This window comes from Calidris pugnax, unplaced genomic scaffold (assembly GCF_001431845.1).
Source record: "Calidris pugnax isolate Ruff unplaced genomic scaffold, ASM143184v1 scaffold219, whole genome shotgun sequence".
Taxonomy (NCBI): Eukaryota; Metazoa; Chordata; class Aves; order Charadriiformes; family Scolopacidae; genus Calidris; species Calidris pugnax.
The window spans coordinates 7,345,942-7,417,385 of record NW_015094507.1 but is presented as its reverse complement, the minus strand read 5'-3'; the positions used below and the strand labels follow the sequence as shown (position 1 = coordinate 7,417,385).

The 71,444-nt window shown below is 43.4% G+C and overlaps 2 protein-coding genes and 1 long non-coding RNA gene across 8 annotated transcripts in view; 1 reads left to right on the top strand and 2 right to left on the bottom strand.

Moving 5' to 3' along the window:
• Window positions 1-21,270: 21,270 nt before the first annotated feature.
• LOC106901699 lies at window positions 21,271-30,337 on the top strand. Its single transcript, XR_001414368.1, has 3 exons — window positions 21,271-28,379; window positions 28,980-29,136; window positions 30,201-30,337. It is a non-coding gene; the product is annotated as an uncharacterized LOC106901699 (long non-coding RNA).
• On the bottom strand, window positions 29,675-58,857 carry TRAF3IP2 (TRAF3 interacting protein 2). Of its 2 annotated transcripts, XM_014964593.1 has the most exons (11): window positions 58,823-58,857; window positions 56,605-57,240; window positions 49,197-49,283; window positions 48,198-48,953; window positions 44,906-45,089; window positions 42,811-42,986; window positions 41,306-41,394; window positions 39,985-40,053; window positions 37,538-37,654; window positions 36,257-36,331; window positions 29,675-30,568 (listed from the first exon to the last, which is right to left on the bottom strand). In XM_014964593.1, the coding sequence occupies exons 3-11, from the start codon at window positions 49,210-49,212 to the stop codon at window positions 30,422-30,424; spliced, it is 1,629 nt and encodes a 542-aa protein (XP_014820079.1). In that variant the 5' UTR covers window positions 49,213-49,283; window positions 56,605-57,240; window positions 58,823-58,857; the 3' UTR covers window positions 29,675-30,421. The 2 variants fall into 2 exon arrangements, with proteins under 2 accessions (XP_014820079.1, XP_014820080.1); XM_014964594.1 differs by lacking the exons at window positions 41,306-41,394; window positions 42,811-42,986; window positions 44,906-45,089; ... (2 more) ...; window positions 56,605-57,240; window positions 58,823-58,857 and having other exon boundaries at window positions 29,676-30,568; window positions 37,538-37,651; window positions 39,990-40,009.
• Window positions 58,858-62,326: 3,469 nt separating this feature from the next.
• The window catches only part of FYN (FYN proto-oncogene, Src family tyrosine kinase), a 78,136-nt gene continuing 69,018 nt past the window's right edge, over window positions 62,327-71,444 (bottom strand). For all 5 annotated transcript variants that reach the window (XM_014964650.1, XM_014964653.1, XM_014964654.1 and 2 more), the window contains one exon: window positions 62,327-65,266. In XM_014964650.1, coding sequence (XP_014820136.1) covers window positions 65,058-65,266 — 209 coding nt within the window. In that variant the 3' untranslated portion in view covers window positions 62,327-65,057. The remainder of the gene's footprint in view (window positions 65,267-71,444) is intronic.

The following is a 71,444-nucleotide window of genomic DNA, read 5'->3' as shown; positions in this document are numbered from 1 at the left end:
TCTACTATATATAAATTTTCTTGTAGTTTATCCTTTATTACCAGAAAATGCTGACCTCCTAGGATGTCAGTAATTGCAAAAGGAGACAGCATGGTTAGAAAGCACTAGCACCATTTTCCCTGGTATCTCCAAACTCTGTATGTACTCTCTCTAAGGTTCCATACAGTTTTATGTTTAAAGCAAGTCACCCCCTTTCCCTGTTCCTCCAGTTGCTAAGCAGCAGCTGTTCTCCCCATTAGCCAGCCATGTATTTGCATGAAAATAATCAAGCTTGAATATATAACTGCTTCTAATCATGCACAGTTAAACAGCTGTACAATAAAAAAAAAATGAGTATTAATAGTATTAGTTATCATCATAACTGATGAGTGCCTTAAAAGTTGGAATTTCCCGGTAAAGTCAATATAGCTTTTTTCTTTTTTTTTTTACATTTTTTCTTTCTTTCAACCTGTACTATGTACCTACTTAAAAAAAAGATTGGTCACAAAATGGTATCTGCAGTTCACAAAAAGATCGTGAATGCAAATATGAGCAGACAGAATCATCTAGCAACTAAACATGGTGGGGGCCAGGGAAAAGCCACATTTTTTAAATATGTAATTATAGTAGCAGAATGCAACAGAATTTGATGATAAAAGTTTAGATAATAACACAAAAGGTAAAATTTTGAACGGTGCATCTTAGCTTCAAAACTGACTTATGTGTCTGTGTTTGAGTTCCTGTTGATTTCCAGGATGTTCAGTATTTCTGAGGTCTGTGGTCTGAAATCTCAGAGTGCTCTCTCAGTCTGGGTATGCCCTGGATTTATCCAAACTACATTTCAGAATGAGAGCTGGGTGTGGTCCACATATTCTCCAGTGCTGATTCTTCAGGTTACAGGAACATGTTTTTTGCAGGGAGAAAGCCTGGGCACATAGATCAGGAGTAATATGTGGTCTGCCCAGTTCATATCCTGACCTACACAGTCAGATTGTCTACGTTACACAGGAGGTTTATTTCCTTGTGTGAAACACAGACTAAGTGAATAAAAAAAGACTCAATCTCCAGGCTAAAATATTTGGTGCCATGTAATTTTGGACAGCCAAACCTGTACATCCTTTGCCACGTATAAGAATCCATAGCCTCATGTAGGCTCTAAGGCTCCCTAAACACTCAGTGCAAGAAGTAGTTCGCTTAGTCCACCAGAGTACACTGAATGAGAAGCTGCCTAGAAATGCTAAGGAAGTATAAACTGAATATTCGCCTGCCCAAGGAGTAAGGCCGAAGTCTTCTCTCAAGATTCTCAGTTTGGAGTCCTTTCCTAGAGTTAGGTACACAAGCAGGTACAACTGTTAACTTATTTGGGAGAGAAAGAAACAGGGAAAGATGTCTTGCTCGTCCAAGTTGAGCAGATCTGGGATTTAAAAACTGATCTGCATGTCACATGAGTGCCTTAACAGTAGGTTAATGGTGAACTAAGGTGCCTATGCAAAATATTAGGAAAGATTAATTTCTGGTGGTCTTTCATGTTTTAAGAATGCTTATGAGACCAGGCGTCATAGGCAAGGTACATAGGAGGGTTCATCATATGGGAGTCCTGACAAGCCTTGCTTATACTTCAGGTAGTTATGCCCACTTATGCCAGAATTTGAGGCAACATTGTGGGTTCATGCATGCGTGCATGCCCATCATACCAGTGGAAAGTCCAGTACTTCTGGATGTTATCAGATAAAAATCTAAGGACAGCATGTGAACAGCAAAAAATTGAGCAACTTGTGGATACCAAGTGCTTGAAGTGCCACTTAGGCTCCTGAATTCCTTTGTGGAGGTAACCATGCTTTGGAAATAATGTTTAAGATCCTAATTCCTGAGAATTTTTAATTTAAATTCCCAGTGAGTAAGTACAGGCTAGGCAATAGGCTCTGAAGTGTGATTCAGCCAGGTTCTGTCAGAACCAGCACAGTCACGTGTTTAATCAATGGCCTTACATCAACAATGTCTTGCCACTAGAAACCTGATGGGAAAACTAACCTAGGTCTCAATTATGAAAATATTAGAAGTATCAAACCTGTCTTTTTAGCAAAGACTCTTAATAAACCTGTGAGGGAAAGAATGACGCCATGTGATTGAAAGTAACAAATGTGTTTGAAGGAGAGCCCCAGGAGGTGCTGTGTGCAACAGTTGCAGTATGTGGGACCTAGGAAACAAATTATAACATAGTATAAGCAAACGCATAGCAATAAAAAAAATACCTTTGGTGTCCTAACGGTAGATTTTGCTGGGGTAACTGCATATTTTTTAATAAAATAATTTATTGACAAAAGAAATAAAGTAGATTTAATCTGTATTTCATAAAAAGATTCAGTATATAGTGCCATATGAGAAATTAAGTAGGATGCATAATGTAAAGAATTGCTAATGGGAAATGGCAGTGGATTGTTTTGAAAGGACTGTAAAACTGGAAGTTGCGTATAGGTAGAGTCTGCCCATTTAATGTCTTCAGCATAGTCCTATTTAGCATATGAATAAAAGTTGCTGGTGACCTTAAGTTTGGAGGAGAGCAGGCATATCATATAGCAAGAATTACGTGGTTTGGATTGGAATAATAGAAATGTCATAACATTTTGAATACAAAAGGCAAGATTTTGCACTTTAAAATTGCTCCAAATTTTCTGCCCTAAACTAGAATAGCAGAAATGACAGAAGAAAAAATCTGGAAGTCAGAGTAATATGAATCTACCCCCATGATGTGGTCTAAAAGATAATTACAATCATAAACTGCACAATGTGAGTTATTTCTATCAAAGCAAGTGATATACCAATGTGATATTTTTTAAGTAATCAGGAGGGATGAATTAAAACTAGAAGAGGTACAGACTGGTGTTCTGAAAATGATCATAGAACTGAAAATCCTGTTTTATCAATAAGATAAAAATCAGTTGGCTTCATCTAGACAAACAAAAGATGAGAGAATAGAAGTGAACTTTGTAAGTATATCTGTAACTTTGGACTAAGCAAGAAGAAAAAAATATCTAGGCCAAAAGACAGCGTTGATGTAGAATGGTTAGATATAAACTGGAAATTACTGGCTATGAAAGATTTCTAACCAATGGAAGAATGAATTCCTTCACTTAATGAAAGCAGCAGGACACAGCATTTTAGCAAGTTTTAACATGGAGGTTGATGATATTATTAAAAGGTTTATATGATTTTAGCTGCTCATCGCACCTGATGATCAAAATTCTAGAAGAATTGCATGTATTTCACTAAGCGTTTCAGTTGTGCTTCCTCTAATCAATGTGTACAATTTAGCCATTAGGATGAATGAGTTTTCATCATCATTGTACAAAATGCATTGTATACCACGGATACCATAGAGCTTTCTGTTTCAGAAAACCTTAACTGTAGCACAAATTGCAACCCTATTACAACACATATTGTGCCCTTAAATATATGTTCATGTCTGTAAATGAGTTGTGTGAATACAAATTCACATACCTAATGTTTATATGAAAATGCAAAGCCACCTTTGACCATTTTTTTTCCTAGGTTGTGTTTGCATTTAGCAATTTATATCTCAGATAGAAGTTTTGATTGGAAGTTACTCATTTGTTTGTTTGTTTGTTTTGAAAGTAAAAAATTTTTTTTCTGATATTTTCAGGTGCTGCTGTTGCTGTGTATCAGAAAAACCTACCAGTGAACGAGTGTACGGGAAAACACATAAGTATTCAAAAAAATGTTATAAACTGAAGTGTAAAAATGAATAAAGAATTACATGTGCATCAATGTAGAATTACACCACTTTTATTTTTTTAAACTGCGAAAGTATATTTAATTGAGAAGCAGCGTATGCAGAATGTAAGGCAATAGTCACTACACACTTAAATTCTAATGATGAGATTTCTGATCTGTTCTGTGCTGCCAGAATTCTACATGTGAAAAAGGGATTGAGGTTTCCTAAAATGTTTGGAGAATGAACAATTGTCAAGAGAAAAATATTTATATGACCGCATAAGGAATTCAGTTTAGTATAACAAGAACACACACATTGTTGAAGAACAGTTAACAGTGTAGTAATAAGTGAAGTTTAGCGATTGGATGTATGACAATGAGAATTTTATAGATGAAATTTGATTAAGATGAACCGATTAAGTCATAGATAATTGAGGAATAGTACTAGAGCTGTTTTTATCAGTTGCGTTTCTGAATCAGTGTGATTAAAAGACTTGCTGTCTAGGGCTTGGGTTCTAATGACTATAAAAGTTGGGTATGGACTTAAAAGGGAAAATTGTGTGTAATGACACATAACATTTGAGCATTAATACTTTTTGTGGGAATGGCATGTTCAACAATGAGAGTTACTGTCAAGCAGTAGAGTATAAAGGGAAAATGACTGAGCGTTTGAATAACTTTTGTTGTAAAAATAAAAGTATGTGGTTGATCCTTCCATCATCTTCCCCGGAGGAAGTGTATGTGACTGGGTGGGATTTGTTAACTTTAAAAGTGTATTTAATTTTTATGTACACGTGTACATATCCCTACCAAATTCTAAAATTTTGTTTTTCACATTCTAGTTCTGATAAATAGCTGAAGCATCTAGTTTAACCTCTCAATTTAGAAATACATCTGGTGTGAAGACAGTTAGCCCAAGTGGTTCAAATAGTAAGTAACTAAAAAGATTCCATAATGGAAAAATATTCAGGTACTATAACTGCTCCCTGTCAGTCTCTTGTAACTTACGTAGTCAAATATACATGAGCATGTGGCTATTATTTAATTTTTTTGTTGTTTTAAAGTATGAACTGTGTTTCTGTGAGTGAATCACAGAAATAGGGCTGGATGGTAAGTGGTGAAATCCATTAAATTTTAGATGCTATATTTTTTTCTGGTTTACGGGAGGCATTCCTCATTCATTCATCAGACAAAGTGAAAGAAGCCTCAGTCCAATATGTAGATCACAAACAGCTATCCATTGTCCAAAAAGAGAGGTGTCACCATAAAAGTAGACTTAAAATGTTTTAAGATTAGATTAGAGCTGGCAGAGCTCTATTAAATGCTTTTTCCATGTCTGTCAGTATTGGTCCCTATAATGTATGAATGTATACATTAGGCTGCAGTTTCAGATACCTACTAGTTTTTTTCTATTACATCAATTACCTAGTACGTAGTAAACATACTGAGTATGTTTGGAACATACTCAGTATGTTTCCTGTATTGTCTAAATCTTTCAGTTCCTATTTGTTGTGTCGTATATGTATGCCTTTTATTGCCTCAGATAATTATTTTTCCTTCTTGGGATTTGTTCCTTTGAAATAATTGTCCAGAACAAACTGAATGTTATGAAAAAAGCATTTTTAACTTCTTACTTGCTTACTTTGAGCAAGTAAGGTAACACTTGTTTAGGTTTGTAACATTTCCTTTCCTTTCCAGCTCCCAAAGAATTTCTATTATTTTTATGTGAATTCCATCCAATTTGCAGAGGTCTTTCTTGTAATATGCCTAGAATTCATTGGTGAATTACAGGCGTAGTTGTAAAGAGCGTGGATGAAGAATGTATGGTTTATGTTCAAATAGAGTTTTCTACTTTATTTCAGGCATCCATATGACCTCCATGTGTAGTAATAACTTGAGGGTATTAATGTCTGGTCCACCAAGAGGCTTGAAGGACTTGGTTGGTTGTCCACAAATGCAATGTTCTATAGTCTGCCCTACAGCTGCATATGGAGAAACTGTTACATTTCTGCTCCAGGATACAGTGTTTCCAAATACGCAAGTCAAATCTAAGTTAGTCTCTTTGTTGGTACTCTGTTACAAATCTATTTGTAGTTTCTGCTTGCTTGTTATCCTTAGATCCTTTAGAAATATGCCTGTGGGGTATTTCCATCCTATTGAATGTATTCCAGAATCTCTTCCAGAATATTTCTCTTGGTCTTTTCCATAGCAGTAGCTTGCTTTTTCTTGTACTCACATTCATTTTACTGTTCCTCTGGATCCATTTTAGTCACACTAACTTACTTCGAGGTATCTCAATGTCCTCAAAGTTGTCCACATTGTGGCCTTTCAGGGATTAATGAAGATATCAGAAAAAACAAGCCTCACAACAGTTCCTATGGCACCACACATATAGATAGGTTGCTACTTTTCCTTTATCCAGTGCTATCAGTTTTCAGTTTTATCTTGAGCCCTACACTAGTCACTGTTTTCCTTAAGCTTCATCATTTCTACACAGTCCTTGTGTCTGTGTACATCTTGTTCAGCACTGTCATCTATCCTATACATTTTGAGGGACTTTTGAGGTTTCACGAGACTGCCAAATACTTTCTAAAACTGAGTTACATAATATCTAAAGACTTCTTTTGGGCTGTATATTTTGTTCTGGCTTTTGGGGAAAGTGGTGTTGTCTGTTTTATTGTAAGCTAAATATTACTTAGTATTCTGTTGTCCTTTAAGGCTAACATTTTCAGTCTTGCTTTGCCTGAAATTAAGTTTAATGTAGTTTAGAATTTCAAAGGTAGTGCTCTTACCTAGATGTTTAAAAAACTAATTTTATGACTACTGAAACCTAGTTTCAAAAATGTTCACTTACTAAGCACTTTTTTCTAGTGTTCTTTTTTGCTCAGTACTCATATCAAAGAGATGATATTATAATAGATTGAGATATTATTGTTGTTGTTGTTATTATTAATCCACCAATTCTAGTAGCATCTACTAAAGGATACTGAAAGTGCAGGCTCCACCAGTGCACAGATCTGTCACAACAATTTTGGAGTTTTGCCAATAACATTAATTTTCTTAACAGTATATTTCAAAGCATGAGATAGATACAGGTGAGATAGGTACAAACTTGGGAAGAAAGCCAATTTATAGAGTAGGTCTGCTAATCTAATGTGATATGTTAAATGAAGTTAGGAAAGATCAAAAGGCAAGACACCGTGATTCTTGGGAGGAAAACTGAGTGTGTTGCTTATGGACCTAGTCAAATACAGAAATTGGATATGGTCTGTCTGGAAGCTGTGCAGAGTGCCTGAGACTGGATCCTGTTATAATATGGTGCATGTTTCCTGCTGTCTCTTGAGTAATCTTGCAGCTGCTTTAGTTGGAAAATCAGTGATACTTGTTTTGCTCCAAAAGCAGGAACTCGTCAACTTGGCTAATAAGATTAAACATCACTGCCCCCAAAATCTGTAAAGTATTAAGTACTGTGCCATATTCCAGTCTCCCCACCCACTGCACCTCCACCTTCCTTTTCCTGTGCTACTTTTTAAGCTATTTTGTGGAGACAGTATTTTGTGTAGCTGTTTTTCTGAGGACAGGACTTTAGGCTTTTGACCTGTTTCATATTTTTTTTCTAATAATTAAGTGATGTGTTCGCATTAGGGCTGTGCTTTTTTCAAAGGAAATGATTGTTGAGTGGAAGTACTAATATGCAGGGAAAAACAGGACATGATTTTGCTGTAAAAGTAACTTTGAAAAAATCTCAGATTGTTCAGAGAGGGAAGAGAGCTTTCCAAGAAGTGATCACATTCTCACACTCAGCTTTAAACACATTCTTTATCTTTAAAAGGAAACAGAAGAGAATCAGTCGGTAAATCAAGTGTAGTTGTGTGCTTGTCTGCAAAACCCTGTCATTCTGAAATAAAACTGGACATTCAAACAAGCGCTTCAAAGACATTAATTACTTTTCATAGGATCCAAATAAGAATCCTTAGCCTCTGCACTCAGTATTATGTATGCAAACTATATGATCACTGTTTAATGAAAAAACGTAAGTAAGCCGAGGAGAGTAAAGCTTCCTTATTCTTTTTGGCCTCTAAGCCTTCCATTTCTCTGATTGACTAAAACCCAAGCTAGAGGTAAGAGATGTTTCACATGCAACCACCTGCTGATAGGGGCACTCTTCTAGGAGACGGGAGACAGGTTTGGTGTTTTTCAAGCAGTGGAAGGCCTAGAATCCAATCTACTATTTCCTCTTCGGCTGCTGTTGAGTAATGCAGTGTCCTAACCCCTCTGCTGCTGCACAAGAGTATGTGACAAAGTTATGTGTCCCAAAGGAGGGGGAGACACCCTTAACCTGTGCCAAGACTTAGATCTAGAAAAGCTCTTAGGCAGCAGATGTACATTTGTGCCTGATCAATGACTTAAATTTCACCAAGGAGAGAGACAGACTGAACAGCAATAAATCACAGAATCACAGAATTATCTAGGCTGGAAGAGACCCTCGGGATCATCGAGTCCAGCCATCCACCCTACTCTAAAGTACTCCCCTACACCATATCCCCCAACACCACATCTAAACGGTTCTTAAACACAGCCAGGGATGGTGACTCAACCACCTCCCTGGGCAGCCTATTCCAATGCCCTACCACTCTCTCTGTGAAGAATTGTTTCCTAATGTCCTTCTGTAACCTGCTATCTGAGCTATCATAACTATGTCTGTGGTTAAAATTATTAAGAATTCAAGAGTCCTGGTGCATTTCTGTTGCTAGGTACTGCTGTTGGAGGACTGAACTTTCGAGCTCCGTACGTTCACCTATCTTTGTCAGTTGAGTGGTGGAGACAATAGCAGTGTTCTGTGGGCCTTTCACGTGGGTGTAAATGACTACACTAAGGACAAAGTTCTGAAGAATTAGGTCAGTAGGTTTTATATCTAATCAGGCCTCTAATCCTACAAACCACTTATAGTTTTGCATTATTATATGTTCATTGTGTCTTAAATGGAAGTACTCATTTGAGTGAAGCTATGGGTGTAATTGCATGCAGGATCAGATCTGAGCAATCACATTTTAGCTTATTATTCATACTGTAGCACTGTTACAAATCAGATATCTCTGATGTTACCCCTTGGCCAGTCAGGGTGAAGGGGTATCTGAAACTGAATATGTTTCTGTGTAATGGCTGTCCAAACGAAGCACTTAAACAAAGGCACGTTCTATAGAGTATTTTAACTGTTAAGAGGGTCATAAGGCATAGATTTTCAATGCAGAAGGTCATGAGACTGCAGTTTCACTGGGTTATGTGCTGTATTTGCATAGGCAGATATTCAGGCAGTTAATGGTAGTGCAGAATGCTTTAATGATTTTCATTTGCATCAAGCTGTTCTCACCTCTTAGGAACATAATGGATAAATAAAAGAGGCCTTTTGTTTGCTCTTCATGAAAGTTACCAGTGATTAAGTGGTACTGAGGGAACAGACTCATGCTTTCATTTAAAAAGCAAAAAACAAAACCAACAAAACTGTCCATCAAAGCTGACTTCAAAGTGACCTACTTCATTTTGATTTAAAAAGGCACTTGAATAATTTTATTTTAATGTTACAAACATTTCCTAACTCAAAACACAGAACTGGTCACTCCTAACTGAAAATACAGAAATAGTTATTACATCAGACACAAAATACTCATCATTTGTTAGGGGTCTCTTTATAGTGTTGAATTACAAACAAAACTATGTGCACTTAGATCAGTACTTCCTCCAAATGGATTCAGCAGTCGCTTTTATTATTAAAAATTATGTCCAGAATGTAGTTTTGAGCAAATTAATACTTTTTGCAGTATGCTATCATGTTTCATAAGAAAGTCCATGCTAGGGGCTTGCTAGAGAAGATCTTGTCATGATTCCTTAAGGCCTTTCCTCTAAGTTTTATTTTTAGTTATAGAGTCTCCCTGTGGAAGATTTCTCCACGCCTTCCTGGAACATAACATATTCTTGTAAAGGTATGGAGACTTCCACACTATGTCTTGGCCCCTTGCAACTCACCAGCAGCTTCCTGGGCTCCTCAGCCATGCATCAACTCAAAAGCCCCTCTTGAAAACAGCTCAAAGGCAGTTAATATAGTCTCTGGCTGCTATATTGTCAGGCATTTTCTAAAGAATTTAATGTGCAGTTCAGTCTCTTTCAGTGTAATCTTGAAAAAAATCTAAATGACCTTCATGGTTCTTTGAAAATCAAGCTCTTTTCTTAAATACCTTTGTGTTAGAATGGTCATGCTTAAACTTTTGTTCCTAATTTATAGGCACACACGTAATGATTCCATTGCCCTGATTTAAACATCGGCACCTTGGTGCCAGTATTTTTTGATTATATTTTTCTAAATGTGTTAGGGTTTCAACTTTATGTGTCACACTGAGAAGCACAGCCAAGACACTCCATATCCCAAATACCCAAATTTCAGTAGTCTCCACTTAGGATACAACGGTGCAATGTTCCTGATAGTAGCTAGGATGAACAGGCTTTCAAGTACTTGGGTCTTTTGTTTTCAGTTAATAACTTCCAGTCCTTTCAGTTTCTAACCTCCTGCCCTTGAGATAGTGATCTTGAGTAGTTCCTGTGGCATTCAACTTCTCCCTGTCAAGCCCTGTGTCATTTAAATCAAGATACAGAACTTGAATTCATGTATTTGGAATACCCTCCATTTTCACAGAGTTAATAGGATATTTGGGGAACACAGAATATGCAAATTCAGACCTGCTGAATACATAATTTTTATGGCCCTTCTGTTTTGTATTGGCTTTGTAATTTGTCCAGTGTTTGACTGAAGGCTAATTAAATTACTGAATTTACAATGAGAATATATTAGTCCATCCTTCCCTTCACTGATTTTAATTCTTTACTCCTCCAGTTAATTTTATTTTAATTCTGCCTTTTTATTCTCAGTGTGGCGTAAAAGGGCTAGTCAACAGCCTGAAAACGGGCAGTTGAGGGAAATTTCTGTCTGCAATCAATCTCCTCACTGCAGGAGGAGTCCTGGATATCCTTACATGTGCAATAAAGATGGCTGAATTCAGTGAGCACTGCCTGACCAGCATAACAATTCCTTAGTGATTTATGGCAGATTGAGAGAGCAAGGATTTAGGATTACATCTAGGAGATCTGCGCGGCCAAGGATATGACTGTCTTGCATTGAGAATAAAAGACCTACTTGAAGGTACGTGTAGTTTCAGTGTATAGTAACTTGCAAAGGGTCTTCACACATGGTAATAAGATACATTACTGATGATGTATTCTAACACATGTAGATAAAAATGTATTTTACGTATTTTATCAGTATAGGGTTTTTTACATTTTGTGTGTTTACAGACTCACAATGGCCTTGATCATCTTAATCTTGATTTTTAGTCACACACTTATGTGCAATACATGGAAATATATAACTTATTAAGTATATATGACTAAGGAGATATTCCAGAAACAAATCGTAGAAGTAAAGGTGAAGCATTGTAGCTGATTCTGACAGAATTACAGCAACTCTTTGCTGTAGTGGGAAAACTTTGTGCAAAACCAAAAATGTTCTTATGGTTTTAATTGAGTGGCAGAAAATTACTTCTGTGTGGTCATCCCCATTTAAAACCACCATTTTCCATTTTTCCTTGTTTATTTCTTTTTTGGCTACTAGCTGCCTCTATGGATTGGATTTATAAAATATGAATCTGTGGAGGATAAAATGTTTTCTGGAGAATTTGTTCCAGATGTATATTACTATGTCAATGAATATCTTTTAAGTATTTCAGGTGAATAAGGTTTTGGGGTTATTTCTTGGGGGTTTTTTTTGGTGTTGTTTCTGGGGGTTTTTTTGTGTTTTGTTTTGTTTTTAAATATCCTGGTTAACTTAGAAGCAGCCAAATTCTTGCTGTGTAAAACTCCAGGAAAGTCAATAGTATTTCATCAGGGATTCATGTGGCCCTTGGGTTTTGGACTGTGTCGTATTGCAAGCTCCTAAAATAAGACTGTTTGGAAAGCTACAGGCTTCCCATCTTTTTGTCTGGAAAAGTTATAAAATGGAACAGGCAGGCTTTTCACTGAGCTGCTGAGAATGCAGTTCTGGCTATGCAATCAGGACTAAATAAGGAGCAAGATCGGCACTAAAAATAGAAATGGAGGCTGATCCAACTGCAGCGTGAGTTATAATCCTCACACAGCAAAGGGCTGGTAAGTTCAACTGAGGACACTCACTTACAGAGAATCAAATAAACTTTATCCTGCTCCTAAAAAGCCATAATACCCTAGCTGCTCTAACCAGATTTTTACCAGTCAGCAGAACTATTAATCATTCCTGCAAATTACTTAACGCTATTTCAGATTCAGATTTTTTTTTTTTTAAGGGGAGAGGATTATATTTGCCACATAGTAAGAAGGAAGTGTGGGTTGGGTTTATGTAACCGTTTGAAGAACATGGGGGGAAATGACACAGATTTACTGCACTTTCCTCACGGCTGGATAAATACATTCTTGTCACCCCTTTGAGCGTTAAGCTGACGTGCCTGCTGACATTATGGGACTCTCAGTGGGCACTCTGAGCTGACTGGGGTATCTGGCCAGGCCTGGTACCTTGTCACCAGTGTGCAGTTCACAGTGTGTTCTTTGGGGGAAGTTACTCTGCTTGTTTTGAGAACAAAGTACAGAATGGTGTAGGTCATTCCTGCCCCCTCCCCTCCCCTTTGTTGATAAAATAATTCAGAAAATGTTTGTCTTTTGTTTGTGTATTTCCTTTCAACTACCACATGGCTCATAAACTTAAGCCAAAACTTGCCCAAGGAGTTCACATATATCCTTTGATACAGAATAGATTATTATTGCTTATTTTTTGTTAAGAACATTTGGTTATTAAATATTTGGATTACATGAGGACAGCCAGCTACAGCTATGTTCTGCTTGCTTTCTTTGCTGATTCCTTTATCTCTTCAGGCAGTGATGCAGCCAGCACGAACAAATTTTCTGTTACTCCTGTCGTAAAAATGAGAGGTTCTGTAACAGACCTTAGTAATTCATCATATAATTTCAATTTCTTTAAATATGATTACATATGAAAATTAACAAGATTAGTAGACACCAAAACAATCTCTTCTACTACCTAAATGTTAAAAATATTTTTATTAATTTTTAGTTTTCAATGAGCTGCAGAATCTGTTACTGAAAATGCACAGTGTTCATGTACCTCTCGCTGTTAATGACAGGAGTAGCGCAGTGACATTGGAAGACAGTCAGTGGACGAGAAATGTTTGGGCCGTTTGACACATGGGAGCACTTAGGCAGCAGTGGGAGTTTGTGGAAGGAGACCAAAAGACAGAGATCGTCAAACTTGCAGAGGCCAAGAACGAGGCAAAGAAAATACACAGTGTCAGTGAGTCACAAATCAACTGTTTGGATGCATTTTCCTTCCTTACCTGCCTCCCACCATAGTATGAACTACAGTATTCCCTGCTTCAGACTCCTGTCCCAGCACCCGTACCTCCTCTCTTCCACCTCCAATACTGAGCTTAGCAGAAGCTGTGAGCAGATGCCTCACAGAAAGGCAAGCTCATCAACACCAATTTATTGATGGGAAGGCAGCAGCCTCCATCTCCAGCTGAGACCAGAGGTCTTTTTTTTGTTTGTTTGTTTGTTTTGGTGTTGTGTTCTCACAAATACTTGTGCTTGTATTTGAAGTCCAGAAAGTGTAGAGAAGGGATGGTGATCGATAATTGCTGTGAGTCCTGAACAGTGAAATAAGTGTATCATTGTATTTTAGTTGCATTCAAAACTTATACTGATGAATTATTTCATTTACCAACTTAAGCTAAATCTTTATAGGACTATATAGGGCTTTGCTTTAGTTTAACAATGGGCGATGCACACCCAGTTTTTTTTCTACCTTTATCTATTACTCTTTGGAACAAATACTTTGGTGTAACAAAAGCAACAGAAGCCTGCATTGCAGATACAGTAATTTTAGTGAACTTGTTAAAATGAGCTAAATACATGTATCAGCTTAATGGTTACACTTAAAAAACCGCACACAATCCAACAAAGAGTTATTAAAATTATATCTAGAAAGAGAAAAATTATTTTAGTAGCATAGTTTTGGTAAACGAAGGTTGCACGAAGAGGAGATGGCATAACTTGAACTGACAGTTTCAGTCCAGGTAGAGGCTTACGTGAACATCATATCACTTTACAATGAGTCTGTTTCTAGATAAGGAAACAGTGGTGGTGAACTATGCAGTATAACTGAAATGTTAAGCAGTAACTCCAAAACTGAACACAAACAGGTGTGCAATTCTACCTTAGCTGCCTTTTCACTATTAATTTTGAATGTAATGAAAATGTGCACTAATTCTGTGGGTCCTTACACATGCAGAATGACTTCAAATTAAGAATTTTTTTTGTAAAGAGAATTTGTTTGGTTTTGTGTCAGAGCCCTGTCCAAGTACAAGGGAAGGTCACAGCTGTTCTTTTCATTCATAGGTAGTCTAATAAAACAAACAACATATGTATGGGGCATAAGAGTTTAGCACTCAGAACATGGGGATTTGTATATGACTTTTAAAACTGTAAATAACAAATTATACTTAAGCTTTATCCTACCACCCAACAACCTTGATTTGTTAGTAAAGGTCTGTTGGAATTGAGGTTTTCATGTGTTACATTGTTCAGAAAAATAAAACTTCTCTCACCAAATGCAAGATAGGAAGATCCACATTTACATTCTCAGCCTTAATTCCAATTGTCATAAGTCTCCTAGATTTACATAATTACTACATTTGCATAATCACTTAAGACCTTGATCTGTACTCTAATGAAAGTAGACCTGAAACCTTTGTGAAAATCACACTTACCTACATTTTATACTGCAAGCACACAGGACTGGCCTCAGATACGGGCACATTGCTTTTTATTTGGAGCATGTTGGCCTCTGGGTATGTGAGTGAGCTTGGTGGGTTGGTAGACTGTGTGCTGATGCTCACAAGGAGTTGCTGGTGGTCCTTGCTGCCGTAGTGTATCTGGACTGTGTAGCGTATGGGGAGAGGGGTTACAGGTTATATCATGCTTAGCTCTCACACAAAGGACTTTTTGTTCCGTTTCAGTGTAGACATAGCTGTGTTGGTCTCATTTTCCCTGGGAGATGGAGCTTCCAAATACTGAGGATTAAAAAAGCAAACCCAAAATGCATCAGTTAGAAACTGAGGTTTCTAACAAGTCAGGCAGGAAGGTTAGCTGAGTATTTCACAAATACAAATCAATTCATCCTTTTTTTTTTTTTTCTTGTTGGAGACAGCTATAGAAATCCATCAATTTGCACATTGTCACAGGGAAGATTGCTTTTGAACTTCCCTTTAACTTCCTCAAAACCACAGAACCCTTACCTCTCATTTTACTCTAAAAATACCGTTGATTCAGGGGAATTATGCTTGCTAGACTGAAACACTAGAATGCAGACAGATATTTCGGTGTAGAATAGTTGGTTGCTATTGTGTTATATGATAGTACAAAGATGAATTTCCTGTAGGAAATGGGTAACTCACAGGATATAGGGTAGATCTTGACAGTACACAAGTCATGACAGAGAGTCTGACTTTTTGTATGGCCTCTTTACAGTTGAGTCAGCCTCTTAAACCAGTTTCCAGTGGACAAATATCTTCAACAGAAAAGCCCTCATGATAGTGATCTTCTTATATGGCTTCATGCCAATAGTGTGGGAATGTGGCATTACTCTCTGTGCTAGGAAGAAATTAAATTATGGCACTTGCATAAAATCTTCTTTTTTTGTGTTGTGCTTAGTCTGCAGAATAGCTGGGTAAAAGATTTCAGCAGACCCTCCTCTTCAAAACATAGACAGGCAATCAAAAATGTTTGAAGGCATCCTTTCAAAATAGAGTTGTCCTGAATGGACATCTTCACAGGACAGGTCAACAAAACAATGATTTCCATGTTCTAGGGAACATGGAAATATACTTACCTGTCAGTCCTTCTAATGCCCAGACTACTTGGCAAAATCAAGTAAGACTCAGCAAAATGAACCTTTTTAATCTCCACTTGCTAAAAGAGTCCTGGTTTCCAGATATCCTGAATAGAATATCTGCAGAACTTACGGACTTCCTGCATTTGGAGCCACAGAACAAAGGAATGGTTTGATATCTGTACTTAAAGTTGTTCCCTCTCTTAGGCTACATCCTGGATGGCTGTTAAGAATAGGAAGCACTGCTTTTCAGTCAGTCTTGATCAATGGTAAGAAGACCTCTTTGAGGCAAATTTAATTGGCGAAGGAAATGAGATTTTCTTCATAGAGCTATGAAATATCTTGAGTACATTTGAGGAATTGCTATATAACATTTTGAACTGTCTTCTGGCTTTAGAGCAGTGGCCAAACCGGAAAGGCTGAAAGAAGTTGAACTTGTAGCAGTCTGTATTCAGTGGCTTCTCCCACCTCACTGAACTGTGGTTCTTGAACTAAGGTAAATGTGCCATTTCTCCCACCTCAGACTGGAACCTATGTCTGGACCCATCAGTTCCCAGGAGTCCCTATCCTGGACAAAAAAATTATGCCCTTGATGATTTTTGTCAGCTAGGGTGACCTCCTGGAGGCCATCACTTCAGTGACACAAGTGAGGGAGAATTACAGCTGATCCCTCTCCTCTAAATGGATACAGAGGACTTAATGGAAACAATGATGATTACAGAGCTCCATCTGAACTTGAAAATTCATCTTTCTGTATTCTTCCCTGAAATCACGTTTCTGGAGACAGAGTCATAGCTCCACACTTGGGATGTAACTGGTACCCTGTCAGCTACAAAAAGTGAAGTATTTTAAGATATTCACTTGATTTTTCCTACCCAGTTGCATTCCAGACAACAGGTCTGTTTTAAGATTGTTATGGCAGTTCCAGGTAAACCATTAGATCATAGGATGTGAGAGCAGCATCTGTGCTGGCAATTTCACCAAGAAAATTATTTATCTTAGACATCTATAGAGCATTAACCTGAAGCTCTGTCTTCCCAATACAACAGATGTTACGTAGAGTATATTAACAACTCTTGATGGGATACCACATCAAGCACTGTTCCCACCACAGCCTCCCAAGAACTTGTCTGCCATGGAAGAAACTAATGATTGCTATTGAGTACACTGGGGTGGAAATGTGAATACATGTTGCATATAGATAAATTCCAGGAGAAGAAGAGAAAATGAGTTCACTATCAGTAACTGATCAGTGCTAAATGTGTGCATGCCCCACACAGTCCCCATTCGCTTTTTGTTACGCTCCTGCACGCTTGGGATTCTCATAGACGTAAGGTGCACCGAGTGTGCTGTTGCCAAAATTAAAATCTGAAGGAGCCTCAAGGCGTCCATGTGCTCTATAGGTATATCAGGCCCCACAGTCCCGTAAGCAAATGTGCAACTCCAGCAGATATGCATAATTAGCTCTCATCAAGCTCCTGGTGGTATGTCATGAGTAACTTTTCATTCCGTCAAAGGCAGGAAAAGCTTTCATGCAGTTCTTTGTGCAGTGAAAGTGGTGATATCTGATGGCATAAGGGTGTTCAATCGTACAAAGGATAAAGCGATTTTAAAACCCAGGCACAAAGCAACAGTACGAGTACCTGAACAAAATACATTTGGAATAGTGTCAGTTGCTACTTCTAAGATGTTATTCTTAAACTCCAAATTTTATAACTTTCTAATGAAATGTGTCATCAATAAATAGCTTGATTTAAGGCTGTATCTGCCCAGAAAGTGTGCAATTCTACTGTCATGTACAATATCTAAGAACCCAAGCAAAATTACCAGTAAACATCACCAGGCAAACAGTTATAAGGCAACGGTAAGCATTCATCCCTAAAAGTGAAAATATGGAGCAATCCACAACAAAACAAAAATTGGCAGGAACACATGACATTCACTCTCGAAGAATTCTGTACATTTCCAAATTACAGCCAAGCAAAACACAGGTAGACATCTGTCTACAATCTGCATAGTTGCAGGATGTCTCTTCTGCCAATTCATCTCTTAAATAATGAGCATTTCTGTGCAATCATATTGTTGTCATACCTTATATACAGTGGCTTGAATTTTTCAGTGTCTCATAAATGAGAACAGTAAACAAAACTGGGGACTTGGTAGTTCAAAGCCTGATAGGAAAATGAGGATTCAGGAGACTACATAAAAAATTAGGAAAGACTGGGAAAATGAGAGCAGAGCAGAAGGGGAGCAAAAGAATAAGCTCTGAAGACAGTAAATGCCAGTAAATGTAATATCCTACTCAAGAGAGAAAAAAAAAAAGCACAGATGGAAACAGGAGGGTGTGTTCATCCAAACCCATTATAGGAAAGCAAGACAATTGTTCCTCTTTCGTTCTTCACCGTGTTTTAGTATTACTTCTGTATAGGGTCATGCAATGTGACTGTTGTGGGAAAGATACCTACAATTTAGACAGGCTCTTAAAAGCAAGCATATGCCATAGAAAGAGTCGTGAAATGCAGAGATAGGAAACAAGTTACGGTGGTCATTTCTGGAGAATTCTCGGGCCTTCTGAATGCCAGGGATCAAATTTTGACTTGATCCCCCAATTCATCTCAATAAGCTACAGCTGTTACGCGCAGGTTTATTTTCTTGCAAGTCAAACTTCAGTCTTACCTTTGCCCTTTTGTTTCAGTGGCCGACCAGCGTGTACGTATGAACACAGAATTATTTTCTTTTCTGTAATGATCAAACCCAAATGTTATTTTACCTTTGCCAGCTTTGTGTAGGGTGATGTGCCATCTTGCATATTTATTTTCCTGGAGTGATTCCCAGAAGTATGCTATGCTTTTTCTTGCTCATGTCTCACTAGCTTTATTTATGACTTGTGTATACCACGTTTTCAGTCCCTGGGGACAGGCCTACACAGGAAATCTGTGGATGATATTTAATACATACAACTATGAGAGTAGTAAAAAAGCAGCTACCGAATGGTACTCCAAATTAATCTAATTCAAAATTTCAGACTAGATTGTGGATAGATTAGTATCCATGGTTTAAACCACAAACACCTTTATCTGTTATATCATATAGAAGGGAGAGACACGATGGAGATTAGTAAGTTGGAAAGAAATGTTACTTAATGCTCACTGATGCTCTTTGGCTGCTAAATATTTAAAGTCTCACAATAGACCTTTGTAATAGGATTATGTGGTGCTAGATGAGTGAAAAATGAAGTACTGTAGCATCATTTTCTATTTGGAATATGTAGCCTCAGCACAGCTTATGTTTTCAAAAGTCTCCTTTAGTTCTTGGGAATTCAAGAGGTTCAGTTTCTTGGGACACACAGATTTAACATAGAAGTCATACTGGCTTTTTTTTTTACTTTTTAGTTACTTCTTAGAATTAAATTATTTTTACCTGACTTGTTTTAAGTGTGAAGTGGGAGAGAAAAATCCTTTCACTAATCTGATATATACCAAATTTGCAAGTAGAATTAATGGGACTGCTTTGGGGGAGTATGTTCAGTTCAAAATACCAAAATGTAATTAAGGACAATGAGCCAACATTTCCAGGAGTCTTCCTTGTCAAGTGGAAACAAAATAATTTAAAAAGCAAATTTTCACTTGGTTTGCAGAATTGAAATTCCATTGTTCTCTGATGACCGAGTCTAATAACAGTATTGTTGTTGTTATTGCTTCTTACTGATTGCATCGAAAATATGTTTTAAAGATACCTTTTTTCTCACTATTAGGTGCATGAATTCCATTTGGCTATAAAATAGTTCAAGATAAGCGCCTCTTTCCCACATGCCATCACAGCTGGTGAGAGGTGATTGGTATCATATTATCCCTTCAATTACACCTCTGCAATCCCATTAATTGAAAAATAACATGACTTGTTACTTAATGGCTAATAGTGGTGCATAGGAAAGCTGATAAACAAAGCCTGATGTACAGTTTAAACTGCAGTTGTATTTGCAGGTTGGCTGCTTGAAAAAAACACAGTTTTTACCATCCACTAGGACTTCTGTGAGATGCCATAACTGCTGGACCGTTCCTCAAAAGAGAGCTGATGGATAAATGTTCTGATGGGTCAAGCCAGGGAGCAAGGCACATGTCCCCCCCCCGCCCCAATGCTCTGGTTCGTTTGAGAAGTCAGTTTGATAGTCATATATGTGTTCTTCATCTGGCACGTGTTTCATCGCTAGGTCTGTCCGTACAGCTGCAGTGGGTGTGATGAGCCTCTCATCCCACATGGCATGTTAATTCATCAGTGTTGTACTTCAGGGATGCTCCTGGGCTTTCCTGTGGGCCAGCTCTAGTGTCAGTGTAAACTGCAAGCACAGGACCTCACTTGCCAAGGTTGTCTGTGTGTCTGTGTGTGTCTAGAGGTTTCATACACTGGTGGTCACTGAAGTGGTGTAACGCTGCACAGCACAACATCAGGCAATGTGGGATGTTTGTGGGTGTGAGGAGCAGTTGGAGTGGAGAGCACCGAGAGGTGCTAGCCCTCACCGAGATTGTTCTCCTAAGAGCTGTGCAAGAGCAGCCTGGTGGCCACACAGGCTTTCTAGTGATGATGCACAAGTGATGGCTGTGCCAAGCTGGGTGCTCTTGCCTCGTGCAGTACGGCTGCAGAGCAGGAGAGAAATGCAAGGGCTGTAAGCGTGGTAGAGGAATTAGCACTGCCAGCTGATTCCACTGCATGTCATTGACAGATGTCAGATCTATTGGTGATGCACAGGACAGAGCTGCTGAGGTGACGTACCATTTACCAGCCTTTATCCTCTTGTTTCTCCTGACATCTGAACTCCCAAAGCAATCCCCTTTAAGGTGATTCACACAGTGACCCTAAAGAACTGATTAATCAGTGGGATGATACGGAGTAAGGTAGCCTGAGGACAGGTGTTAATGGGGCCTGCCTTTGCAGCTTCTGCCAACTCGGAATCTGGACTGGGGAAAACCCCGTGTCAGTAAGTAGCTAAAAGGAAGGGCATTATCCATGTCCCCACCACCCCTTTATTGAATTAAGGGTCCCGAGTAAAACCAGTTACCTCACTTGGAGCCCAGCACTTGCATGTCTCTCCACATGCTCGCTGGCAGCAGTTCCATACCCTGCTGACATGGTTGCCCCCCTCCCCTGAAAGTGCCAGCAGAGCTCCTAGCCCTTTTCCGCATAGCCAGGTCTCCACAGATATTTTAATCGGGTATTGGACTGGCCCAACGTGTGTGTCCTGCTGCAAACAGCTGTTCCCATGGTAGCAGGAGCACATGGGTATTGCCACTCAGGGCTGTTGGGGTCTTTCCCTTATCTCAGTCTCAGGACCTGAAGAAGACTTCTGTAAAGCACCACATCCATCACACGTGCTACGGCTGACGCCGGAGTCAGGGATACAGCACCGGCCTTGGAGAAGCAGCACCATCATTTATGCCAACTGATGGAGTAGGAGCAAGTTCATCCCGTGCTTCGTCCCTGAGGCAGGATGCCTTTTGCAGAGGTACTGTAGCTCGTTACGTGGAGACAACTTGGGATGGTGGGGTGAAGATGAGAGGCTGTGCTGCTGAGAAGCAGAAACAGTGAGCTGCTAACTGGGGGTGAGGAGAGAGCAGAGCAGATGCTGGTATTTTGCTGATCATTGGTCATACAGGTATTGGCTGCAACTCCAAGAGATGCTCTTGAACATGGCCTGCTCTTTGACCTCTCTCACTATTAACAGTGAAATGAGGTTTACCCTGTGGTGATTCAGGTTGGCTTAGATTTTTGTTTTTTAAACAAATCAAACTATCATATGTTACTTGTGCGTTTGTGCTCACGTTTTGTTTGGTTGCAGTTTTCTTTGTTGGTTTTATTTTGTTTTCTTTAATAAGAAATTACTCAGAAGCATGACTAGACTTGCCTGCAAGTGGTTACATTTAGCTGTAATCTGCCTGGTGAGTTGTAGGAGGAATATTGCACTAGTTTGAACTGGATTTAGTAGCAAGGGTATTTTAATTTGGGGCAGCAGAGAGAAAATTGTATAACACTGTTGTGCTGTCCTGAGTAGGAGAAGCAGCCAGTGAATTGCATGATTTTTCCGTCTTTGTAATCAGTTTGTTATGCAGAGAGCAATGCCGTGGGATTCAGCATTTTATCTGCTGGGTTTCCCCTGGCAGCATCTGAAGAAGTTCATTATAAGTGTTTATCACATGATCCACTTAATCAAACCACTGAAACTCGGAGAATAAGTCATTCTAACAAGACCCTTCAGAGCTGCCTTATAAGCTACTTACTGATATGCTCTTCCTTGGTGAGGGTACAATGAGTTTCCTTGTGTCCTGGTCTATGATACAGGAAGTTCATTATCCCCAGTCCAAATTCAGACGTAAAGAAAAGGAAGCAGGGCTTACAAAGAAGCGACAGATAATTTGCAAAGGATTTTAGTTAGCCCCTCAAATCCCAGATAGAGTCAGACTGTAAGCTCTTCGTAAGAACAGCCTGCTGGTTTTCAGCATTAGGCACAGAGCAGCTATCTGCGTAGCTGCCTGTAGTGTTGTAAAATACAGACAACGCAGGAGAAATTATTTGCTTCTTTTGATTAGAGGTTAACTAATGGAAGCATGTGAGAAAAAAGAGAAATCAGAACTGAAAGTGTGCTTTTAGCTGGGCGGTAGCACATACACTGCATAATAGTAGCAGAGCTGGTATCTGGGCTAATGCAAAATGAAAAGCCTGCTAAATCCCGGCGTGTGCAAGGCTGTGAGATACTGAGGCTTGTCTGACACGCCAGGAGCTCTCAGACATGCTGTTTGCAACCTGTGTTTGTACACTGTATACCTCTGGTAGGATAAAATGTGTTTCTCTGTGATGTACCTAGGAACTGTTCTGGTCGTGGGGAGCAGGTAGGTCGAGGGCTGCTCTGCCTCCTTGAAGGCATTCATTTTACTGAGCTCTGTGACAAGCAGTGCGACACCAGATTTCCTGGCACTCACTGGGTTTTTTCACTGATGCTATTTCACAGACAGTATCTCCTAAAGGCTTGCCTTCTTGCTCTCTGTTTAAGACCAGTTTGGGTACCGCCCCAGATGTAGGCTTGGACCAGCCTTAACGTAGAAATGCCCTGGATAATTTCCCCAAGCATCACTCTGTCTCCGTACGATAGTGCTGCTTGGCTGCCCCTCTTCACTCACCTCCCAGGCTGCTGTGAATGCAGCACAGGGTCACACCAACCCAACGTTGGTTTGTGTAGGGACACACAGCCTGAGCCTCGTGCGGGTTTCCAGATGAACATTTTTTTTTACTGGAAACTGCCACTGGAACAAAGAGCATCAGGCAGTTCAGGACAAGCTACTCTGTGAGACATTAAAGACAGGGAAGTGTGCAGAACTGAGAAACACTGGCAACAGAAACAAAAAGCCCTCAAGCTGGTTTGATGGGGATGATGCTTTTTCCCCAGCGTAGCTCCAGTGAAGCGGGTCATAAAATTCATGCCGTTGTCTAGGCACTGCCTTCAGGAAACGGTGAAACCTGTCTCTCCAATGCCAAAGTCCAGCCAGCCCAGAGCTTTAAAATTCAACCTGTTAATTACTCCTGGGAGTAATTAGATCCAGCCTGGAGTGAGCAAGGAGTCTGGACTGCATCAATCACCAGATGTGAGGGCTTGAGTTATGCAGTTTTCATTCGTTGTGTTACAGGAAGAGTTACATGATGATGCTTTGTCTTTGTTTTCCATGTACTTTGTACCTGGCTGTCTTGTCTTGACGCAGCTGTCAGTCTCTTGACTGCTGATATACCAGTATGCCAAACTGGCACCAGTATGTCTGTGTCCCCAGGAGGGACTGTGCCGCTTCAGTAGGTTGGTTTCCAACTAATAAGTTAAAACAGGACACAATGTGAAGAGGATGCCTGGAGGAACATAGTGGTTTGCTGTCTTTATCCCCTCCATTTAAAAAATAGTAAATGCTACATTATTTTACCTCTTTTAAAATAAAGCATGTAGCCAAAAAAGACGAATCTATGCTAGCTGGTTAGTTTTACTACTTCCTTCAATTGGTTCCAGTATAGTTCCCTTCCTCTTTCTCCTTCTTTGTCATACTCCCTGTCTGTCTTCTTGGTTTCTATTGTGGCTATTTAAAGGCCCCCCTTTCATCTCTCTTTTGGGACAGTCTTACTGCTGGCTTTCTGCTGCCTCAGCTTCTACACAGCCAGTGCTTCAAGAAAAAAGTGTCTTTCTCATAAAGCTGGGAGGAGAGTAGACCCATAAAAATAAATATTGTTTGTACGTACGTAGTGCTTTAATCAGTCAGTTTCCAACAACTTCATCTAAGAGGCCAGTTTACTATTGTTTCAGCTTCTTAGGTAAGGAGACAGGAGCAGAGCCAGTTGATAACTTTCTGCTGTCTGTAAATTGGAGAATCAAACTTCTGTTTTCCAAATGATTTTTCAGTGCCTGACCCGCTGCCCTGTACACGGGGAAAGGCAGTACTGAGCATCTGGAGCACCGAAGCCATGCTGCCAGACACTAACCTGGCTGGGCTTAGTCAGTACCAAGCCGGGCTCAATTCTCTCTCCCACCCTAGGGATGAAAGACTCTTTAATGCACTCGCCGCTCCTGGGCTGTTCATCTCAATCCCCAGTTGTGTTATCTGTTTAGAAGTCTTTCTCACTAAATTGCTTCCTTTGAAGACTGCAGGCTTTTTAACTGCGGACTCCAGCACCTGCTGCTTGCTGGAAATCCCGAGCAAGGGAGCGTAGCGATGCCAAACTTGCCAGTCACAAAGCATCACATTTTGCAGGTTTTCGCTGGAGGTAGCTGATGAAAAACAGAAGGGACATGTTGTAAAGGACTGTCAGCCCAAGTAAAGGAAGGTGGCTTTGAAGAAAGCTTCCAAGATGGTATTTCCAGAATGCACTCCTTTAGGAAAAAAGTGGAAAATCCAAAGAATTAAATGAGCCAGAATGAGCTCACTGCAGGTGGTGCTGGGCGTGACTTTTTGAAATCAATTTTAATTATTAACTGGTTTAGTAATTGGTTTTTGTCCAGTGTCTGCCATTACAGTACCTTTTCCTGCAGCCCCAGAAAACCCACAGTTTTCTGGTTCTCTGAGGCTTTCCCACAGCATCCATTTCCCTTCCCTTAGAAGACTGGTATGACACGATGGAGAGGACTTCATCTGCCCAACCTGCAAACAAGCTGCTGGGACACCTGCTCCCTGGCAGGATTTGGGCTACCCCTTACCCTCTTCCACAACAGCCAGTCCTGCAGGGATTTACACCCACTGGGTGCATCCATGTTTTGCCTGAAATTCTCTGGATATTGTTAGCTTCATGGGCCTGGGGGCTGTAGAAGTTGCTGCAAAGCTCCCCTGATCCGAGGGTTAAGTGGGCAGGCAGGTGCTTGCCCTCTCCTCCTCTGGAAAATGGAGAGGTCCCTGATAGGTTTCAATGAAGAACAGGTGGTTAAAAAAAAAAACTTCTCTCTTTGCTCTCGTTGGCATTTCTTCCATTGTGAAAAGATCTGCACAAGGGCCTGCAGTGCCCAGAGCGATGAGGTAGGATACGTGTGTTTGTATTTGTCTGGTCCCATCTCCGCCAGCGAGCCCTTGAAATGTAGCCTTGCTGGCAGAGCTGGTCAGGCTGGGAAATTTAGTTTTAGATGGGTTTTTTTGCTTGTTTACAAGTGGTCTTGGCTACAGAGAGGGACACACAGCTGGTGGGCTGTGCACGGCTCCGTGACTGGGCTGAGGCAGGGCTCTGAGGCTGGAGTGGTGCTGAGGTTTTCCAGCTTTCTCCTGGCTTCACTTGGAGCCAGCGTTTGGAGAGGCTGTTCCTCTGCTGCCTCCTCCTGCGGGCTGGCGTCTCGGGGTCTGCTCTGGCTCACCCAGGGTCTGTGGCTCAGAGCAGACACGCGATGGACACCTCTGCTCGCTCCAGACGTGCTGCTTCTGCAGACCAGAGGACACCTCTCACTGGTCACAATAACTGATTGAATACAAATATCGCACAAATTTCTTCCTCTGCTAATTATAATAGCATTAGACAAGGTGGGAGAGGTGCATGTCTGAAGAAGGCCCAGCATCTCAGAGATGGCTTTGCAAGTGGCTTTTGTGAGACGTTCGTGTGCCAGTGGTGCCTGTGCTGGCTGCAGGAACCCAGGTGAGCAGCCATTGGCACAGCTCAGGCAGAAATGGAGACTTCTAACAGTACTGGTTAAGCATTGGAACATGATAAGGACTGGAACATAGTAACATTGATAAGCACTGGAATGGGCTGCCCAGGGAAGTGGTTGAGGCACTGTCCCTGGAGGTGTTCAAAGGACGGGTTGACATGGTGCTGGGGACATGGTTTAGTGATGGGTTTTTTTGTCAGAGTTGGGTTGATGGTTGGACTAGATGATCTTGAAGGTCCCTTCCACCCTAGATGATTCTATGATTCTGTGATGTGATGTGCTGTGTCAGCCTCAAACTTCAGAAGACCTGTGTCAGGGACCAGGGAGAAGAGGCAGCACCAGCCCATGGGTGCAGCAAACCTGGTATTATGGGAGTGCTTTCCTGCAGTGCCAAAGGGTGGCAGAGGGGGAGGCTGCTGAAGGCTGTGACCTTCCAGGCAGGATCTGTTTCCCAAACACGCGTTAAACAGTGGCAGACTCGCAGGTGTGGGCATGGGGGAACCTGTTAAATTAAAGCCCGAGGGTAACAGGAGAGCTGTTTGCTTTGGAAGATAAGGTGCACCTGTTCTGTGGGCTGAGGGTAAGGAGACTCTCTGAGAGCTGTTTTCCTTTGTTACCTGGGTAGGCAGACCTTTTGCACTGTGAGGCCATGTAGCTCCTCCATCTCCTCCTCCCTTCCCTTTAAGACCAGGTATCCCCTCAGCTTTACCAGCACCTCCAATCTGACAACCCAGAAGTGTGAGAAATGGTGGCAATTGCTCCTTTCCCTCCCTCATAGTGGAGCTCACAGTGGAGCTCCCCTGACCACACTGCCCAAGTTTGCTGCCTGGACTGATGCTGTTATTAAGAAGCCCTGGTGGCCGGTACCTGCAGCCTGGTTGTCGGCTGGAGACAAGGGAAGGGCATGCTCCCAGCAAGGCGCCCTTCGGTGGGGCTCCTCTAATGAGCCAGGGTCGTTATCTGACTTGCTGTTGGTCCCAGAGAAGCTGCAGGGATGTCTGCTGCTTTATTTTGTTAAATGGTACCAAATGATGGCAGTTAATAGCCTACCAGGAGAAAATGAGCTCTTAGGGCAGCATTTCATGTCTGGCATGCGAGGCTTTATTGAATTAACTTTGTACCAGACCCGCCGTGCACTTCCCTCGCTGGAGAGCCCGACCCACATTAACTGTGGGATAAAAACGTTACCACCCTATTTTTGTCACACAGGTGTCTTGCATTTAAAAAATCTTTACGTGCTTTGATGTCAGCTGAGTTTTGGCAAGCGGGCAGGGCGGGCTGTTTGTCAGTGCTCTCTGTCTTATCGCTGCACCCATCCCAGTGTTGAGCATGTAACTCTCTTGCTTTGCTGCTTATTTCCCAGGTTAGGGACAGTGTGTTTCCACTCTCTGCAGCCCCTGCAAACGCAGAGGTGCTGTGAGAGAAACCCCCGGTGCTACTGACGCCGTTCAGGTGATGCCTTTTGCCTCTGGGGTACCTGCAGCTTGGCAGCTCCCACTGGGCAGCCCTGCCAGGCTGTGGGAGGGAGACTTGCATACTTTCATTATGTACACCTAAAGTTAATAACTGACTCAAGAGTTCATCTACAAATATATTTTTAGGGCTGCTCTTGGCAAATTTTTCCCTTCTCGGCCACAAAGCTCTCGTTTTCTGTAATTTCCTCCCTATGTTTTCCTGTAACTCTAATCTATTTTAACATTAATGGGTTAGTTTTGAAACAGCCTGTGAGTTTCCAGCCTCTTCTCCCTTACCTGCTGATTATTTCTTTTCTCACCGTCCTCTCTCCCTACTTTTGTTGTTTGCAAAAAACGGCTTTTCTGCTCCCTCTCCCTCTTCCCAGCTCCCACCATCTGTCTCTCTACAAATACAAAGCTTTAGGGGAAATGATTCACTAGGCTGCGAGCTCATTACTCACCCTCTCCCCATCATGGTTTCTGTCCTTGTAGGATGCTCTAACTAATGTAAAGATCAATGAATCCTGGGAATTGTTATTCAATTAAAAAAAAAAAAAAATAATGCCCCAGCAGTTAAATAGCTTGGTCTCTTTGTACTTCCTACACACCAATGCTTAGTTTTTCTTCCTCACTCTGCCGGCATTATTTTTCAGAAAAGGATCACTGAAACAGAAGAATAGAAACGATCGCTGGACCATTTAATGCAACCTTGTGTAGCACATGATGCAGGAGTTACTTAATGAAATTCCCTGGCCCAAACCAAGCAAATCTGTGGTAAATCTAGAGCATATTTTAGGATGACAGCCAAAATGATGAAAGGAATTTACTACCCAGCCTTGCTAATCGTTTTGAATGCCTAACTGCGCTCCCTAATATGCTGCTTCGCAAGCAGCAAAACTGACACAGCCTCATTCCTTCCCGCTTCCTCTCCTCCAGCCTCACCCAGGCAGCCCTGGCCGGGGCAGGGTGACCAGCTGTGACCCCCGGGAGGGCTGGCTGACCCACCGCTGCCAAGAGACCTCCCCAGGCCTGAACCCGCTGCCTCTCCCTCCACAGCGTGCCGGTTTGGGGCCAGCTCTTTGCTCAGGTCATTATTTCCACGAAACTCATAGGCACTTAGTATCTTTGAGCTTCTACCTATTAAATGTGGTAGAAATTGGCTCAGAAGCCATTTGAGACAGACGAGTTCACGGTGTTAAAACACTTCAGATATCTTAAAGTGTCAGAGAGAGCAATAGTGAGGTGGCAGATGCACCGCAGCCTTTCGGGAGACTTGCTCAATCTGGAGGTTGAGCTCAGTAGCACAGGGTGCTCCAAACGACCCTAAATGTCCACGTTTAGGTATCTGACTCCTTTTGTCTTTGCTTTGTTGACCTTTTAAGAAGGATTTCTGTCATGACTTTAGGCTTGTCGCCATACACTAGGGAGTTATTTTCTTAATTGGGAGATTAGTTTTTCATTTTATCACGTGGAAAATGCCACCCCCTCCCCACACGCATGCAGGTAACAAGAAGTACCACTACCTAACACAGCTTTCTGGTGCCTTGTGAGGGAGCTGCCAGCATGCCAGGTATTAGCCTATTTCTGTTGTTGAGCTTCCCTTTAGAAATGGGAGTTGTAAGAAGTACAGCAAATACCACAATCAAAATTGTAAGAGTTGACAGCACTGCATGGGCCCTTCTCCCAGTTCTCTTACAGGGCTGCAATTCCTTATGCAGAAGCCTGCTAAAGGAAAAGCTGAGTGTAGCTGCAGTGTGGTTCTTCAGTCAGTTCTGATGAGCACCACAAAGTACGTCTTGTACCAACGCACCACACTGGCACCGCCTTCCTGGAAAGCTAATTAAGTAAGTTGGGTAATGTAACGGGAGTATCAGCTTCTGGGCTAATTTATTTTTTGGACTACAAAACACATGTGCAGCTTCACGTCTTTGTAAAGCTGCGTTTGGGTTGTTCCATAGCAAATAACAAAGCCGAGGAGGATTTTGGAAGGAGCCTGCACTGAGCAGGTGTGAAATGCTCCGTGTCAGAGCAGGGCGTTCTTGTACAACTACTCCAAAGACCAGGGGAGGCAGAATTGTAAGCCGACAGGGTCCCCTGGTACCTCAGTAAGGTTAAGGCACTTTTAAAAAAAGAACCCTCACCAAAGTCATATTTATGTGCTCCATAAAAAAAAAAAGCAAGCTCAAACTTTAGCAGATGTGATGTTTTTGAGCCTTCTTGGTTGCCAACACCCTGTGGCTCTCCAGCATCTTTGATTATTTTATTGTTCCACACTGCACACAAGTTGTAGGAGTCAATGTTATTTCTCTTACCAATTGCTGGCTCTCCCCACGGCAGCTGGCCTTTGACACGCTGTGTTTTCCATCAGGGCTGGGGAGCAGGCACGAGGCTGAAGGCTGGCTACAAAGGATCCTGCCGCGTTGCCCGGTACTGACAGTGCACGCGGAGCCGTGCCTTTAGCTCTCCTTTTGTGGAGCATTACGGCAGCACAGCCGAGGTGCTGGGTGTATGGAGAGCTGTATGGAAATGGAGCTCCAGAGAGTTCAGACCCGAGGCCTCTAATTGAAGCCAGCACCTTTGTGCAAGACGGGCTCTTGCGAGGAAAACTGGCGTTACCCAACAGTTACCGTCCCTCTGCTGTTCCCAGCAATAATACAAGCTGACGCAATATATAAGGTAGCCTTACAAAAGGCAGATAGATTTAATAGTGTATATACAAATTAAGTGTTGGGTAATGCTATACAAGGCAGGAATGTCTTTAAAGAAACCCTGAGCACAAAGGAGGATGTAATTTTTATTTTACCCTTATTGTGGCATTATTTCTGGGATTTGTTTGCTATATTGACTAATAAAGGAATATGTTAAAAACAGATGTTATAATAAAACCGGGCATTCTTTCCATTTGCAGCTTATTTAAAAATCTAGAGAAAAGAGTTCTGCCCCATCAGCTTCAGAAAGAGATGTTTAACATGGTAGAGAACAAGCCGAGCCTGAGTTACCCAAGACAACTAATTCCCTTAGCAGAAAGAGTGTCTTCTGTCATCAAAAAGAGCCATCTGGAAGAGCCTTGGCTCCCTGCCAAGAACAACCCCTGAACAACTGCTTGTCGTGCACTTTAAGTACTAACGTTCATAACGGCACAACCTGGAGTGTTGGTAAAGGCCCTATTGGAGGGGCCACGTATTCCTCCTCCCTCAGCAACCGCAACAGGATGTTCTTCTTATTCTTCGGCCAGTTGTAGATGTGAGTGTTCTGCAGCCAGGTAGGCACGTGTTCCTGAAAAACAAGGGAAAAAAAAACCAAAAAAGCAAAAATCCCATAAATCCTCCTGAATCTGTACCAGAACCATGCAGATTCCACCAGACCCTGCCAAGCAAGATTTCATTTTGTCTGTTCTAGGCACTTCCCATAACAACAAGAAATTTTCATTTGGCTTCAGAATGGTATTTGGGTTCCTAAATAAATGAACTTTGTGTGATCTCACAGCTTGCCTGTCTCTCTTTCTTTTCTGCCATCGTGTTGGCTAATTCCACCACGTTTCAAAGGGAGTCTGATCTCAACGACAGGCATCCAAAGCCTTGCGAAAATAAACACTGAGAAGAGAAGGGAGACATTTTGGTGCCCCTACCAGGGAAAGGCTGCCACCTTAGTAGCTGCTGAAGGATCCACACAACATGTTCAACCTTGAGATATAAGAATAAATAGGGAAAGAGCAGGACCCCAGGGGAACATTTCTCATCCTGGTAGCCTTCTCCCCCCGCCCCTCACACCTTCCTTGATCAAACGTGGTGTCCTCTGACCATCTCCTGAGTGGGAGGTTGAGGCCGATGCTGAATGCATCTTCAGCTTAGCAGAGTCAAACATCCACCACCCCCTGCATCCTGGGGAAGATGCAGCCTTTCAGAGGTGTTGGCTAATGCCCAGTAATGTAATGAAGCTGAGACCACCATGGCCATGGACAGTGACAGGGGGCTGATGGAGAGGAGCCTGCTCAGACCTCACGTTCCCATATCTCCACAGAATCACAGAATATTCACAGTTGGAAGGGACCTCTGAGATCATCGAGTCCAAACACAAAAAATAAAAAAAATAAAATAATAAAAAAAAACCAAAACAAAAAACCACAAACCAAAAAAACCCACCACACCTACCAACAGACACAAACCAACAATCCTGGGCACTAGAGCATGCCCTGAAGAGCCATGTCTACACGTTTCTTAAATACCTCCAGGGATGGTGACTCCACCACCTCCCTGGGCAGGCTGTTCCAGGGCCTGACCACCCTCTCAGTAAAGTCATTCTTCCTAATATCTAATCTAAACCTCCCCTGCCCCAACTTCGGACCATTTCCTCTGCTCCTGTCATTATTCCCTCGGGAGAAGAGGCCAACCCCCACCTCTCTACAACCTCCTTTCAGGTAGTTGTAGAGGGCAATGAGGTCCCCCTCAGCCTCCTCTTCTCCAAACTAAACATGCCCAGTTCCCTCAGCCTCTCCTCATACAACTTGTTCTCTAGACAGCCTTGGGAGGTTTCCATATGGAAAGCCTGGATGTATAGGCACCAAGGGCTACTATATACCACTAATTGCAAGAGGATCAAAGACTGATCCTTGGCTAAAGCCAACTCATGTCCACTGTGGAGACCAAGATTTCTCTTTGGAGAACTGTTGGAGAACCTGGAATACAGCCAAAGTGAGACAGCAGGTAAGCAACATGAGCAGTCAAGACATCCAGCACTTGCTCCATGCACCTCTTACATAGCAGGGCAGCGTTCTCCCCAGGTGGCCTCTGTTAGGAGCAGCACAGTCCCTGTCAACCCACTGGAGCTGGCTCCAAGAGGGCAGAGTGAAAAGCTGCTGGCGTGCACCACATCCCTGGTGCCCTGCCAGGGGATGCCCTGGCATGGGCAGCACATGCCCTGCCTGCCAACACACAACCTAGCTGCAGTCCAGAGACTTCATTCCCAAACCTCATGCTTCTCAAATTGGCTCTCTTCTCCTTGGCCTGTAGAGCCGTAGGAACGAGGCTGCATCATTTCCACTGCTCAGGAAGTGGTTTGTGTTAATTGATGCAACCACTTTGTTAGATCTATAGGATTTATGTATAAGAAGACAGAGGTAAGTCACGCAGGCACCTAGAGACCCATTGGTCTGACCTCACCTAGGCTTCAGAACAAGCAGCTTGCCGAGTGGCAGAAGTATCTATCCAGCCTGGCCCTCCTCCTTCTCCAGTGGCCAGGAAAGCACAGGCTTTGGTCAACGGTCTCCCCAAAGTGGAGGTTTTAAAATGTCGCTCTTCCAGGTGGAAGAGCAGTGCCCAACTATAGTAAGATCCTGCAGCATTCCCTTTGGTAGCAGCACAAAGGTTTCTTGCTTCCCCCTGCAAGGCCGCTTTCATGTAGGAATGTCTTTGTGAAATTTACTCCTTTGACAAAGCTGTTTGAAATCGGCCCAGGGATTCAAATGTTACTATGTTTGTATGCACATCCTTATTATGCAAAATTTGTTTCTTTACTAAATCTTGTTAAGAGCTATAGAAGGAAATGCGACGAAACACAGCAAGGGCTTACCAAATGAGCCCCCTTTCTGTCTTTGGTAAGAGACTACATTTTTTGGAGGAAGGAAATGCAGTAGACGAAGCTGGTCTGGACTTCAGTAAAGCATTTGATATAGGTCCACGTGGGAAATCATTAGTTAAGCTTGAAAAGATGGAAATTAGTGTCTGCAATGTATAGTAGGTAAGAAACCTGCAAGTGGGGATGTAATGAGAGGCACTATACATCCTCTGCGCCTCCTTCCACAACTGCTCCCGTGGCCAATTTCATTTAATATCCTCCATAATGAACTCGATGCAGAAAGCACCTGCACGCTAATCAACTCTGCCAATAATTTTAACTAGAGGGAGGGAGGGAGGGAGGGAGGTGTGCAGGGGTAAAGGGGTAACTGTAGCTACTATTTTGATCCAGAAGGAGAGCAGGGGAAGTGAGAAGAGGCCCTCTCCTTGCCACGCGACACTGGCTGTCATTGCGGGTGGGACTAATGGGAAAAAGGTTACTGCCCTTTTAATTTTTTTTTTTAATTCAGCTGGGTATCTGTAAACCGAGCGAAAATTCACTCTTTCTATGGCATAGAGAATCTGACAACTCTGAGGATCAAAGTGGTAGGGACAGGGTGGAGTGTATTGGTGCAGAGGGCAGGGCCGTGTGTTCAGGGCCGTGCTGGAGGAGCAGGGTTTGAGCTCTCCTGCCTTCCCCGGCACCGCTCTGCCAGAGGGAGCCTCCAGCGTGGGGCAATCACAGTTAATTAACACAATTAATGCCTTGGTCATTGTGTGACCAGGTCAGGAGGACACGTTTCTGTGGACTGACTCGGTGCAAGCCTTGAACCAGCAAGACCCTGGTTTCCTTTAGCAGTGTACGATGGGAAGCTGGAAATGCCAGTTCCACCTTAACTGTGTGTTGTGCTTTTTCCCCTCATTATTCAATTTTCTAATGAACACTCTTTGGATCACATAGATCCCTTCCTGTTGGAGGTCAACTAACTATCACATGCCAGCAGTGCTTTATGATGTGCTTTGTATGAGATTAACTCATCTAATAGTCACAACCCCAGATGAAACTTTCCAGACCTTGCTTTCCTGCTCTTTTCTGCTGCCAGCTACAGTAGTACTTGAGCATGTAAAGGACGGTATAAAAAACCCAAAATTAAAGTAACTTGCTCACCAGCATCATCCAATTGTACATATATGTGGCATTTTTCAGGTACCTCACTTTCCTCTGACTGCCCACAGACTTCATTACTGCAACTTGTTCAGGGTCTGGTGCTCTCCTTCCATCCATGATGTCCTCAGTTACATTACCATTAACTAGTTAGATGAAGGTAGATGATGTACCAAAGAATTGTGTGGAGAAAGAGAGCAAAGCTTAATGGGAATAGAAAATGCTGATCTGCATAATTTAGATGAGAAAGGCACCTCTGGAAAAACTGGAGAGTGATGTGGACTACAGAGGATGGGCAGGAAGGCTGCCTGGAGCCTGATGCTTTGATAGGAACAGCTGAATAAACCAGCCCTGGAAATGCCTTATAGATCACTGTCTGCGAGAACCACTGCTACATGCTAAATAGCCTTCTGATACATAAAGTTCAGCCAAAATTAATGGATGTTTATTGTTCTTGTGTCTGCCTCAAAGCCCAAGGGCAGCTACAGTGCCTGCTGGGGCACTCTCCCTGCGGCCCTTCAGGTGCCGAGTAGCTGCAGGCTGTGTGCTCTGTTCCTGTGGCAGGCACTCAAGGAGCCCCCGAGGTGAGGACAGTCCTGTCCTCCCCCCAGATCAAGCTGCAGAGACTGACTGAAAACCCCAACTGGTTCCCTGCCTTTGGTCTGCCCAATTCACAGAATCACAGAATCATCATGGTTGGAAGGGACCTCTGAGATTATCGAGTCTAACCACAAAAAAACCCACCAAAAAACCAAAAAAACCCAAACCAACAACACACACAACACCCCACCACATCACACCCACCCACAAACCAATAACCTTGGGCACTAGAGCATGCCCTGAAGAGCCATGTCTACACGTTTCTTAAATACCTCCAGGGATGGTGACTCCACCACCTCCCTGGGCAGGCTGTTCCAGTGCCTCACCACCCTCTCAGTAAAGTCATTCTTCCTAATATCTAACTTAAACCTCCCCTGCCCCAACTTCGGACCATTTCCTCTGCTCCTGTCATTATTCCCTTGGGAGAAGAGGCCAACACCCACCTCTCTACAACCTCCTTTCAGGTAGTTGTAGAGGGCAATGAGGTCCCCCCTCAGCCTCCTCTTCTCCAAACTAAACGTGCCCAGAAATTCCCACCACATTCCCACCAGTGCTGTTGCCCAGCTTTTTACACTTAAGGCAAGTACAAGACTGAGATCGTTCAGGAAGGAAGCTGAGTGACATGAAATACCGTTCATTCCAAAGGACCTCACATATTTTACAAACCCAAGGACATATTTTCAAATTTCTTATATTAAATCGGTGCCTAAATAACGAACTTTGTTACATTAAAATCCACAAGTGCAGTGAGGCTTCAGAGCCCTACAATAATTTATAATATTTTTTAAATTTTGACTCATGTTCCAAAATTTGGGCACCCAAAGAAATGGAAAGAATTTTTCCATACTTTTCCAAAATGCAGCTATACCTAGGGGTAACATGACAGCTCCCCAACAATGCACACAGCATTTCGCAATGAAAAGTGAACTCAAATACAATACACCCATTCTACATTTGGGGAAGAATATAATTTCTCAACTATAAGTGAAGCCATTCAACTTTTCTGGCCTTGTAAAAATCCAAGAGATTTTCTTAGAGCGAGGAAGAAGAGATGGGAATCTGTTGCATTACTTATTTCCTATTCTCAAAAGAATCTTCAAAACCAATAAGGAGTGCAGATGAAATTGTAAGTCCTAAAAAACCTTATAGTTTGCCTTTGATGGGCCCATTAAAGTTCAAGCAATGGCCTAGTACTTTAATATTTATTATCGTCTTTATTTTTACATTCTCAAACCACCCTCTTCCAGATCCTCACTTCACATCAGTCATAAATCTCTCCCATCTCACTCATCGGCATTACATCTGGACAAAATTATAAAAGGGTTAATATAAAAAGCATGCCTGCTGGATAGATTGCCTCCCCCCGTTTAAATTCTTTCAATGCTCAAGACAATTTGAGTTTTAGTTTTACATTCATCATCAGAAATACATTTATGCGGCCATTTATGTTATGGATGAAATGCTTTTAGTTTGTATGTACAGAAAACTATAAACTTTTCATTTAAACTGTAGTTTGGAATATTACTAGTGGGATATTAAGAACCAAGGAATTGAGGGTTTGGGTTTTAGGATTTCATCTGGTGCACTGTGATCAAAATAATATGGGCTTAATCATGCGACAAGTCTATATCCATGTAGGTACGTTACCTTTTTGGCATTTGGAAAAAGCACAGGGATGAATCTGAAGTTCATACTTCCTTGTTGTATAAACTCGATCTGCATCTAGAATAGAACAAATTGCCAGATTTATTACAATGACATGTTAATTTTCTTTGCATGCATCTGAATCCTATTCGTAAAAACATTTGTTGCTTACTTAAACTGCTCTTCTGTTAAGTGATTTGATCTATTGCTGGTGGACTCGGGATCGTTTTGTTTGGCCACTTAATGTGATTCTTCATTACTACAGAAAGGATACAGGAAAGATCTGTCAACATTTCTTGAGCATTTAGTTCCATGGTGTGAAATAATTGTGGGTTTAGCTGCAGTTGCAATCCCATGAAATCCATCTAGAACTGACAAAGCTTGACAGGACTAAGGCCCCTGGTTCAGGCTCCAAAGGGCTGACAGAATCCAGCCAGAGGCCAGCTCTGTGTCTGAGCTGGGACCCAGGATGTCCCCCCACATCCCCACTTCATGTCCAAGCTGGGACTCAGCCTGACCCTCCTGTCCCTGGACACCAGCTCAACAAGGCGTGGGCATCCCAGGGGTGCTAAGGAGAGCAAAGTACTTCTGAGAGCTCATCTGTTGGTGACAGCTTCTGAGAAGCCTGGCTGCAGGATCAAACTGGGGGATCAGATGGGTGATAGGGTGAGAAAGGCAGCAAACTGGGAACTGAGGGAGAAAAGAATGATTTTTCACAGTTCTGTGGGCTCTCCTGGGCTAAATGTCTGTCCTATGGCAGACTAGAGAGATGAGTGACAGGTCTGTGACACCCCTGGTCCCCTACCACCCTGCACCTCCAGGCCCCCTCCTCCTTGCAGCTCTGGCCTTTGCTTTGCAATTCCACCTTTCAGCCAGTTTTACTGCTGGCCCAGAAAAGACCTCAGTTAGAGGCCAGCCAAAGTGATGGGGGCTGGTTTACAGGGAGGAAGGTCAGGCAGCAGTAGATAAGATTGTGCTCAGGGCTATACACCAGGCCAACGAGGGCTGGAGGAGGTGAAGGAGGGAAAAAAACATCGAACAATAAAGAATATGGAGGAATAAGATGAGCATGTTTAATAGGATTTTTCTTCCTTGAACCTCTTAGCAGATGTTAATGAGCATACGGAGCTGATGAGAGGGAGGATTAATGAATTCCAAAGGGGGGTGTTTAACTATGGGGATTAGGGAAAACAAAGCAAAGAACCTGCCATTTGGAGACAGATTTGTCTTTTGAGAAGAAGAGACAGAGTCTTTGTAAAACAGCAAATGCCTGTCCTTGCTTACCATCCTGTGGATGTATTTAGTATGTAAGCCGTGTTCATCCCTGTCCAGCTGGGATTCAGCCCCTTCCACATCCTGTTTGTATTTTGGACTGATTGCTATGATTATCATCACCGTCTTCTGTTAGGGAGAAAAGCACTTTTATGAAATTGGGAAACGCAGCGTGTTTGGTGGAGGCAGATCGGAAATCTGCCAGTTTGTGTTTTAAGTGATCTCCATGTTCTTGGCAAACACGAGAGGATCTCATTCATTCTGGCAGGAAATACAGCAGAATTCGTACACTCATTCCCCTCATTATTTCTCAAGATCTCATAATATAGAAAATCTAAATGTCAAGAGATATATTAGCAGCTACCAGTTTACAGTTGGAATCCCTGTAATAAAAAGCTACTTTTTATCAGTGTAGAGCATCTATGTACATACACAGGAAAGTTTTATCTTCAAATTCAGACCGAAATGTTTTCCAACAGCTTATGTAAAAGTGCATCTATTTAACCATCGATGGCTTTTTATACATAAAGCCACTAAGGCAGTTCTCTACATCTAGGGCTCTTGGCAACAGAAACAGCAACTTTTATTGCTGATCTCCTTAGCAGTGAGGTATTCAGCGAGATGGCTGTACAGAGAGGTAGGCTGTTGTGGATGCCCTGAGCAGGTTTAGGGGGTACCTACAGACTCTGTCCCACCTTGCCACAGTGGGCTGAAGGCAAGGCTCCTCACCTTGCTGGGACAGCCCAGATCCTGCCTGTGACCTCTTTAATCCCAGGTCCCCTCTGAGCTCAGGTTTCCACAGAGGAGCCATCCTTCATAGCTGGGAAATGTCTCTCCTCCTTAAGGGTGGGCCAGTGAAGAGGCTCGGCAGATGAAAGCCTCCTACTTGTGTTTACCTAGGGCCTGTCTTTCATCCCCACCACGTCAGGCTGTGTAAGGCTTCCAACTTTGTGGCTCATAGTCAGCCTGGCACATAATTAACTCTTTCCTTCTGTGCAATATCAAGGGAATTTGCCCCACCACAGGGTCAAATATGGTAAGGAGCCATTATCCCTTACACCGACTTAACATACTCCAGAATTACTTTTGCTTGTGCCTGACATGCATGTAAGCACTTACAGATGTTAAGTGTTCGCAGAGACATGCCTGGTTGCACACATCCCCCTGCTTGTGTCCAAGCAGTCCCTTCTTCCTCACACATGTAAAGGCTTTGAAGTTAGAAACTGCCTCTACAGTCAATGGAGGAAAGCAGACATTTCTGGGTCGGGCAGCCAGAGAAGGACCCTCATGCAGAGGCAGGGAACAGCTCTCCTTACATACTGGTCTCTTCCACTGACTATGCAGGAATCCCAAGGGAGTTCTGCCAATTTGTATTTTAATTGATAATGATGCTCTTGGCAAAAGCAAACTCACCCTGGCTTCTAGTTTCAGTACCTCCATTACACAAGGTGAACCCAAGCCTAACTTGACCTGATGAAAGCCCCAAAATGCATGACTGCGTTGGCACAGCAGAGGCCCCAGGCTGGCTCTGCACGCAGCAGTACCACGCCTGGGTGGCAGTGTACTTGAGCTAAGGTGTCCTGCTCGACATCTTTAGGAAACCTGTGTAGTGCTGTCTCAGATTGTTGATCTTCCTCGCTCCTGTTGGGGAGAGCCCCGCTTTTGTCCTGTTCCCAAACCATGGAGAACTGCCCAGAGTGAGTGAGAAGCCCAGTGGCTTCCCAGCAAGGTATGAATCAAAGGATACCAGCCCACGATGGCATGTCTCAAACCACAGAATTGCCAGTTTGTGTCCAGCTGTGCTGGTATAATAGGAACACCTGGCTTGATCCTAAAGGAGATATTCACTCACTGCTCCTTTGAACTTCAGAGGAAGTTGCTGCTGGGGGGACTGCACTGGCAGCAATATTAATCTCTATTTCACTGCTTAGAGAGATACAAAGTGATGAGAGCAAATCTATCATTCAAATAACAGAACACCAATTTCCAGTTTACACACGGGATGGTTTATCCAGAAGAACCCTTTAGTGTTTTAAATAGCAACGTCAACGCTACAGGTGAGAAGCAGGATGAACATTAGCCACTACTATGCAGCCTGGGATGAAATACAGATACCATTTCAACCAAACACAGCTAAACCCCACTATTTCAAAAGGAGATGGAGGAACAACTTGTCCAATGGCAGCTTCAGGCTGAATGTAACAGCCACCATTGGAATTTGGCAGGAATGCCAGGACTCGTACTTCATTTCTTAAAGAAAGAGCTCTGGGACTATAAGATGCAGAAATGAACAACATTTGCCTACGCTCTCTCTGCAAGGCCTCTGCCATTTCAGGAGGGGCAGGGAAAGGCATAGTAGGGTCTTGCATTTTGATTCTGCTCTGGTTGCTATTAGAATAATTCAACCATTTTCCTCAGGTCACCTCTGCCGTGAACAAGGTTAAATTGCCGTTACATACATCACCTAGGTAGCGCTCCATCCACTTAATGATGTCAATACCTCGTACCGTGTCCTCAAATATATCAATCTGCAAGAGAATGAAAGTCTGTGGTGAGCACCCCTTCACCTTTCATCCCCATTTGGTGGCACCCACTCTTCTCCAGTTTCTAACACACCCAATCAATGGTCCTGACCAATGGAGTAAGTATTAACTTCTCCACGATTTTGCAAGAAGAGTCATGCTCTGCTCTCAGTTCTTTCTTTTTCCCTTTTTGAAAGTAGAGAGCATATTTGTTTCCCTGCTTTGGGGCCATTTTGGTATATTTACTATTCTGCAGCAGGCCCCAAGAATTGCCTGTCCAGCAAAGGTGCTATTAATGAGCCTTCTACTCCTACCTCCATGGTGCCCAGAGCTTTCTTATGAATTGGCCATAGTACAGAACTGCTGGAGAGAACTATAATTGCAGTCTCTGGAAAAAAAAAATCTTTGATTCATGAAAATAAATAAGTGTGTGCAGAGCCCCCCACTGAGTCTCATTCAGTTTAATGATAGCCACTTGCTTAAATGCTTTCCTGAACTGAAGCCAAAGAGTGAAGGTTGAGGGGTCAGACAGCATATGCACTTGAAGTACCAAAATATGAATCAAGATTTTGATGAACACTGAACCCCAGATCCTCTGTGACTGGCTCCCTTAGAGGGGGCCCTTATGATGAAGCAAAGTCACGAGAAGTTAAATGAAAATGCAGATGGTTTATGGGATTAGACAGTAGGACAGAGCTTTTCATGCCAGTCATTTTAGAAGCCCCTTTAAAAGTATAACAAAGTAAATGAAACCACGAGATGGGCTGTTTCATTAAGCTGTGTGAAATACACTGATTTTAGATCATTTTTTAGTGAAAGGTATTCACATCTGAAGAGCCAACGATGTAATAGCATTGCAGAAAAAAAAGCTGGGATGGGATGAACATGAAATTTGACCTTTTTAATATTGATATTACAGATCAAATATGAGGCAATGTTAACAGAATAGATCACGAAACCTCATACTATTGCCCATCTGGTATCTGGTGCCACTAAATGGAATTTTCCAGGGTCATCATTAAAACACATTTTAAAGCATAAAATTCGGTTAAAATATGAGAAAGCTAAAAGGCAAATCACTCAAGTTACAACTTTTAGAGCCAAGGCTAATTAATTATATTTGTATCTTCTTTAACTTACAAAGTGCAATGATAAACAGGAAAACATTTAAATGGATGGTGTATCACCTCTGCTTCTAAAAAAATATGTTTCTTTTCTCCCCTGGTTGACAGTAATGTTCTCTGGAAGCCATACTTACAGCAGTTTGAAATCCATTTACAAGCAGGAAGTTCACAAATTTCATAACCTCCACCGCTGTGTCCACTGAATAGGTTATAAAGACCTTGCCTAGGAGAGAGAGTCCGTATGAATACTCTATGCACAAGAATACACCGTTTGGAAGGTGAGACTTTCACAGCCTTCCTCTTCCACTGCACTGTGGGTTCTGCCCACCTGTGTCTCTGTGGGTTATTTACAAAATGGGGCGGGTTAGCGCAGTGGCTTGGTGTTGAACTTAACCCCCCCATCCAGAAGCCTTGCTCTAGATTTAAGCTCCTGCTGCCTTGCCACTGGCAAGTGCCCCCGTGGAAGCTGCAGAAGATACCATCACTCTGCTGCTCGCCCTGCCCTGCTGCCGGAGCTGCTTCTTTCCCAGCCCTTTGGTGTACACGAGGTTGGGGCCCTCACGCAGAGCTCGTGTCACCTGCACTGGCTGTGACCAGCACAGCTTTCCTCCAGACCTCACTGATGAGGAGCCCTTACGTGAGCTGCACTGCCTCACCTTAACCCCCTGGGTGGGCAGGATGGATGGCTGATGACAGCAGTGTCTTCAGCTGCCCTTGCCATCATGGAAGGAGTTTTCTTACTAACAAAAGAATCGTGGATTTGCAGGCCAGGGCAAGCCAGCTGGCTAATCTAAACCAGCTGTGCACATATCACAAGTGACATGATTTTATCCAGTAATTCCTGTAACTAGGACACACTAACTGATAAAGCAGGGTCTACCCAAGAGTGCTATCCAGTGTCATAGCTCGCTCCTACAAGCCAGAGGGAAGCAACTCCCTGGATTTGCAAAGTGATGTGCAAAATGAAGAATAAAGGAAAAATCAAAAACTCAGGCGAGATGGGGAGGGTTCCTAGCAATGGTATTTCTCACCCGCTAGCCAGCACGGCATTGAGAAGGAAGCCAGTTTTCTGAAACCTGACTTTCCCATAAGAGTTGAAGGGTGCAAGCGTTTCAGGTGCTGGTGGCAGGGGAAGCGCCTCAGCCAGTGCCTGTGCTGCTCTCAACCCTCAGCGTGGGCTCCTGGCCCAAAGTTCTCACCACTCACCAGGTCAGGGAGAAACTGAGGGCGAGACTTGACATATTTGTCTGGTTTGGGACAGGCAGAAATGCTTTATCCCCGGGGCTTTGTTTGTCATTAGTCTTTTACTGTAAGTTTCAGTGCCTCCTGCCTCAAAGGGACATCCTGTTTAGCAAGAAGTCATGAAAGCAATCTAAATGGTACTTATTTTTGTAAACAAAATAACAAGCAATTAATGACAATTATGTTTTCAGGATTCAAGGGGATAATTCCATCTCACCAAACACAAACGCTCACACCCTACAGATGTGATGACACTCGGTTTTTTCTTTTGTTGTTGTCTTTGTGTCTTAGTGTCGTTCCCTCTGCCTTCCCCCCCACACACCCCGGAGCTTTCCCACCTAAAGCTGTCAGGCTGTACTTCACAATCTTGCACAGAACAAATTTGCTAATCACTTACGCAACTCCTCCGGCAGATTGCTGGTTCTCAGAGTCCCCTTGGCTGCAGGGTTACTGAGAGGTCTCGGGACGGCAGCTGGAGATGGAAAATTGTCAGAAGGACAACAGCAAGCTTCATCGGGGCCACATGCCTTGGGGGGCAGTTGACCATTAGGTAGCTGGTTGTATAACTGGTTTCTACAAAGAAAAGCAAGTGAGGATTGTTAAAATACTTATTTTCATGTAAAATTCACGTATTTTTTCCTTTTACTAACAAACTAAGTACTTTATCTGCATACTAGCTAAGACAAGTTCTTGTAAAAACACTTGGCTCGGCATTTCTACTTAGCTATTACAGCATCTTTTGAACAGATACCTTGGTGCCAGTCTACCATAAGACAATTTATTGCAGAAGCAATGTTAGCCACAGGAAGAAAATGCACCTCATAGCTGAACGCTGTTCAGTTTGCAATTAGCAGAAGCAAAGGCTGTTTCTGAGTGAGAAATAATGCCGTGGTGAGGATGCCGCTACGCACGGACAGGAGTCGGGTGGCACCTGGGTAACCTCCTCCCATTAAGAATCTTAGCAGTTCTTGTCTGATTACACTTCACAGATTAAGTCAATAGGAAGGGGAACCTATACAGAATTTTATGTGATGTGTGCTTTGCATCTGCTGGGCTGAATCTGTTGGACAAGTTGCTAGGTTTCTCCGAGTGCTTTTCCCCAGAGCAGTGATGTTTAGTCAATCAAGCCCACTCTCCTTTTTTCCTTTGCCTTCCTTAAATGACTGATGACAGGCTGGTCACAGCATGTTTTCTGTTGTCACATTAAGATTTGGTTTATTCATTTTGGTACAGATGTTTTCTGTTACAAAATACTCTATAGGCAAATATTACCAACATATAACTGCCGTTCCTGGAATCAGCATGTAAACACCAGCCGTGCAGCCGCAGGACAGACCCCGCATATTCTGGATTTCTTTTAGCGGAAGGAAGTACCGAGAAAAGCAACACATCCCTCATCAACCGCCACCAAAAATCTACCCTGTGGCTAATTTACAGATCTTCCCAAAACTTCACCTTATCTAACAAACGCACCAAAAATTAGAAGTCTGGTTTTAAATTTTACTACGGCAAAGGATACCCACTATTCCTCACTGCTTTTACATTCTCATACAAACCCTTCAGTGCAATTAACTCTGCCACAGGTACTACCTTCTCTTGCTGTCACTTTTCTGTCACAGTCCCTAACTTTTCAAAGGTCTGAGGGATGCAGCAATTCAGCCATCTGCCCTCTTTTGTCCCCCCGGTTCTCCCAGTTTCCTGCCAAGACCATGTAATGTAAGTGGCCATTTTCAAACATGGATGCCTGTAAGTTTAGCACCTCTAAAGGTACTGTGGCATTAAATAAGGACAGTCTGCTTTTCAGAGATGCTCAATGCCTGAAGCTTCAATTTGGCTTCAGGTGGCCAAGTCTGGAGAAAACCCTGACTGGGTACTATTTCCCAGTTGTTATTGACCTGGTAAACTAATATTTGAAAGCCAGTCAAAAAGCCCCAGACGAGAAGCACTAGACATAGGGTGCTTTATTACTACATGAGAAATCACAGGAAAAGACTGCAAATTGCAATGTAGATGTCTATTGGTGATGGATGAGATTTTCTCCCTTTTTCTCTGCACTACGGAAGAGATAAGAAGGAAATCACTGGAAGCCAATGATTGAGGTGTGCCAGGCTGGGACACCGTAAAGCTGAGGACCGCAGTTAGCCACAGAATTCACCTCTGCTCTCTAGCAGGAGAGCTCTAAGATTTCAACTGAGATCTTTTTCAACCCTTCATCCCTTCAACCTTTGAGCGTTTATCTTCCTTAATGGGTGCATTTCAGGGTGCGCTGTAACAACGTATCGGGTAACCAGCTTTGAAGTTCTCTAGGCTGAGGTCAGGTCCCTGCTGGGTGTAAAATAGCAAAGAAAGAAAACTACCCAGCATCTCGCATGTAGCCCTGCAGCCTGGGCATGCTAACGTTACAAGTCTTCAGAATTATTGCTTGAAAGCCCACAAAATCAGATCAGAGGAGCTTCCACTGTGCACGACCCACCTCCCTGAGGCGTACTTACGGGAATCGAGGAGGAGCAGGGGAGGAGCACGTCCTGTGGGGCGGTCGCTCTCCCGTGCCCTTGGGAGCACGAAGGTTTGAATAATTTGGGACGACTTGCTGGGCCAGGCGGACAACTTTCATGCACAGTCCAGGAACAGGAGGTTGTGATGTGTGTGCCAAATGTTGGTAAGGAGCTCTGCCATCTGCAAGGGTGAGAAAATAAAGGCAGCAAGTATCATTTCAGCCAATATATTTTTTACTTCAGTTTGTGTTTATTCCTTTCCAGGCAAGTCCTCCTTCGTGTCTAGGGAAACGGAGCAGTTTGGAGGCATTTGTAGGTATCTCGGTCTGAAAGAAGCCAGATTAAGGAATGTTTTACAGTCTGAAGTTTACTATTTCCCATTCACATATGGCATGGTTCAGATCCCCACCCCGTGTTGGGCTGTTGGGACAACTGATACTTACACATTCAGGGCTGCTTTTCCCTGCATTTACCATGCCTTGGTGTTTTTTGGTTTGGTTTTTTTTTTTTTTTTTTAATTTCTTTTTGGCAATAGCTTGTGAAAATGAATCATCCCAACATTCTCATGAAAGCAGATGCAAAATCCTGGAACAAATCAGTTTGCAACACTAGGGCTAAACAGACTGTGATTATTCTAAATGAAAAGAGAAAAAATAATCTCTTGGTTTGTTACTTCACCCTGTATGAATTTTCTGCCTAAGTGACCTTTTAAGGCCTTGCTGCTGCTCCTGTTGCCATCCAGGAGGCTGCAGGGGAAGAAGCCCAAAGTGACAATTTTGCTCAAGTAATTCGGAAAAACCTTATCGTTGTTGGCTACGCACACATAATGCTATTTAATAACTAACGTGCAGTGGAACTGTTGGCATAAACTGGAACGGAATGCAATGGAAGCTGTTTGTTTCCCAAATGGGGAAAACTACTTTTTTCCCTCCCCCCCCCAGTCTTTCTGCTTGCAGTTTTCATTAGGCAGCAGCTCTGTGCACTTTCAAGCTGCTGTGCACAGATCAAAGTCCATCCTGGCAGGGCTTATTAGCACTGCATGATTATGGTGTTATGAGCTGGCTCTGAAAGCTGCAGTTCTCAAACACTCCTCGTCGTCCCCTGATTGTTTTTTTAAATCCTTTTAGCTATTTGGGGGTCATGCTTCCCTTTTTCTAGCAGGCATGAGGAGTAATTTATCTTTTTTTCAAAAGGGGAAGGAAAAAAAAAGGAAGAAAACAAAGCTTTGATGAAATAGTCCAATTCCAGGAGCCGATACTTTAAAAAAAAAAAACACACACCAACCCAGCCCACAATTGCAAAGAGATTCCTGATGAAAATATGAGTTGGCAACACTGTATTTGTTGAGATCGTTTTAGGAGATGTTCCTACTCCCCGTCTTAAATATTTGCAACAGGACAGGGTGAAAGAGGCTGGGAGAACAAAACTGAAGTAACTGTGGTCTTCTCATGGGTTCCTCATGACCAGCCCTAGGGAAGGGGACAGGGCTCTGGGAGATTCACATTAGTTTACAGGGTTTTAGGCCAATGTTTCACAAGCTTCCTTTGGATCTATCCGATGCTACAGTATTGTCATGGATGCAGCCACTGCCGTTCGGAAGCACAGCATGGCCACGCGTGCAAGCCTGCACACACCAGTAACTCCCATATATACATATCTGAAATAATGGTCCCTGGGCACCTAGCATTGCTGTGAGGATTTCTTTGACTTCAGAAGCAGTTTTGCTGTTGTATCTCAAATAGCAGGTGTCCAGAGGCAGCTTAGAGCCTACAGGCACAATTGCTGTTCCCTGGGAGAGGCGTGTTGCAACACACAAAGTGCAGAGCTTTGTTGTGGGTCGCCACTGCCCAATTATCTGAAAGGCAAGGAGCTGTCAGGAGGTGATTTACACTGTACTGGGCATGTGAGAAACAGAAGTACAGTTGCCAGCTTCTTGGTCCTGACCAAATCTGCTCCAGCCATCTGAGTTTATTTTATTCTTTTTGCCCTCTGGATATGGTTGAAATGGTAGTGATTTTTCTAAAGAAAGTCTTTCAGAGTTCCTGCTTTAAAACAAAATGGCCTCATTCAGTAAATGTCCTACTTCTCACTGTGCTCGCGTGTGGAGGAGGTAAATAGCGAGGGGTGTTGTGCAACCAGCTCTTTGTGTGCTTAAAGCTGAATTGAAAGGAGAAGATATGAAAAGAAAACCAGAGGACATTTTGCAAATGTTCAGCTGTAGACTTTGATGAAAGTTCATCTGAAGCCCCTTCCCCTTTACAAAGTCCCAAGATCAGAGGTTTAAAAAACTGAGGCTCTGACACCCTCTCTCTTTCATATATCTAATTATAGCACATCGCTGGAATGACAAAACTCCTTAAACAAATGTAATATAAATGCTGTGGAGTCAACAGAAGGTTAAAAAAAAAAAAAAGGGTTATCAGAACTGGCATACAGGTTTTTATTACAAAGCCAGCCCAAAACGAGTCAGGGTCTCCTGAGTCTAATGTAATATAAATTATATTAAAACAATGATATTGCTGTTGAATGTTCAAAGCTCACTTCACAACAGATAAAAATCTCAGAGACTGAAAAGGAATACTAATTAATAGCAGGCTGTAAACTGCATTGTAGTCTCCAAGAGCCAAAACACCCATATTGACAGAGTCACATCAGCGTTCACCAGCAGCTGAGAGGGCTCCATTTTAAGTAATGAGCTTTCATTTCAGCTGACAACAGAAAAAAATGAGGATGATGGATGTCACGCTCTTTTCTCATAGAAATAAAACACATGGGTGAGTTTGGTCATAATGCTGGGAGATACTATTTACAGAGATCAAGGGCAAACTCCCATCCCGATTCTGGCAGGAAATTCCCAACTTTGGGGACTCAAGTGGGAGCAAGGAAATCTATGAAAACAACAGGAATTAAGTTGGTATAGGAGGCTGCTGAATGACTGATGCAAGGAGGAAGGAAATGACTAGAATATGAAATAACAGCAGGGAGAAGGCTGTGTAAGCTCAGCGTGACCGACAAAGGCTAGTTTCTAGGCAAAATCATTAGCCTTCATTTGATGGGAACTGTAAGCTCTTTCACTTTCTATCTGGCTCAGAGGTTCTGCATCAGAGAGTCTGGCTGCATAACCTGAAAATCTGGACATAAAAAATGGACTGCAGCTAGATGATTAAAAAGGTTAATAATTGCACATTGTACATTGCCACTAAGTACAGTAGGAAAACAACAGCTTGATGAGTGATGGCTGTGATACACCCAGAAAACCTGCTATGGGGTGGGTGGTGGTGCTACTTACATGGGCCCTGAGGGTGCTGCTCCGCCGGGCAGCAGTGCCCAAAGCAGCCGCGGGCTTGCAAGGAGGCATTGGGATGGGGCAGGTGCTGGCACATAGGGCACTGCTGATCCTCAGGTCCAAAAAACTCTCTGGAGATCAGCGGTCCTGGGAGGTCCTGGGGGTTCAGCACAGACACCAGCGGTAAGGGAGGCTCCAGTTGCCTGATGCCCATGATGTCTCGTGACTGGGAGTTGTACCCTGTGTCCACGGTCCCCAGCTCTGCTGGGAGTCTGTTTCCTGAGGGTTGCTGTGGCCGAGAATTCCCTTGGCTGCTCTCCTTCAGCGGGTCCTCAGGAGCTTGAGACAAGCTCTGCTCTGATTTACTGGAGTTATGCCCAGTGTCAGCTGAAAGCTGTGATGTTGGCTGCGTGCCTGGTTTGTCCATAGCTACAAGATGCTTCTTGGAGGGAACTACTCCAGCTATTGATTCACCAGGGGAACAGAAGCGTCCATCTCCATCAGGATCAGGATATTTTGACCACAGGCTGCTGTCTGACTCCACGGATGGTGCTGACTGATGACATGCTGGTGCTCTGCAGAGGCATGATGAATTGGCCACAGGCTGAGGTGTTTGAGAGACACACGGTCTGTGGGACTCATCATCTTCCATAACCTCTCCAGAAGGCTGCAAAGTGTTTTCCAAGACTTGTTCAGGAAATGGGGACCACGGCATGGATTCATCCACTTCAACCGGTATGCTTCGACCCACAAAAGTGCCTAAAAAAGTGGGAGAAGAAACACTGTAGATGGACAGCCATACAGACAAATGCCTGTCGTCAGTCCTCACTCAAGGACTGTGAGCTGGAATACTGAAGAGCAATATGTGTATTCTTTATATTTTTACGTTTTTTAAAAAGACAGGCAGAAAACATCAAGAAAGGTCCAGCTGAATTTTGACAAAGCAAGAAAGTAGAGAATTAGCTGGAGTATGGCTAGCGCAGAGTTATAATTTGGACTAACCTGACACAGAGGCCATTTCCAAGTTTTGTAGTCGCACCGGAAACGAGAGTCAGCTGCCTCACTGCAAAGCCAGGATTTTTCAGCAAACTGGAAAACAAGAGAAAGTACTCTTGTGAACATGGTACAGTTTCACACAGGCAATAATCCCAAAATAACTCTATCTCAGAGACTGGAAAAGAAATATCAGTTAGAGTTCTGGAAATCACATTGAGCAAAACAGATGCTTTTATGGGATTTCTGGAACTTACTGTTCCTGCTGAGACTAGAAGGGGGAAAAAGCACATGAACTGTCTCTCAGAGGTAATTTCTGCACCTGACAAAAGAGCAGGCTGCTTTGGTCTGGAGGTTTGGCTGGGGCATATTCCAGGCAATACAATCACTCACAATTATTTACTCTGGTCTTTTAAATAATAGCTCTACCCTGAGGCCTCAGATCTAAACTTCACCACACACCTAATTGAGTAATTTCAACTCCAAAGCTTGTTTCCAAGTGGTGTTGCTTATTTTATCAAACCATTTTATCCAGCCTATTATCACATGGCTGTTGTTATTTCAAATTATTGAAAAATTAAAAGACAATTTTAGAGACGTTAGTTACAGTTTGGATTTTTTTTCCCCTTCCTTTGGAATTGACTTAGGCCCAAACATCAAAATTTTCACTTCCTTTTGGGGTGCTGTCAGTAAGTTTGGTCCAGCCAAGCAAACCCTGATGATGGACACCTCTGCTCCACCTTTGCTGAGAACGACAGCAGCAGTGATGGGTGAAGGGTGAGGGGGTTTCAGGAAGCGCAGCCACTGCAGGGAGTGCAGATTAGCTTGTTCCCAGCAAATTTTGTCTGTTACTAGCAAATTTTGTCTGTTACCATGGAGTATAGAGCAACAAGCTCGGTGCTCATCATTTCCCCAGCCATTTTCGTTCTACCACATTGGAAAAGCTAAAATCCCAAGTAGGAGAGTTATCAAAGAAAAATGGACTAAGAACTCCAGCAATGGGAATGACAGTGGTTGGCAACAGAACCTGGCTTGGAAGTCTGGTAAAGAAAGTAAAAATCACAACACATTTGAGGACCTTTTAGCAATCCAAGGATTTCTCCCAACTTCAGTCATGGTAGCTTGTACAGGAAGGTGAAAGGAAGATCATATTCAAAAGACCACAGCATTAAGAACAGTTGAACGGGATAACAGAGAAGTATAAAGCAGTGTCCCAACATTTAGCCTGGCTCCCACAGCCATTCTGTAAAAGCAAATGATGTGCCCCATGCTATAGGGCAAGAGTGAGTCTTTACATTCACGCTGATCAGTTCAAATGACATGTAGTCCCCCCTGAAAGCACCTCTAGCATAGAAAATTCTGAGTGTAACATTTGCTGGTAAGTAGGATAAAACCCATGCTTTAATGTAAATATTCCTCCTCTGTAACTTAATACTCATCTATGCAGAAGATTTACCATATATTCAAAATACACATCCTATGTTGTAATAAGCACATCCACAGGGAGAGTTATCCTGGGATAATTACAGTGGGATAATTACACTAGTAAATTTTCCCATGTAGGCAAGTCCTCAGAGCAGCTATTAGTTGCACCAGCACAGTGAACACGCTGCTGCTTTGACAGCTGCAGCTCCCCCTGTGAGAGCGCTGGGTCTGGTGCCAAACCAGCTCCTTCCCATACAAGCACCAGGGCTTAGAAATCCTGATGGTTCAGCTCACCACCACCACCACCATCACACATCTCTCCCTGCGGTCTGCATCCCTTTTCCTCTACACCACATCCCTAGTGCCGGGCCTGCTCGCTGAGTCACAGGTCTCTGACCATCATCACCGATGTGATGGGGAAAGGGAAAAACCTTCAAGCCCTCATAATCAGCACAGGACCATGACAGGGACTTGTGCTGCGCTGCGCTGCCTGTACGGCTGCAGCAAAACGTCATTTAGCTGGGACCTTTGGTCAGACAGCAGTATAAATGACGACTGCCCTGCGGTGGTGACTCAGTGGGATGGTACAGCACAAGGTCAGACGTACATGATACAGGGTGTAAAGCTGTTGAGCGGTCCCTGCTTAGAGAAGTGTCTGTGCAGCTCAGGTCTCAAGCTCCCTTCAAGCCGTCTGCCTTTTGCTCATCTCAACAGCTTTGTAAACCTGACCCTTGGATCATCTGGCCTCAAAGAGCCTGCTCAGACTTGCTTGGACTTGTGGATGTCTCTCTCCATTTGCTCATCAGCTGAATGACGCACACTTGAGCAGCACAAATCACTTTGCAAACTCTTATTCCCCCCTGCTGAGCATCTCCAGTGAACCAGTTCCTCGTGCAAAATTCATCCTGGTGTTCAGGAGGCACAAGCTCAGCTGTGGGGTACCGGGGTACAGCTCCAACTCTGCGGCCACACGTGTTGTCTGAGCATCTCACCCCGTTACATACAATCCTTAGCAAACACCCAAACATGGCTTTTCAGAAACAAATTTGCAATGCCTGATACGCTCAGGTGCTTTTTCGATTGTCTCTGAAGTAGTCAGATCAAAATGCTAGAAAACTCTTTGAATTCAGATGCTCTTTATTCTTTAGTGCTTTTAGTTTAGCACCGTGACAAAAAGAACAGATTTCTGGGGAGAAACCAAGAACTCAGTCCAGAGCTCAGTGAAGTAAATGGGAATCTCTCAATTGACTTCAGTAGGTTTTCAGTTGGGTGTCAGGTGGGATTTAAAAGCTACTAAATTCCTTTGGAGGCCACAGTCTCCAAAGTTTTTGGCCACCTTTTTTTTTTCTGTTGTTCCATTGCTAACAACTGACTATGTATGAAACTGATCATGCATACATTGTATGAACCTAATGAAAAAATTCAGACTTGTTTTTTTCAGCTTTGTTGTTTAGTGTATTTGCTCTACCTTTTGGAGGAGGGATATTAAAACTTCATTAAACTGTATTGCACACGATCAGCTACCAAACTCTTCAAATGGTTTACTTCAGAATAGTTTAAAAACGTCTTTCCTATTAGTTTAGCTCTCTGAAAGGATAAATGCCTCTTTATCTCTCAAGAACTCAACTCAACATTTAAAAGACAGCCTTATTTCCTTCCTATGTAACGTAAGCTAAACTTTATGAAAATTACTCCAAATATCTGAGTAAAAATAATTTGGTTAGAAGTGAGACCTGATTCCATCACCATTGTTTTTACCTGCAAAAACCTCTAGGTTTTTTAAAATATGATTTTGCTTAGACCCTGCTTCAAGATAGCTGAGCTTTGATACCCACGCACAGCCCCTGCTCCTGGAAGGCCAAGGTGGGAAGCACCGAGGGGCCAAGGGCTTTGGTGTTAAAGCAGACACATCATTAAAAAGGAGGAAAAGTGACTTAATCCTCCTCCTCCTCCTCCCTCAGTAGCCCTCGTCAGAGATCGAAGCTGTTACAACAGCAGAGCTCTGTCTGTAGAGGTGGCCCCAAGGCTAAATTAACCCCAGGACGTGCTGTTTTGAGCAATGCTGGCAGTGGTATGTGGATGGGAATTCCCAAGAGAAATCCCCACTGCTGGAAATGTTACAGATAATTCAGAAACATCCTCCTCCGACAGCAGTGCTTTAGGATGTTGTTTCTACTCTGCTGAAGATCCTTGGCTTTCGGAAAAAGATCCAAGGCTGAGCCCATTATTCCAGCATTTTATGTTGCCTCGTGCTGCAGAGTTTCATTAAGTTTCCTTTGTCTTTTCTAGTTAGAGTATCCTGCAACTATGCTTATGCACAGGACAGAAAAATTACTTGCTTAGGTCTCCTGTGTTGAAGAATTAGGGTAAAGGAATGTTTCAGCATATTGAAATACCCTCAGAAACCTGTAGCCTGATCCCTTTTCTGGTATGGAGACCGCTGGAGAGTGTAGATCGTGCCCAATCTCATTTCCAAAGATACCGCAGCTTCAAGTCAGATCCTGATATTGCCAGAAAGTTTAGAGAATTTAATATCCCCCCTGCACCTATGACTATGCAAGAGATTACTGATAACCAGCTGGAGTTGTTGTATATATTCCTGCTTGTAATAAAGTGAAGAGGCCCTTCCTAACAGGACAGAGTAGCCAGGCCTGGACTGCTCTCAAAAATGTCAAAGGAACTCCTTAAACCACCCTTTCTCCTTCTCTTCCTTCCTCTGCTCATACATCCAGTTCTGTAACGTGCATTAATTAAGCAAATAACCTTCCTGGGTGGGTACTCATCGCTCCAAGACACTGGGAAGAAATGCCACCCCAGAAACCCTCTCCCTACACCTGGAGAGGTTCTGCCCCTGCTCCTGCTCACAGCTGGCCGCTGCTGGTAACGGCTGCTCCTGGGAAGCTGCAGGGAGAGCATAAATGAAGGGGAACAAATTCTTCCACAGGTCGATAGAGATGGGCCTGAGCACCCAAATTTGAAGCAAGGGCCAAACTCCCCTAAAAAACATCTGAGGGCCTGGCCAGGGAGTGGGTGGGTGTTGGGCTTGGGCTCATCTGTGCAGCTTTCTTGCTGCTGATTGCGAAATCTATCAGGTACTTCATCTGTTTCCCAGCACTTGTCAGGGTGCGCTGTCCCAAAACACACACAAACCATCTATCTGCTTTTGATTAGAAAACTTCTGTCGTGAAGAAACGGAAGAGAGACTCTGCAACACGAGCATAGCCACGCTCCCCGTCACCTCCAGAAAAGGGGAAAATACCTTTGTTCTTTGAATCAAAATTGTATTTGTCTACATTGTTAAAAAATGAAAATATTAAGATGAGAAAGAAACCTCACCTTCCTTAGTGCACAACGCACAAAGGAAGGTTTTGGTTTTTTTATTCACCAGTCACAGCATCTCTGAAATGGCACGGGTACAGATTAAGGCAAAGCTGAGGTCACAAGGGGTGGGGATGGGGAGGAATTTCTTGATTTCCAAATAATTCCTGTGTACTTTGGCTGAATCCGTTAAGTTCCCTGGTGCTGCTGATACCCATCTGCAGGATGGGAGTAAGCAGATGCAGAACTCGCAAGCTGCCGCGAAGATGCACAAGTTGAGATTCAACAAATGCTGCTGTCATGGGCTCAGATAAGCCTAAGTGTGTAAGTACACTTGCCTTAAATGCAGCTTGCTCGACAGAAACACTAGACACAACTTTCCTCAAGAAAAACCCCAGAGACAAATCCTTTTAGGAAAAGCAAGTGAAAATGCGGGAACTGTTTCGGGTCTATAACCTAAATAAACACAGCCAAGGAAATCCAAGCTCCAGAGTTTCACACTTCACCATGAAGAATTTGGGCTGCTGTCATCACAGACGCTTACCCTCTCCCTTGGGTACCCTCACAGTGAAGACTAAGGCAATGTGTCACGTTCCTAGCCCAAATTTTAAGCCCTCTAGGGCAGGTAATGTTTATTCTTAGGACTTCTGGAAAAAGTAGAAAAAGAATATGAAAATGACATTCCTCTTCTGCACTGACTATATGTTTAACATATTTTCTGCAGCCATGGCATGAAAGTCTACATACGCCAGGAGAACATACTTCCAACCCTCCCTGCATGGCAAACATCACACTCCCTTTTGCAGCATTAATGTTGCTGTCACTGGACAATCCATGGTGCAAAGACTACAGTAGACTTGATATTTTTTTGCCTCTTTAATGTAGACTTTGAAATGCATGTAATAGGAATGCTAGCAAACAAGTAGTAAGAAACTAGAAGTGCAACACCCTCAAACAGGATCCAAACAGGCATCTCACATGTAGGCAGTTTTCTAGTACTTGTGAAATACGACAATGTCTGCAATGATCTAAGGTATCCTTAAAAATGTATTTGTTTTCCAGAGATTACTTCCCACCCATTTCTGATGCTGATAAAACTCCCATAGGCACTGAATAATCCCCAAACTGAGGTAACCCATGGCCCAGGAACATCTTAAAATCCTCAAAAAAATTGGGGCTGAATGGGGTTGGACAGGGGGACTACCCCAAGAGGTGTAAATCTCCCCAGCCTGCTTTCCCATAGTTTTGTGCCTTATGTTGGAGACTCCAGCTCCTAATAAGGGAGAACCTCCAGCTGACGTATCCCTTGTCTCTAACGGCTCTCCCCGCTCTGCAGTGCGAGGGCTGTGGGGTGCGTGAGTGGTGGGAGGGCGTGGGGAAGCCTGGGGGACCTGATGTGTCTCCCTCAGCTGGCGTGAGAACAGCTTCCCTCACTTGCTTTCATGAAACGTGCAGAAATGTAGATATCCTTCAGACATGTACCCTCTGCCAAACTTCAAAAGCCGCTGCTGGGGGTGGAGGGCACTAACAGACACGAACAACATAATTGCACATGCCTCGTTTCCTGCCTTAGAAAGACAAAAAGAAAACCCAACCCCATGACAAAAAAAAAAATAAATAAAAATTATGGCATGCTTCAAGATGTTGCTAGTGCAAGCCTGACCTCGGAAGCTGACGGCATCGCAGGCAGCGGCACAACCTGCAGACACTTGCCAGAGGCATTGGGCGAGCGCTCGCTGGGCCACCAGCCCTGCCACCTGCGCCCCTCACACCCTCATCATCAGCATCACCCACTGCAGGGCTCACAGCCCCGTCCGGTGGCGGTAGGGCACCACCACCCACCCGAGAAGACAGGGACACAGCCAGGCCAGCCCTCGAACCCACCCGCCTGGGGCTTGCAGGGAATGGGAATTCCTGGTCTGGTGGACCCCGGCGGCAGTCGAGGACCAGTAAGCCCAGATCTGCCCTTCCCGCTGCCCAGCCAACACCAGCCCTGCAAAATCCATGCCCTAAAACAATTGGTTACCGTGTAGACATGGCAGCGGGCTTTATACGGCTGATTTTATTCCAATTAAAAAATAAATACTACCGGCTCTCTCCCACTGTTTCCATCCCGGTGCCACAGGGGATGGCGCAAGTGGGGCCTACGACCCTGTTTTCTCCACGCTTGCCAGCCACCGCTCCCTGCCAGGTCTGTGGGCCTGTCCAGGGGACGGGAGAGGAGAAGGAGGAGGAGGAGGAGGAGAAGGAGAAGGCCATGGGCTGACAAACCACCTTGAGCTTGCTGAGGCGCGCAGGGCGGGAGCGGGCCCAGGCCCGGCTGCCAGGCATTGCCAGGCAGCTACGTAAATAGGCAGGACAACATTTCGACACCAGGCGTGTCCATTCTCAGCGTTTACCCTCTAAACCCTCCTGATTTTTTTAAAAAAAAACAACACACAAAAATCCAGAAAAACCAACCAAACCCAACAAAACTGCAGCGAAATGGCTGAAACATGTTGTAACCATCTGTGAAACTCAGGCTATCGTTAAGTGAAGGGAACGGGCGGGGGGGGAAGGAGGGAGGGAACGAGACAACAGTTTGAAGGAGAAGAAAAAAAAACCAAAACAACCCCTACCAAGAGCCAGAAGTGGGCCGACAGCTAATTCCACACAGGGCTCCCACACTTCTTACCTTGAGGCTGGCGCTGAGGTGGCCGACGACAGGCGGGAGGGCTGGCGCGCCTCCTGCGCACCCCGTCGCTCTCTCGGCGTGCCCGGGTCTCCTTCCTCAGCCGGCCGGGGTTTTACTTTTTTAATTTTTTTAATTTTTTTTTTTTTCCCTCCTCCTTTTACGACACCCTCCGCGCCTCTCCCAGGTAAGCGGCAGAACTGGCTCTGCAGCAGGAAGTGGGAGAGGCGTGCACGGATCGGGACGGCTCGGCAAGGATCGGGACGGCTCGGTTCGGCTCGGCTCAGTTCGGCACGGATCGGCTCGGTTCGGCTGGGCTCGGCTCGGTTCGGTTCGGCTCGGCTCGGCGGGACGCAGCGGCGGGAAAAGCCTCCACAGGGCAGTGACACTTTGAGGCTCAAAATTCCGTGGAAGGGCCGGGCGGCGGGCGGCTCCCCCTCTCGCAGGAAGCCCGGCCGCCGCTGCCCGAGCCCCGCGGGGGAAGAGCCGTAGGGGAAAGCCGGTGCGGTTCCCGGGCGGTTGTGCCTCGCCGGGAAAGGCAGCCTTTGCTTGAAGTCCTCGGGCGCTTGCCGTCATTGCCAAACGTTAAACCCGCTGTGATTCAGGGGGCTGGAGACAATCACATGATGGGTGGAAGAACTATATAAAGAACCAAAAAAAAAAAAAGGACTTCTCGTCTGTTTTGTTGTTTTGTGTTTTTTTTAAATTATTTTTTTTTATTTTAGGTTAGGCTCCTAGGCACTTCCAAGTTTCTCTCTACGCCCTCAAGCAGCAGGAACTGGCTTTTCCCTACAAGCTGAAACCTTTACGTAATGCTGGTGCTGATGGCATGGCGCAGTGGGGTTCCATGAGCCCCAATACGCCATGCTGGCTGCCTCACGGGCGCCATGCCAGGCCCCATCCACAGCAGCACCCGCTGGATGCAGCTGGGTGTCCCAGTCCATGGCCGCTTTCCTCACCCCCCCCGGCTCGGCATGTCTCCTGGCCAAGACGCTCCTCCTGATCTCGAGCCTACAGCTCTGGGTTTAACCCTAGGAGGAGGCTGACTTGGCTGCGACTTGTGCACAGCCCTTCGTCTTCCTGGCACCCGTGGGCTGCCTTAACACTTGGTTGGCCAGCCTGCATGGTTGGGGACATCTAAACCACCACCGTGGAGCCCCTCACTCGGGCAGTGCCGCCGCTTCTCCTTCCTCCAGCCTTCCCCTGCTTGGCACCTTGCCCCCCGGGATGGGCCCTCTCTGGGCACCCATCGCTCGGCCAGCCCCATTTTGTGGTCATAAGGCGAAGCTGTGACCCGAGCACTTGTTTCCTCTTGTCAGGGAATGGCTGCCCCTATTTCTGGAGGGAAAATTCAAGCAGCGGAGAGCAGCGCCTGCCCCCAAGCCGAGCACTAAATACGATTGTATAGACGCCCCACAGCCTGAGCAATGTCTGCTGGGTGGGTTTCAAAGCGAAGCTGAGTTCCAACCCAAATCTAAGTACTCTCCCTCAATGTTGTAGAAACTGCTATCAAGTGACTCGTTTTTGGATTAGGAAGCTTAGAGAACAGATATCCAAGTTTATTTCAGCATTTCAAAATCCTCCATTCCCAAAACTGCGGCCATCCTAATTGCTTTCTGAAGGCCTGTTTTATATTTCTGAAGTCTTCCTACTGACTTCACTGAAAGCCGGATCAAACTCTGAACTCTTTAAAGTTAGTATCTCATCTGTACATTATTTACGAGCTGAATGTGATGCGTCATATTGGGCCTGTCATAGAAAGTGCAGATTAATATTCAAGTGGAGGATGAGTGTTTTCATTGGCAAGGCAAATAGCATGGAGCTTTTTTATAAAAAGTGGTTCCTAGCCCTTCAGGAGTTGTAATATTTCTTTTTTGATTTGGAAGATAGTATCAATAACAAGTGCTGCTTCTTGTATTTCCTACCACATCTACATATTCAGAAAACTAAATCATAAATGTTTTTGCTTCCAAATGATTAACTGTTCAAATAAAGCACTGTCTCGTTGCTCCACTTTTAACATTGGTGCCGTGAATTAAACCTGGAGACATGTCAATGAGCATTTAATCCCACCTGCCCCGGCACGCGACACTCTCTCTCCAGTTCTCCACATTCAGCTCGCCCCTTGCTGCTTTAGCACTGTGAGGGAAACTGGAGCTTTCTTCTACCTCTTGCTGTTTAGATTGCTAGGCAAAAGCCTGCAAAAATATTTTCCACTTACTTTTTTTTAAGACTCTTGCTTCGGCATTTTTCAGTCATGCCCTGGAGAGACACCTGAAAGGAAAGAAAACAGTACCTGGATGTTAGCTTGTGCGGTGCTTCTAATTAAACCTTCCATAATGACAAAAACCCTCCTGCCATTTGTTAAGATTTCCCCCACAGCATTATACATCCTCTTAATTAAGAGCAGAAGCTAAGTAATACCTATTTTATTCCCCCTTGCTTCCAATTAGTCATCATTGATCGTTACCCGCTCAACATTTGACAATTAACAGAGCCCCCACTGCCCGCAGGACCGGGACGTGTAGTCCTTCAGAAATGACACGTCTAGAATAACGTGAGGGGAGCTGCGTGGGCGAGGGACGGGGCGAGAGGTAGGGGGAAGGGGAGGAGAAGGCCACCCAAGTGGAACAAAAGACGCGTAACATATGCAAATGTTCAGTATGCGGTGTGTGTTTTATACCCTGGATGTATATGAGGTCATATACAAAGCTCAGCTGGCGGCTGCGCTGCTTTTGGGAGGCATGGGAATTCGAGGGAACCCTTGAGCTCTTGTGTGATCAAACGTACCTAGCCCTCTGTCTTTAAGATGCAAAGCTGTTCCCGATTTGGCGCTTTGCCACTGCTTTTTTTAGGAGAGCAGGAGTTAACATCTGCTTCTCCGTCGTCACCAGGGCTGGGGACTGTGACTGTGTCAACACAGCCCTCGCCAAGTCACCCCGAGACACAGTCGCAGCTACACACAGTCATGCCCCAGCTGCTGCCGATGGGTGAGAAGCACGGCAGCTCCTGGAGCCAAAGGGGCCTCCAGGGAAGCCACAGCCCCCTTCTGCATCATTGGTCCCCTCCGGGAGCCTGGCCCAGCAGGAGGGACGACCCCTGCACCCCTCTCCCAATACCAGTATGAGCAGCACACTGCTTCTGGGGACACCCAGCAGCGTAGCGGGGCTGGAGGGCAGCCCAGAGCCTGAACTGTGGTGGTGAATAAAGCGTAGGGGATGCCAGGGCTCTTGGGCAGGCCGCCGGCAGGAGGGTCAGCGAGTAAAGCTACAACATGATCAGAAAGCTTCCCTGCATCCCTTTTTCTTTTTTTCTAGATGAAAATCATCCATTACAGGGCTTAGGGGTTTTGTGTGAAGCTGTGACAATAAGCAGCCGAGCAAACTTCACAGGCTCTGGGCGTGGGGGCTTGGCAACAAACGCTGGGGCACAAAAAAGCAAACCAGAGCCCTCAACGATCTCTAGCCCTGCCATAGAGGAAGGAGATAATCTCATTTCTTTGCTCTTTGCCCTTTTAGCCATTCACAGAGCCTAATGCCACGTTATTCCCAACAGTGAGCCGAACAATCAAACTCCCATCTGGCCTGGTCAGGCGGATGCGACACTTGCCTTTCAGCCACAGGCACACCAGTCCTGTGACTTGATTTTTTGCTCATCTCGAATATCTACTCTTTACCCCCACCCATAACAGGGAGGATATTTACATTTGGTAGCAGAAACTGCAGTTGAGGCTCATCAGCCAGCTCTAATCTGATCACCTAAATCCCCGGCCACAGCGAAATGCAGGCGCTGCGAGCGCAGCTGATGCCACAACCTTTGGATCTCCCTCTGCACAACACCACGCACAGCCCACCAGCTAATGACCTGTTTTTCCTGGGAGAGCACTCTTCTCCCCCCTCGGCCCTCCTGCATACTCACACCCCAGCCTCCAAACTGGTGGAGAAATGTCTTCCCTCCCTGACTTTTGAAATCAGCTGCAGGTTGCTCTTTGCAGTAGCCAGAGCGCCACAGCATCTGCGGGATGCAGGAAGGGATGTGGGATGAAGGCTGCGGGAGCACCTCTTGCTGCTACGTACCCCTGCAAAAAAGGATTATAACTGATCACGTAGTGGGAGCCAGGGGAAAAAAAAAAAAAGAAGAAAAAACCAAAAAAGAAGCTCTTTTGTTGTTAACGCCATTCTGTCCTCTAATCTACTCGTGTCCCGGTCTTATGTTTTTGTTAAGCGTTCAGCTGCAGGGGCGGAATACAAGGAGATGGATTGATGTTTGTGTAGGTACAGATGTTTTTGTGTACAAGTTGCATTTTGAGATCTATATACACACACGCACACATAAGAACACTGTCTGTATTAAAAATCAACAGAAAATATCTCACAGACTAAAGTGAAGCTAGCGTTTCCCCTCTAACATTCAAAATGAGTCTTAGTAACCTGGTTTTAGCTGTCAGGAGTTCTCCTCACAAATTCAGAAGCACAGAGAAGGAGAGACTGACACCCTATCCAGTGGCATCCTGGCAGGGGGCCTCTTTTCCTTTTCTGCTGAGAGGACACAGGTTTCTGTGCTGAAAAATCCAAAATTGAAGTGCCCCCTCCTTCAGTTAAGATGGCAGGGAATGCCGGCCCAATCCACAGGAGCCCCTTCAGTGATAAAATTTCCCCGTGTATGAGTCACAGGAAATTATAATCACGGCTCACAGAGACTGCAGAACACAATGAGATTTCTGAGCTACAAACAGGCTTCAATTATTCTTGAAAGACAGACAGACCCTCAAACTGACACGATTGGAGAAAATAAATATCCTTTTGTCTGCACTGCTGGTGGTAATTTCCCATTAGACAGGAAAAGCCTTCTTTGATGAATGAATATTGTCTACACATTAGAAGAGGAGCTACTGTATATCTCCTAATAGCTCTTGCATGCTTGGGCTCAGCCTCATGTGAGGCCCTTAAACCCCTTGGGTACAATGTGGTAGCGTTCATTAGTCTACAGCATTATTTATTGCAGTATTTGAGAAAAGGATGGTGCACATTAAAATAAAACTGAGCAAGTTTCCACTCACCTTGAAGTTATGTGGCAAGGTCAAATACATTTAGCGATCTGCCTCCTCAGTCTGCAGGTAGTCCTTTCCAGGCTAGATTCTTCAGGAGAAACACTCGCACTGGGGATAGATTTTCCAGTTACGATTATTCTTGTAATTTTAGCAATTAATCACTCTTCTATCTTGTATTTACTTTGTTTTTCTACAGTGGTAATTAAATCAACACCACAGCGTTACATAGAACTAAGTTGAACACTGTTTGCAGAAGCCAAAGAAAGGCCTGCTAGTGCCTTTGACAAACTTTGGACCTTTTGTACCAAGTCTCATGTCGTTTCCTTCCCATAGAAATACGTTAACAGGCATTAATTGTACTAACTGTCCCTTTTGCAGCAGTGTTGCATTTCCACCCATCATTTTTTTCTGGGACTGGTATTGGATTAAGCTTGGCCTAGAGATGCCTGGGTCACCCAATGGAGTCCTTTCAGCTGCTGGTAGATCACCTTACCTGGATCTTCACCAACACACCACAGATCACTTGAGTCAGATGGGTTGGTGGGCAGAGCGTTTGGCCAATTGGTTTTATCTGGATAAATTATTGGAGGGAACAGGAGATTTTTAATCTGATAATTCAACAGTGCTTAAGAAAACGTTTTTTATTAATTTATAGCAAAAATGCTAACAACCTTGTTTAAATTTTTGCTAATGTTTTTATTTGAGAGATTAAAAAACCCAAACAACAAAACTCCCAACATTAAGAAAAAGAAGCAGAAGAGCTACCGATGAGAAATGGTCTGGGTTTGCCACTCAACAGTGGCACCAGTCTGCACACAAGCCAGCTGCAGGCAGAGATGCGGCAGAGACCAACATGGTACTCGAAGACCGAATGCTATACAAGAAACAACAAGCCCAAGAATCAGAAGTAAAAGGCCATAAAACCCCAACAACGCCCCATCCGAGTCTTACTTCCAACGAGAGACATAGGCAAAACTAATGTTTTAGGCTCATCCCGCATGACAGATGGAAACTGCGCTTAAGTTTGTGGCACAGCAAAGGCTGCGGAGGAAGTTGGCAGAATGGCCATGCTTTGCCACCGAGCACTGGGCTGAGTGTGTGACGTTTTGGCTTCGCCAGCCCGCTGAGTTACTATGGAGTCCTCAGTTCAGTGGATGACGTTTTAAGGCAGGGGGGTAGCTGTGGGAAAAAAGAGGACCACAACTTGCTTTTTAAGTACTAAGAGGAAGCTAGAAGTCCAACAAGAATTATGGCCTCTTCAGTACTCCACAGCTACAGGTACAGCAACATTGAATATATCATGTACATAACATTACTTATAGACTCTACATGTAAAACGTTAACCGATTGATCATGGAAATCTGGTAACAAGCAACATTGCCATATAAATTCACACTTCAAAAAAAGGCTAAGTGTGGAACGTTCCTTTGCAAGAGGATTTTCAGTCAATGTTTTGTATAGAAAATACTAAAACAACGATGATAATTTGTTCTCTGAATCTCAATTCATTATTGGGTTAGTTTTCAGGAACGGAAAAAGGTTCTCTTTAGAAAATGTATGAATATTCAGAATATGAATTTACAATCTAAGTATTAAATAATTAAAAAAAAAGTTTCAACTGTCAGGAAGTCATACTTGGTCACAATATTTTAAAGCAATAACAGCAATACAAGTCAGAAAATCTTTTCCTGCAACACTTGTAAAAGTATTCACGTTAAATGCAACAGAACTATTAAAGAATATACTGGTCGTAGAACAGAGAAAAGAAAGACTAGCTATGCATTCAATCATCTTCCTTGCAGTTGAACTCCAGCTGTTTAAAAACATATTGACTTCATAATTTGGAAAATGATGTCCCACAGGTAACTGGTCTGCATACTCCTATGAAATATGATGCCCCAAATGGCATGACACCCCTTCTTGAAAAGTTTTAATCTCATCTCCACCATTGTCTCCACAGGTTAAACAAAAGAACAACTATCCAAATGTAAAATGCTCTTTGGTTTTTTTTTTTTTTTAATTACTAAATTAAGAAAGTTAAACAGTTTTAAAATGTAAACTTGCAAATAAACCATAACAAAATGTAATTAAGACTTTAAAATTTGCAACTCAGTATTAAAAACTCAATAGAAATAGAAAGGAATTTTTTTTTTTTTTGGTTAAACGTAAGTAATTCAAGGCTGGTACAGACAACTGAAAAGGTAATACTTTGTTCTGTGCATCCCCCATGAAATGTAAAGAAGTGCATAGTAATTCCACTGGAGAACTTGCAGACACAGAGAAAGTAATTTCATTAGCAGTACAGGAGACATTTAACACACTTATTTTACAATGGAAAAATGTTACACATAAAACAGAAAAGTCCTAGTTGCATGACCAACAGTTTAGCAGGTGGACATGGCTAAAATGCTATGATTTTAAGACCATCTGAATGTGGTTACACTGTTTAATAAATCTTTTCGAAACATTTCAGTATACATGTTTTGATACAAGAAGTCCTTGCAGTTTCAATTTTCCAGTTCAAACGGTGATGGTGTAGTTTTCTTGCTTTAAATAGGTTTGTTTTAATTTCAAGAACAAATCATCACACACTTGTCAAACATTGGAAACATTACTGTAAATACAGCACATGATTCCTGAAAGAGCAAAGTTACAACCATCTACAGGTACATAATCATAAACAAAAAGTGCAATCCAATTTAAAAAAATCATGCTTGGCAAAAGCCAAAAATTAGATCACTGGCTTTCAGAATCCCACCAGTGTTTTCAGGTCTGCAGTAAAATTATCGCTTTCTGGGTACTGCTGCAGCAGGAGTCATTCCATTCCAAATGAGTTTCCCCTGCAATAGCACCCATATACTGTATGTACAGGTATGTATATATATTATATATATTTTATATATAAAAAAGCAAAAAACCAAACACCTGTCCTGATTTTTTTTTTTTATTTTATTTGTTAAAACATGAAAAAAAATGTTTTAGACAAAGAGGCCACTTCTGGAAAATAATACTTTTAGTTGAATCAGGAGAAGACTAGTTAAAATCACATAGGTTTTGCGTTTTAAAAAAAGGAAAGCACTAGGATCAGTTATTGGCACTGAGTTACTATTTACAATGAACAGAGGTTTTGCAGTTTACATAACATCAATACAATGCAGTTTCGGAGTCTTTCGTTAAGAAAAAACAAGTGTTTTTCTCCTTTTCACCCAGGACATTCAGAGTATTAGGACAAGTGGTCATAGGCAAGGGCTGCGGAAGTTCCCAGCTCCAGCCCCTCCTGTGCACGGCGGTGCTGGAAGATGCTGCACTCTGGAGAAGCCGATCACGGAGTTGGAAGCTGAAGGGCAAGGTGGGGCAGGGCTGAGAAACACCTGGTAATTCGTGACAGTGTCTGGAGACCAGGGATTTACAGGTTGTCACCGGGCTGGTACTGGGGTTCTGTTGCGGTGAAGTAGTCTTCAAGGAAACCCTGCAAATATTCGAAAGTTGGACGCTCCTCTGGGTCTTTTTTCCAGCAGTGGATCATAAGCTCGTGCAAGGAGATGGGACAGTCCTGAGGACACGGCATCCGATAACCACGCTCTACTTGCTCCAAGACTTCACGGTTATTCATGCCTGTAAAGGGCAGACAAATCCATTCTCTTAAATTACAGGAAAATCAACCTGAGTATAACTATATCTACAACACATATGGCTTTCTTGGTCATACTAATTTATTTTGGATCAGAGAAGGGGAATAAAACCACCCCGATGTCCTTTTTCAGCTCTTCCTTGACTGCAAGGTAACCTGGAATATTTTCTTTCTTAGCAGAGGGTTATAGGATCCAATGATGAGTAAAACGCTGCTCCCATGTTTACCCTCTTGGCTTACAATGGGCAGGATTTGGCACGTTCCTTCCCCAAAAACAGTAACTGTGAAGTATATTTTGTGAAGTGGTTAAAGAAAATAACAAATACTATTCCAAAATCTAGAAATTAAGATGAATTTTGGAAACCCTCACACTGAGTATGGGCCTTTCTTCAAGTGCTGTGTGAGGTCAAGCTGCAGAGAAAAACACTGCTACTTTGGGCTACCAGCGATGTTTAAAAACTCAATTTGTGCTGGTTAGTATTCTTTCTACTGTATTCTACTGTTGCATCCCAACCCGGAAGAGAACAAAGTTGCTCAGAAGACAAGTCAATCACCAAGAAAAACATCTCCACTGCAGAACCACAGCTCTCTCTCACAAAAGCTAAAAAGTTCTATTAGTCACGCTTGCCTCTAAGAGTCAAGCCAGGCCCTTTGCTACCTTGTCTTTCCTATGCAACCTCTTCAACCCTTGATTCCTCTGCTGAAGTGTTTTTCACTGTATGTTAATTGTAGTCACCCTCAACTTCAGTTTAAGTAGCTCTTCCACTAACCCTTTGGCTTTTGAACAGTACCAGGAGTAAGACTAGCACCGCAGGCATGCAGAAGTATTTCAGAGAAAGCATGCCCATTGACTGCAAGCTTTGTGGCTTGCCAGTTGGCAAGCCCTGACCCAGTCCTCTGCTGAAAAACATCTGCAGGCTTCAGTCCCTTGTCCTAGTGGGTCCTGCCAAGCAGCTCTGCAACAGAACTAGGAGGGACACTTGAGTTCCTCCACGACAGAATCTAGAAACTGGCACTTTGATGTTGTTCTTTCCATCAGCCTTTCCTCCCCCTGGCTTCCATGGCACCATCCTTCCCTGGATCTCCTCCACTCTGTTCTTTCAGGGTGTCCTCTTGAAGAATTTTCTAGTCCGACCTTCAGGACCCAGGGGATTGTCTTTTTTCCCTCTACTCTTCATTTTTTGTAAACTTATTTGTGAGAAATAATTCAACCACCTTCTTCAATACAGATTCATTTGTCTACTCCACACCTTGACTAGAGGGAAGGATATCCTTACACTGCATGGCACTCAGGCTGGAAACTTCACTGTATCCTTGGATTTGCTTCTCATTCTGCGTTCTCATGTCCTGGCTGTGTTTAATTCTTAAAGATGCTTTAAAAGAAGCATCTGCAAAATGCAGCCTTTTCTGACCATCCACATCTAGATTCTCATCTCAAGCTAGGATAACAAAACACCTTTTCCTCTTATCTGGACAGGGTAATTTCCTCCTGCTAATATCCATTTGCAATGTCTCTGCAAAGATCATCTTCCCAGCCTGCTGTTGTAACCACCCCTCGCATGGTCTTGCCACTTGCTCCTTGTTGCCTACTACGTGAAATACAAGTTGTTTGTTTTCACTTTTGAAGCCTCTCACGGGCAGCCTCGTTAGCTTTTAGGCTTTCATTTGGCCACGTCCTGGTCAGTCCGTGGTTCTGGTCGGCCTGCTGCAGCACCTTCCATTTTCAGACATGCACTGATGTGCGGTTTTTTATGCTGCCTGTTGGGCATGGAGGAACCTGCCCAGAAAACTGCCTCGTCCTCCTACACACCCTTCCCTTTAGCAGGGAAAACTTCAAAGAGAAAGGTTAGATTTAGTATTTTCTAACCTGCAGACCAACACTTTAGCACTGGTTTCTTGTGTCTGATTTATCACCTGCATCCACCCGCTGATAGATGTTTATGAGTAGAAGCAAACACTTTGTGTGGCACCTGAAGTGGTCCGTGGTTAGGACTCCACAGAGTGATGAAAATAGAGTAATAACGGCCCTCTGCAGACATCAGGCTCTGCATAGAGGGAAGGTTCTCCTGTATTATTGACTCCAAACCGATGTTGTTAGGGCACACAGGCTCACAACAAACTAGAAAAGCTTGCCATGCACTGAACAAACGTTTGGGTGTTCCTCATTATCCAGCAAGAACGTTTTCAAACATATTCCACTTTTTTATTATATTACAAAAAAAAAGCTAGTGGTCTGTTAGTCATCACCAACCCAAAGGCAGCATCACCCCAAAGCTTCTGGCCTTGTTGTTTTCAAGATGCTACAAGAAAAAAATGGCCATTTTGTTCACATTGTGTTCTCAATATTAGGTTTTTTAATTTGTGTTTTAAACAAAAATCTGCGCTGTTTTCTCATATCCTTGTCTTTGAATCTGCTGAATTACCTCATGTTTTGGGGTAAGAACTTCTGCTGCACTTCGCTTCCTTTACATATTTAAGGCTACAAAAATAAGTGTTACCAGTAACACATCTATTGTATATACCTAAAACACAAACTGCATTCTTAGTTTTTATTTTGGCAGTATACCTCTAGTACAACATGGGTGGAAGCAACAGCAGCAGAAAAGCTCCTTCCCAACTGATTTGTTATTCAAAGATATCAAATGTTTGGTATTTTTATCTAGTGCATTACTCAGTGCTGCAAAGCACACTCTGAAACTTGATAAGGAACTGTATGCTGGAAGAAAAACCCTGAGGAGAGAAAGGGGGGAGGAAAAACATAAACAGCTCTTCACTTCCCTTTGTTAAAAAAAAAATTAGAAAAAAGAACATAAAAGAGACATTGCTGTCTGAAATCATAGTCATTTTTTGTCCCTGGAAAGTCAGTCAAGCCAGGTTTTCTCATCACAGTATAATCTACGAAAACGCCCTTCTTTTCCTGTCTTCTTTCCCCTCCCTCCCAATAAAACCCAGATACAAAACTAAACCAAGTAATCCTCATGTTCCGTACTGGAATTCATACAGCCAGAAAGGGCTGCAGCACCTAGGAGCTGCCAAATAAATTATGCTGGTTTTGACATGTGCTGCTAATTTAAAAAAAGAGTTTCAAACACATTTTTTTAAAAAAAATCTATTGGATTATTTGTCAGACTTATAAAAATAGCAGTGTTTTGGGAATACTTTTTACCTCTTAAAAGGTCTACTTATGTTTACAAACCTATTATCTAGATTCAGTTATCTTATCCTACAAGTTGTAGTGTTTCTCTTTTGATAGCAGGAGCCTGTTGTATCTGCACTTCTAACACCACAGAGAGAATATTTGAGCAGTCTGTGCCACTCCTCTCTCCTAATGAATACCCGAGAGTTTCAACTCTTTTAGTAAATAATAAATGAAATTCTGCTTACAGTACGCTTCTAGACACCTTAAAAGTTTATCCTAAAATCCTTAAATCTGTGGAATAAACCACTCAGCAATATTCTTCTGTAAACTTCAGCTATTTCACCTGCTTGAAAATCAGTTTGTGCTCATGATGTTTCTAGAACTACTGTTTGGACCAAGAAGGAAATATCCAATTTCCACAAGATGGCTTTTCCATTAGCTTTTTATTCCCTGAGAAGAGTAAAAATGAAATAACCTCCCAGCTTTATTAGTGAAACCTCCAATAGTCTTCGGATGCCACAGGATATGGCCACTTTAATGCTCAATACAATAAAAATCTACTGCCCATATGGCCTGGGGACAGAAACGCAATGCTGATTGACTTTTCCTAGAAAAGCTGCAGCAGGAAGAGTTACTGTGACATAAAAGAGGATGTAAAGTTTCCAGTTGTGGGTAAAGAAAACACTGGAAAGTGCTTTGGAGTGCTCTGAGGACCTTGATTAGATAGAGCACAGCAGATGTGCAAATAGCACAGATCTGGGCAACACTGCTCTTCCAGAAGACAGGACACATTGCTGTAACCAGGCAGCATCCCCATGCTTAAAGCTAACAGGCTGTAGAGATTACTCTGGGCAACATGAAGTCCAGTGAGGACAGTGACAGTTTTAAGCCACTTTTTTCTTGCTTTCTTCTGTCGGACTGAGACCTATACTCCTTCAAGACCCACTGCATGATTTCAGACCAAAGATCAAACTAATACAGACACAAATGCTTAACGTAGGACTCTTAAAGCAACAGCTCAGCTGCTGTGCATCCCCAGAAATGCTGTATTTCAGATTCTCCAAGAACCCAGAGCTGTGCCTCTGCTCATGTTCAAAGGTTCCTCAGACATGGACTTGTTTGCCCTCCTCTAGTACATTTGAGAAGGTAACACTGTGCAGTCCTCCAGAGGGGCTGGATCACATTGGCACCCAGAGCAAAAGAGAGAGATACAATGGAGACAGGTTGATTTTGGGGATTTGTTTAACTTGATCTAGAAGCAGAATTTATAACTTCCATGGAGATCCCCACAGAAAAGCCAGAGGCGAGGGCACAGGGATGGGATATGGGACTCAGACAGGCAGATTATTCCATACGAAGGCACAATAGTGCACTGAAGGGAACAGGAAAGCTGCTTCTAAAGGAAGACAACCTTTGAAGCATAATGCTCTTCTTGCTGAGCACAATATGAACCTAGTTATTTCTGTGCAAAATTAGTAACAAGTTTTAAAAATCTCAAGTCATGCCACTTTGTTTATAAATTAAGGCCTGAAAACCTTCAACAACTCCTCATCCTCAAAGCTAGGCTGCCAATATCCATAGCACTAATAAATTAGTTCTCACAGCAGTCCACTATGTCCATTGACAGAAGAACAGGCTTGGTTGAAGGATGAAGACACCTGTGAAAAAGTCAGTCTTGCTTGTGAGAGCTATAGGGTCTGGGGCAAGACTTGATTATGAACTCTAGCCTGATCTTCATCTCTGCTAGCAAAATCTTTATGGTTTACATGTCCCATGGAGCATTAGGATGGGAACTGGTTGAAAACTGGTAGACAATGAATGCCAAGTCCTGTTCCACACAGTCTCTTCCTCTCCTTATATACTGCCTGTCTTCTCCTTTGGTCCTCCTCGTGCTTCTCCCTCCTTCTACACAAGCTAAAACAATGCCTGGTTCTCCAAGGCATGAGCTACAGTGCCCTGTGGGCAGGACTGGGGTGTGTGCTATAAATAACCTCTCCAGGCAGTAAGATCTTGTCAAGCAAGAGAGCAATCCCTTTCTCTGAGGGCCTCTCCCCACTCCCCCCAGCCTACTACAAGCTGTAAGCAAGAATATCAGGACAACATGCCCACAACTATTTCAGAAACCAGGTATTCCAGCAGAGTAACAGCTCCATGACCCTCTTTGTTTCAAGGCTGACCTTTTCCAGAGCTTGCAAATCCAAATGCCTTGGGTGTGGACGTGGTTGGTGGTGCCTACAAACTGTATTCTCTCACCTATAAGTTGTCCACTTGGGTAAGGAAGGCTGAGTTTTGCCTCTCAGGGTGGTGGAACTCCCATCTTTTCCTCCTTGCACAAGCCATACTGCGATGGCAGGAAAAGCCCTGTGGGTGCACCCGAACCCTACTTGCTTCTCCAGAGAGGAACCTGAATTCATGAAGCTTTATCTTTCCAAGAAGTCCTTCCTCTCCTCAGCATGAAGCAGGAGATGGATGATTCTTTCCATGTCAGGAGAAAATAGAGTCTTTTTTGAGGAGCTCAGGAGGTCTTTGTCATCTAGGGAAGTCTGAGTCCTCTTTACAACCCACATGCAAAGACGGACCCTTCTGAGAAGGCCCCAGTTCCCCTCCACCATTGCCTCAGCCTATGAAAGCTTCCCTAGTTAGGGTCTGGGGAATGAGATCAAATTGAAATCTCTAAAAGATTTTGGAAATTCAGATTTAAAATAGAGGTTGCCCTTAAGTAAAACTGACCAAGAAGCGAGTGATGGTGATCATGAGGATGATTACGGCCTCCTGACTAAACAGGGTGGGAGTCCCAGGGGGGAAGAAGGGCCCTGGTGTAGAACTTGGGCAGTGTGTAACCAAGGAAGTATGTGACCATCCAGAAAATTGCTGTCTCTGTGATGTGTAACACATAAAAAGTTGCTTCCAGCTACTTGAAGATTTCCTAGCACGGGTGGGGGAGAGCAAGCTGGAAGGACATTCAGTGTGTGAGGGCTCTGTGCAGCGAGGGATGAAGGGGGAGGACGGTGCTGAAAGCGGAG

Coding starts and splice junctions, on each gene's coding strand:
- TRAF3IP2 (XM_014964593.1), bottom strand. Junction 41,395..42,810: donor CAATCTGCCGGAGGAGTTGC/GTAAGTGATTAG, acceptor TCTCTCTCCTAG/GCAAGGTCTTTATAACCTAT. Junction 37,655..39,984: donor TGGAGCGCTACCTAGGTGAT/GTATGTAACGGC, acceptor TCTCCCTAACAG/AAGACGGTGATGATAATCAT.